Consider the following 69618-nt stretch of genomic DNA (forward strand, 5'->3'; position numbering starts at 1 on the left):
AGGTTTTGCAACAATACACAAAGATATCTAGCACTTATTTGAATATCAATTTGGTTACAACTTGTTTGCATACACTTAATGATGAATAAGCAAAAAAAATTCAATCAAAATTAATTTGGCTGTCTTTTGAAGCACTGGTAGAAAGTGGTTTATAATACTACATACATACTGATTACATGCTTACATATTCACAATGGCAAGTTGGCTTGAAAAATTCTCATTCTTTCTTTTCTTCTTCCTTATTTTCCTCTTCTTTTGCTTCTTCCTTCTTTTCTTCTTCCTTTGGTGGTTCTTCCTTAGCTTCTTCCTTTGCTTCTTCCTTTACTGCTTCCTTTTTTTCACTTGCATCACCTCCTCCCTCTTCTTTCTTCTCTTCTTTGGCTTCCTCTGTTTTCTTCTCGCCCTCTGCGGCATCGCCACCAGCAGTTGCAGCTGCGGCATCTTCTTCCTTAGCCTCCCCTTCAGGCTTGTTTTCCCCTGTGGGTTCTGGCTCAGGGAGTGTCAAGTCTGTGAGGAGTTCATCTGTGAGGTGCCCTTTTTCTTTCAGGAGATCGACACTGAACTTCCAGAGAGCTTCTTGGTGCTCTAATTTCCTGTAATAAACATAAGACAAGTAATTATGTAATTATATGGATGGCTTTGAGTGCGATCCAAGAATATGTGACCAGATCTAGTCCAATCAAGGGCGCGATCCAAGAATATATGACGCATCAATGTCAAGTTGAAATAGGATACACAATATACGATACACCATAAGTGTGGTGCACCTTACAAAACAGGAATCTCTAACAGGTATATACTACAGTCAAGTTTAGAATATTTTTTATTTTTTTGCATAGCCCTGTTTTTAAGTGCAGATTTCTTACCATCAATGACCCATCAGCCATGCAAAATGGTTCACAGGTGTCTGGCAAGGTCTTAGGTACCAAGGACAATTCGTGTGTGGAACAATCTCCCCGAATCAGCTGTGTGTGCGCCCTCCATCTGTGCTTTCAAGCCCATAGCACTGAGTTCAATCAGTGCTATGTTGCCACCGGCCAGCCTGAAGACACTTTAAACCAGCCAGCCCACTTTTTACTCGCACCTTCTGATGTACAGCACCAAATCTATGTTTTTAGCACCGCACCGACTGTGAGGTCCAAACAACCCACTTCCAGTTATAGGAAGCCACCCACTGAAGACTGAAGACCATTCCATATCACACAATACGTAATGTAGGACAATGGATTCTTATGCCTAACCAATGAACCATCGGGCATCCTTTCCGCAGTTATTTTAGCGATATGATTCATAAGGTTACATTGGCTTTTGCATTACCGTGTTAAGAAACCAGCTTTACTTTGTTGCATCTGTCTGTGAAAAATATTTGTGATCATGGGGTGCGAGTTGAGCGCATATTTATACGCCCGCGTCATTGACTTACGTAATCGCGGCTACAAACAGAAGGATATTGGTGCCATTTTAGGAATTACCTAAGGTGCAGTTTCTAAAATTTTAAAGAAACTGGAACTACTCCACCTAGACCAAGGTCAGGTCGGCCGTAATGTGATCTTCAGTGACGATGCCCGGTTCCTCCTCTACAGACAAGATGGCCGATTCAAGGTCTAAAGACAGGTTGGTCAAGCCCTGCTTGAGGATTGTATCCTGCCTAGACTCCATGGAAATGGTGGTGGAAGCACAGTATGGGGAGCACTTCACAGTAGGTCAAAATCACACCTCTACATGTAAAAGGGACACATGAACCAGGACCAATACCTGCATTTTCTTGATACAGTTATGCTTCCATTTGTAAGATGAGACTTCAGGAACAATTTTGTGATCTAAGATGACAACACCACGGCACACAGAGCCCTACGCGTGAGGGAATTCCTTGAAAATGAGAATGTAGAACACCTGGACTGGTCGGCTTTAAGCCTGGATATGAACCCTATAGAGAACTTATGGGCAGAAGTATCCCGCAGGTTAGGTAACATGGGCAACCAACCAACCACCCTGCAGGAACATAGACACACCCTCATTGCCTGCTGGCGAGATATTCCAAAAGGAACCTTGGTAACCCTGGTCGAGGGAATGTCACATCGCGAACATGACCTTGAGCTGGCAAGGGGTGGACTCAAGCAAGAGACTTCTCTGAACATGTCACAGTGTGAGTTTAAGTTTTTGTTTAAACAATAAAGTTTGCTAGTGTCTTTAATCTCATTTTGTGATACAAAGAGACCGCCAAAAATTGTTGCGATTGTGTAATAGTTCCATTGTAATGCACTTCCTCAGGTAATTCTTTGTTCATTTGACAAACTGTGAGATGTAAACATCAAAGGACATTTGTATCTTTCAATTAAATTCAACTGAGCACTACTCCAGAACAATAAACCTGTTCCTAACATGATTGCAAACTGCATTTGATACAAAAATAAAAAAATTACAAAAATTCCAAACTTTTGTCCATGACTGTAGTACCAATGGTGTCGTACATGAGGTAAAATTTGCGAAGGCAACGGCATTAACATGTCAGAAACTATGCATTATTATGACATATTATTGTTAAAGAATGAATGTTTTGAGCAAGTTTCATTTAAAATATTAAGGTCATCTTCAGATTTCATTACTTTCTGATGTTTAGCATTGAAGAATGGAAAATTGAATGTTGAAAATGACTTATTTGTACACATCTACCGCAATTGCAAAACGTTTACCGGATCATGCGTGTGTTTAATTAACGATACATGCATTTAACATTGACATTCCTAGTGGGCTGTAGATTGGATTAATGATATTGCTTCTGCCCTGACAGCCAATCGGCCAAGCGACCATTTCCTAACCCCACACACCACATTGTTACACAGGCCAAAAATCAAACAGGAGCAATAAATATACCTTGATAATGCTGACGCATTAGATGGTTTGCAGCTCTTAAAGTAGATGGCACTTTTTCCATCATGGGCTGTGTCAAGAGCCGCTACAAGCGTTGTCATAGCACCATCTTGGACGTTCCTCTTCATGCCTATTTATACAAATACCAACAAATACAATAGATTAGTATTAATATTAATAGTATACTAACTTTACATAAGATTTGAAATCATGGCATTATATTCGGAGCCAGTAACATAAAAAAAAAAAAAAAATATTAGTTCGCGTCTGACGATCAATTCCCTACAAGTACAACCTGTGATTGGTTCTAGGCTAAAAACAAGGCGGTTCTCGAACCACGAGTCTTGCCTGCTTTCGCGACCGCCTGCTTTCGCGATTACTTTTGGTATTAGTAAATGAACCTGCAACAACCCATGGTGACCCCGAAATGACCGTCCCAAAATTTGGCTCTAACTGTACCCACAAAGTTTCATGCCCATACCATAGTTTTTAGTAATTAGACCTCATCTGACCCCGAAATGACTTTCCAAACATTTAGCTCTAAATGTTAACTGTACCCCTGGGTGACCTTGGATGACCCTGAAATGATCTTCCAAAAATTTGGCTCTAAATGTTGACTGTAGCCACCAAGTTTCATGCCCAAACGACAGTTATTAGTAATTTGACCTCAGATGACCCCTGGGTGACCTTGGATGACCCCGAAATGACCTTCCAAAATTTGACTCTAACTGTTGACTGTACCCACTAAGTTTCATGCCCATACGACAGTTTTTAGTAATTTGACCTCAGATGACCCCTGGGTGACCTTGGATGACCCTGAAATGATCTTCCAAAAATTTGGCTCTAAATGTTGACTGTAGCCACCAAGTTTCATGCCCAAACGAGTTATTAGTAATTTGACCTCAGATGACCCCTGGGTGACCTTGGATGACCCTGAAATGACCTAAAAATTTGGCTCTAGTTGATGTACCCACCAAGTTTCATGCCCATATGTCAATTTTTAGTAATTTGACCTCAGATGAACCCTGGGTGACCCTGGATGACCCCAAAATGACCTGAAAATCTATTCAGGTCGAGAACCTTTGGTCGCCTTACTCCCCACCAAGTTACGTCACTGTACCCCATACGGATCTCCAGATATTTTTTTTCACAGGGTATTTTGCTTGTGATCTTCTGCCTTACCCCTTCCTCCCCCCTGAACTGCCCATCCTGCGTTGACATGGTGCCTTCAGGAAAGAAAGTTTCCTATTACTAAGACCCAACTTTCAATTATTTTGGGGCTCAAGCAAACTGACAATTGTGGCATATAAAAATTTTGAGAGAGAAAATATCAGGACTCGGCTGGGATTGAATCCCGGTCACTGGATTACCGGTTCAGAGTCCTAACCCCTGCACTACCTGATTTCACAGTTGGTACTCGGGCAATCTCAACTGAAGTCCCCATGATAACTCTCTCACTGTGTCTAAACGGCCAATTATGATACTAAATTCTTCATTATTTAATATTATAACACAATTTTCATAGTGCTCTCTCATTTATATGAGCTGATCTTTCATCTTTGTGTGAACATGGGGACCTAGCCTTGACTTTTGGGTGTTCAAATACAAAAGATGAACACCAAATTCAAAGTAATATCACAGCCAGAGTATGGAGAATAAAGATGTAGGCGCTGTTTACCGTGGATTTGACCATAATTGAAAGAAATGGATGTCAGCATCTGCACTATACTCTGCAGAATTCAGCAACTTGAATATGCAGCCATATTGAATTTGCTTTAATTTGGAAGTATAAAGTTCAGAATATAAATCAATCTATCAAAAAGAGCTTGCACCTTTCCACAAATTTTGTAAATTTTAATTCTTCAGCACTTGCTGACCTTTGTGTTAGGACCAAAGTTCTTTGTTTTACGTAAAACGGAAGAATTCACAGAATGACAACCATGTGGAGAGATGAATCCCATTTTTATCCAAAATGTTGGCCATTCCATACGTCATTTTCAATAAAAGGCTCATACAGTGCTATATATCTGTAACCTGAATTTTCTTAATAATCCCCTTGAAAATGTCAAATTACACAAACAAAGCATGAATATGTGAATGAATGAAAAAAAAATCCACTTACGTAATGTTCCAGCTAAGGAATCCATGAATGACATGAGTTTGTTGTCAGCAGTTCCCCTGTTGAATTCTGAGTCTACATACCCAGGATGCACAGAGAACACGCTGATTCCTGTGTCTTTAAGGCGTCGTTCAAATGCATACATGTTCATGATCTGAAGACAAGAGGATAATGAACGGAATGTACACAATGTAATGCATGGTGAAATGAAAGGGAATAAATGGAGTTGTTGAAATTTTTGACAACTTATGTCATGCACATGTACATGATGATTGGGGTGGTAATGGAATCATTTCCATGATGTCTTTGTTTGTGATACATTATGCCTTTGCAGGGCTGTCATCTCACACATTCAGCTTGAGACTCATGCATTCAGGTACTTTCTCACACTCCCATGCCAAGCTAGTAAAATCTCACGCGAAGATAGTAAACTCACGCCAAGGTAGTAAAATCTCACAAAATCTCACACATCGTCAAAAAAAAAATTGGCTATCCATGTTTTTTCCGTCCTTTATTTCCATATCTGTGACACAATCTGGTCCACGGGGGCCAAAGGCAGCAAATTTGAAATTGAGATAAAGGCAAAAATATGGTTGTAAAAAACAATAAAATACATAGAAAATAGACGTCACAACATTTAATAACTTCAGAATCAAGTATGATAGACCTTTGGAGTTTTCAGTATATGATAGCCTAATGTTTTTAGAAGGTAATGATTATAGTAACTAAATTTTCAAAAATGCCTCCTTTGGCCCCCATGGAGCAGATTGTGTCACATATGGCTTTTCACTGTACTTGCAATCAAGGCTTATATTAAGCAGGCACCCAGGCTTTTTTTACCCCATGGTTGCCCAGTTTTGGCTCCTGGTGTGTCTAATATTTTACACTACAACTATAGGACCAGGAGCCATCTTTGGGACCAGGAACTCATTTTAGCTCCTGGTCTAGGCATACTTTTATGTGACGTGTCTTGTCAAAATCAGACACTTTTGGGTAGGTTATAAATTTTGAGGTTTTTACATATCTTAAATATAGAGATATTTTACTCCATAACACCATTTTCCCCAATAAAATCGGACATTCCTAAGCGAAGATAATGAGTTTGTAAGTTATGGTAATATAAAATTGGAAATTGAGATATCGGCCTTTAAAAATATTATTGACAATGTTGAGAGTAGGAATTACCTTGAAAATGTCTCAAAAAATACAAGTTGCCAGTTATATTCCGGTCTGAAACTACCAGACAATATTTTTAACATTAATAACATCACAAATTCAAGAACAAACCCAAATTGTGAAAAAAATCACCCGGCAGATTTTTGGCTATTTCTCCATTTACGATCCTGCCCAAAAGTGTCTGCTTTTGACATGACACGTCACATATAAGGCCTGCTTGCAATGTAGTATTGGTTCACTCAACATTCGAAGGAACAGACAACCAAGCTCGTAATAGGCGAGAATCATTAGGTTTTTATTACAGCGCATGTCAACAAGCCCACTTTAAACATGCGAAACTCACAAAAGCACAGTACACAAAGCATAGTTTGTGCAAATAGCTTAAATCTCTAAAAAGTTGCAATACTAACTGAAAATCTTTGAGGAGTTCAGAATTATGATTACAATTTTGTTACTTTAATCTTTAACATGATTCACAAACTGACCTGATACATCTTGGAGTTGCCATAGAACTTGAGGCGATCATACGACTGCTCTCCGTTCACATTTTCCAAGTTGAAAACGCCATGTGTATGTACAGTTGATGAGACGTTGACAATACGGCTATTGGGGGCGCTTTGTCTCAACAAAGGCAGCAGGTGCAATGTCATAAGGAAATGCGACAAATAATTGACCTGGAAATGCATCTCATATCCATCGGCACTGGTCTCTGTTCAAATCAAAGATACAAAAAAATTGATAATCATAGCCCATCACCCATAGTTATAGACAGCAATAGAGTGCTAAATATTAGCATTTTAAGACAGGAAACACAACAAATAATTGACCTGGAAATGCATCTTATATCCATCGGCACTGGTCTCTGTTCAAATCAAAGATACAAAAAATTTATGATAGCCCATCATCCATAGTTATAGACAGCATTAAAGTGCTCAATATTAGCATTTTAAGACATGAAACAAGACAAATAATTGACCTGGAAATGCATCTCATATCCATCGGCACTGTTGTCTCTTCGGACAACCTAAAAAAACTGAAAGCAAGGTTACGAAACGTACTGGAATTGAGTTGTGTTACTTTGCTTACCTTTAGGTCCAGCTCCAAAGCCAGCATTGCATATGAGCACATGTAGAGGGTAACCCTTAGCTTTGTATGCCTCAATAAATTTCATCGTAGATTCAAACGACGCTAGATCAAGGATCATAAACTCTACGTTGAGAGGTGCAATTGGTTCCTCTGGTTCCTCAGGCTCTTCCTTCTTCTCTTCCTTCTTTTTCTTCCGTAGCCTCTCCTTCGCTGCCGCTGTGGCTCCTTCTGTTGCTTGGTTCTCCTCAGGTTTGTTAGCCTCCTCCTTCGGTGCATCTTCTTTTGGTGGCTCCTCTTTAGGCCCATCTTCTGTAGGCGGATCCTCTTTAGCAGCTTCTTCTTTAGGGGGATCTTCTTTAGCAGCAGCCTCCTCTTTCGGTGCATCCTCTTTCGGTGCATCTTCCTTTGGTGCATCCTCCTTTGGTGCATCCTCTTTAGGGGCATCTTCCTCTTTCTTTGCTTCATCACCTTCCTTTTTGGCATCCTCTTTCTTATCCTCTTCTTTTTTGGCCGCCGCAGCCTTTTCTGCCTCTTCTTTTTGGTCGCAGCTGCCTTTTCTGCCGCTTCTTTTTTGGCTGCAGCCGCCCTTTCTTTTTCCTTTTCTTTCTCAGCAGCAGCAGCTTTGGCAGCAGCTGCTTTCTCTGCTTTGGCCTTCTCTTTTGCGGCAGCGGCTTTCTCATCTGCCCGTTTTTTCTTCACCTCCTCTTGATGTTCTTTCTGCATCTTCTCAACTGCCTGTGTAAAAAAATTAATAAAGGAAAATGTAACTTGTTAATTTATGTCAAAAGTTGGAAATAGGCCTTTTTGGGGGGAAATTGAGCTGTACTTTAGGGTTGTCAACTCTCACTCATTTGGCATGAATCTCATACATTTGAACACTTTCTCACATGCTCATCTCAGCTTATTAATATTCTTAAATATGCAAAATAAACTGATCTTAGGCAATAGAAACAAATTACCGGTACTTTGATCTTTGGATCGATCATCGATGCTAATTGGTCAATAACATATGAATCTTTGCCTGTATTGATAATGACCAATATAAATTTAGCATTAAATCTGATTAATTAATTTTCAGCTCATTAATAACAAGCATCGAAGCAGCATCGATGGTCAATCCAAAGATCGAACAAATTTGTTTCTGATGCCCTAGTATATCATCCTACCATGTAAGAAGTAAATTGGGTTATTGAGTGTAGGCTGCAGCGATAAAAAAGAGTGACCTTGAAAGTGAAAAATCTGTGTCTGTCCCATTTGAAAGCATGGATTGCTTTACACATTATTTTCTTTACTAGAAATATGAGAGACTTTCACCTTGAATCAGGCTTGTAGCATCTTCCTGAAATATGACACTATTTCCTGATAGTGTAGTCAATAATTAACTTATTTTCACCATGATTGTGCAGTAATGTGCACTTCTGGCTAAAAGCAAGAAATTTTGCATCATCCTTCTTGTGGGTAAAAAAAAAATTCAAAAGGGGTGTCCAAAAATGTGAAGTCGTTATCAATAATGTCATAGGCCACACCCCCTCTTTTTAGGGGTCAGAAAATCAAATTGCTCTGATAAAGTTAATGTAACTCAATTAATTTTTTAATTAAGAAATTTTGCATCATCCTTCTTTTGGGTAAAAAAAAAATTCAAAAGGGGTGTCCAAAAATGTGAAGTCATTATCAATGACGTTATAGGCCATGCCCCCTCTTTTTAGGGGTCAGAAAATCAAATTACTCTGATAAAGTTAATGTAACTCAATTAATTTTGCATCATCCTTCTTTTGGGTAAAAAAAAAATTCAAAAGGGTGTCCAAAATGTAAAGTCATTATCAATGACGTTATAGGCCATACCCCTCTTTTTAGGGGTCAGAAAATCAAATTACTCTGATAAAGTTAATGTAACTCAATTAATTTTGCATCATCCTTCTTTTGGGTAAAAAAAAGGGGTGTCCAAAAATGTGAAGTCATTATCAATGCCCCTCTTTTTAGGGGTCAGAAAATCAAATTGCTCTGATAAAGTTAATGTAACTCAATTAATTTTTTAATTAAGAAATTTTGCATCATCCTTCATTTGGGTAAAAAAAATTCAAAAGGGGTGTCCAAAAATGTGGAGTCATTATCAATGACGTTATAGGCCATGTCCCCTCTTTTTAGGGGTCAGAAAATCAAATTACTCTGATAAAGTTAATGTAACTCAATTAATTTTGCATCATCCTTCTTTTGGGTAAAAAAAAGGGGTGTCCAAAAATGTGAAGTCATTATCAATGCCCCCTCTTTTTAGGGGTCAGAAATCAAATTGCTCTGATAAAGTTGTAATGTAACTCAAATTCTTCCTCTGGTCACAAATATTATATACATTGTACATGTAAATAAAATGTAATCATCACATGTTTCAATGGCTAACAAAGTTTTCTTCAGGGGTCATATTTTCAACATGCTCCAATTTCAACAAAAATTGGCTGCCCTAATACAAAATTAATAAAATGCCTTTCGGTCTTTAAGAGATGGTGCTATTACGTTCGCAGAGTATGATCCAGGTGATGAGCGGCATGATTTGATGTGGCATTGATCCAAAACAGATGCTTTGTCGGTCAAGGAGCCAGGAATTCCATTGATAAACATGGTTTCTTTTTTCTTCTTTTTTTTTTAAAGGATGGATGGTCTCTTATCCCTTTAAAAACCTAGTGCGGTAGTTGCAATTGACATTTGTTGTGTTATTTAAAACATTTACCTTTAAAAAAATCCCGTGCGTATAGGCTTGTCATCTTTGTTTGAAATACAAAATTATTGGGTTAATAAAAACACTCAATACGTTGTGACTTTTGTGTTCCGCTTAAACATGTTAAACAAGTTCAAATGCTCTTAAAACCTGATATCCACGGCGACTTTCCGTTTTATCAATAACCAGGTATGCATTATTGTCAGGTATTACAACCGACAGTTATCATATGTCCACTTGGAAAACAATCCTTAAGAATAAAATATGCAAACCTATATTCTAAATAAAATAATTCTGCTCCAACAACCCCCCACAACATGATTTCCTAACAATAGTAACCAAAATGGTAACCTGATCTTTATTCCTTTTTATTTGAAACCGCTTTCATCCCAATGCAGTATGATTTTACACCTCTCTCACTGCAATAAATATACTTTACATTTCTTAATCTTTCTTTGCTTGCTATGCTAATGTTACATTATTGTTTTATAGAAAAAAATTGTATCCAAACGGTTACATTTTAGCCCCGTGGTGGCACTTCAATATGAAATGGATATAGGTGTAGGCCCAAGGTGTAGGGCTGTGCAGTAAGGGGCATCCGGTGAGAGCAAGGGTCATTGCAAGGGTGAGAGCAAGATTTTTGGCATTCGGTGAGACCAAAATATACAAAATATGGGGTCATTGGGTGAGAGAGTAAATCCGTTTGGGTGAGAATATGACTTTTTTTAATGGGGTCTTTGTGTGAGAGCCTAAAGAAGCCTCGAAAATTGAATTTTTAGTTCTAAATGACTTTGTTATTTCAACAGAATTAATAAAATCAGTGATAGACAAGGCTCGTTGCTGTTCAGATGGAAATATATGGGTCTAGGTCTTTGGGTGATAGATCTAAATGAAAAATATGGTCTTTGGGTGACAGCGATGATGAAAAAGCGGGTCTTAACAGCCCTACATACGCATCACCTCCAAAGTGGGAGTACCCCCCCCCCCCCGGATTTCAGCGCATCACATCAAAGCTCCCATTGGACGCCCCATTCCTTTTTTTAAAGGAATTTTTATTTAAAATTACATTGCTATATGATCACTTGGTAAAAGATGGATTGTTCCATTCAACTCGCCGTTCCGGCTCATGGAATGGAACAATCCATCTTTCACCTTGTGACTATATTTCGACCATCACACTCATAGACAGCTAATATTTGTACAATCATACCTCTTTGGCCTTTTCTTCACTGCGACATGCTATTACGACTCGCCCTCCTAGCTTGGCTATGGACTTGGCAGTCTGGTACCCAATACCTGCAAGGACAAAACACAAGCACAATTCAATAACAGTCAGCGTTCAAATTAAGATTTTTTTCTGGTTGTCCTTCGTAAATTTTTTTGGTTGTCCGAAAATATTTTAGGTTGTCTTATAATTTCTTTTTAATTTTTCTTTTTCTTTCTTTTCTTTTCTTTTTTCTTTCTTTTCTCTTTTGTTTTTTTTTTTTTTTTTTTTTTTTTCTTTTTTTTTTTTTTTCTTTTCTTTCTTCTTTTTCTTCTTTTTATTTTTGAATAAATTCCCTGGTATTTACCGCTCGGCGCCCACCCCCGGCTAGCCAGCATTTAACCTAATTTTAACAATAAAGGGCAGTGTCATGTCAACAAACCCTGGCAAACATGGCGGCACAAAATTCTCGCCGGCGATTTTCGATGTTTGCTATTAAAATTAGAGCTCACAAATCAGAATTACTGTGCATTATATTAATTATTGAAGTAAATTAGGCCATAGTTCGGCATTTTAGGGATTCAGTTACTTTTGAGCCCAGTTTTATGAAAAGTTACACTGAAGACTTTTTCTAGGTTCTTAACTTTTACTTGTCCGATCATTATTTTGGTTGTCCCGGACAATCGGACAACCACTTAATTCGAACACTGATAACAGTTGATAAGCAAAGGCATAAAACGTACCATATTTTGGAATTTTATTTGCCTAAAAACATGTGTATTAATAGCACTCAATTGTTGTTAACTGCGTGTTCTACATACAGAAATCCGACAATAAATGGGCCTCTACATGGACAATACATTATATCGATTTTGACTCGCAGGACACATGCGCTCGTACATCGTATATACATGTGTGTCATCATTACATAATTTTCAATTCTAGACCTGGACAATACCAACAGCTATCATACTAATATACACATATATTTATCTTTTTAGCTATTTTTAACATAGATTTTCATTTCTTTATCAAATATTTCATCTTTTTCTGCCTTTTGTGGTAATTTTTTGTCTACATGTATAAATTTTACATTCATGTGCAAAGTCAGGGCCTAGATTTTGACGAGAATCACAGAATTGATTCTCGTAAGATTCGATTGTAAGTATCAACTTCTCTCATTGTATCATACAGTAAGTGCAGTGAAACCGATGGATTTTGATTCTCGCAATCCAAGGCGAAATCTAGGCTCTGAAAGTGAGGGCGCTTTTTACATATTTTAAGTGTAATTTAGCCCAATAATAAGAGTTATAATTATTTCTTTCACTTCATGATAAGGATTTGTCAGAAAATTTCTTTGTTATTCGTTACTCATTTTTCTCATGTTTTAATGTCATTATACTATATTTATACAAGTGTCTATCCCTTGTAATTAAAGATGCAAACTATATTTAAAGATAAAGAGCACTTCATCAGTGTTCAACTTTGTTTAAAAACTAATACAATTCTATACATCAAACAACCGTGTTGGCTCTGATATACACTGTCATGATTCCCAGTCATTGTGTAAACCGGAACTAAAAACTTGACAAACATACTCACCTGTATTGCCGCCAGTAATAAGGTACGTCCTGTCTTCAGAGACCTCTGTGTGCGGATATGACAGCTTTCCACCCATTTTGTCTGTCTAGCTATATTGTCTACAGTACAAAACCTGAGAAATCTGAAAAATAAAGACCAATACAATCATTACCATTATCATCATAGAACTATACACTTAATAGTTGCACCTAGTAATTTAATACATTTGGGATATTCCAGTTGAAAACTTTTTGGAAGGAAATATCAAAATTTGTCATAACTTAAAAATGAGCTCAAACAGTTTCAATTAGTGTTTTTGCAAGTTAGCCTTGCATTTATATATATAATTATGACCATACAAAAATAATGTTATACAACAGGATTATTAAAAAGAGTCATCTGACAATGATGTAAGTTTTAAGTTACATGCAGTTTACTAAGTTGGCACAGTTCCATCACAAAGTCTAGTCATATATGATGTGATCAAGCAAAATCAGTTGGAACTCAGAAATATTGACTTATAGCCAAACAAAGGAAATATTTCTTTTTGTTTATTTTGTTTTGGAAACTCTTTAATTGCTCATATCTTTGGAACTGGTTGTTCAATTTAAATAGGGTTTTGTGCAAGTACCCGCTTTGTAAATGGTTTTTACTATCCTATAAGGAACTGAAAATTTAATATTTTTGAGTTCCGACTGATTTTGCTTGATCACATCACATATACATTTAAAATGCTATGCTAAGATAGACACAAAACTCTGAGGTTTGAAACTTTTGAGTTTATAGTACTCTTCATTGTCTCCAGATTAAGTCCACACATTACTTTCAACAGTTGAAACACCAAGTCACGGACGGACAGGTATACAGCCTACACACTGACACACACAGATCAAGAGTGTAAAATGGGAATTGTAGGGCACCATTTAAGGAAAATGTGTTGGTAGCCAAGGTATAATGATAATATTAACTCAATGAATTCCTAACAAGTTGTATGCCCACACCAGTGCTGAACAAACCTGTGTACACATCACATCATAGAGAACTACTGAAGGCCTATACAATGTGTATAAACTCAGAATGACCAGACAAGTGAATGGTTCAACACAGTTCAAGGTTAATATTATTAGTCAATTTCACTAAATTCGAGGTCAATCCGGGGGTACTCAGTACAAATGACCATACGGGACGTGCCATAAACATGGGTATTTTCAGCCTTCTGGTATATCAGTGACCCCTTTTTCAAAGCCTATTTTGGTATATGAATGGGTCCTTTTTTCAAAATATTCTCAATTTTTTTCGGAAAACAGCCCAAATTTTCCATAATCTAGCCAAAATTTTCCCAAAATTTTGGGAAAATTTGTAAAAACTAAGACAATTTTGGTTAAATTTGGCTGAAAATTTTGACTTTTGGTATATAAATGGGTCCAAATTTTTTGAAAAATTGGTATATTTATGGGTCCACTTCCAAAATCTCAGTGGCACATCCCTACCAAAACCAAACTTGAGTACCCCCCCCCCCCGGGGGTCAATCAAACCTCTAATAATTGCACATGCTCATCTACAGGTTTGTTTGAAAACAGACGCTCTGTGCGGAAACACACTTGAATCCTGGTGGGTCCAGGCTCAAACGAAGTCAGGCTAAAAAGCCTACATAAAAGCATGCTGGCTAGAATTGGGCTATTCTAGTTAAAATCCATACGTCCCCTATAGTACATGTAGACATGACCTAAAAGCTCCCACGTAGGTGGTGTAGAAATGGAGTCACCCATTCAGGACAGTTTCAGGTAAGCCATTTGAAATTCACACTCCCTTTGTGGAAGATTAAGACCTGTCCTGTCTTCCATAGGGGGTATGGATTTCATCTGGAATAGTCCATTGGTGTATTTTTTTATAATTCCAATGCTCAGAATCCTAGGGGCGTGGCCTTCCATGAGGACACATAGCTATTGAATTACTATCTGAATTACATACATTCCACATGAATTATTTTTTTTATAAATGCGGAAGCTCAGAATCCTAGGGGTGTGTCCTGCTATGTGGACATGGCTATTGAATAACAAGGCCTAATTTATGGGAGTTTTGCCAAGATGGTTATGAAACTTGGGATTTGTAAATAAGTCTTACTAGTTCCTCTAGCACAACACAAATGCACAATCGGAACACAAACATTACATTTGTACTACGGTACCGGTACTATTTGTATGAGGAACAATAAATTTACCAACTTATAAAGTTTAGGGCGCGTTGAAGGGGAGCATGATCAAGCAGTGTTTTCATTCAAATACTGAGACAAATTTATAAAACTGACACACTAAAGGATAGACCTGTTATCGACACATGATTTCTAATTCAACACTGTGTCGGGGAAAAAAATACGACAATCGACATGTGTCGAAACTCGTAATGAGATAAAAAATGCTGAAAAAGTCGATAGATAAGCTTAAAATCACACCAATACGAATTACGATCACCGACTTCTGGTGTAAACACACTTCCTGGTTCGTTCTACTTCCGGGTTCAGGTCAAATTTGGAGGGTAATTTTAGTCTTTCCGATGAAAACATGATCAAACGGTAAGCTTATTTGGACAAAATAGTATGTAAATTTCATTTTTTGATGAGTGTCATAAAGTGTCGAAAAAGGACAAAATTTTCTTTGAAGTGTCGGATTTAGGGCCAAATCGACGATAATACGACACATACGACAATCGATAACAGGTCTACTAAAGGAATGGTAGGTTCTACAGGAGATCCCAAGGCTTAATATAAGGGCCTTAAGGGGCCATTACTACTGTATATGTATACGTACATACAGTACATGGGAGGGGTAAATGCCCAAAACCTTTGTTTGACATATTATTGGCTGGCCATATTGAAGGTGAATTGTCAGTGAAAAAAAACTTTAAAAATCTGGTTAAATTTCCCAATGGTGCTCCTGTAGAAAGACTAAAGTAGGGATTTACGACTACCTAATATGGCTGCGCCCACGGAATTGTGTGGAAAATGATATTTTTGTGGTATTACAGCAAAATTACACCGGTACATCATCAAGTGAAATTCTACCACAATTTAGGCTAGGCATGCTTAGAAAACGCGATTTTGGAGGCTAAAAAATGCACCCGATTTTCCAAAAACGCATAAAAATCTGTGATTTCCGCCAAAAACACAAAATCTTTAAAAAAATTTTGAGATTTGGAGAGTCCCTGGACCTAACATCAAGTGCTACCATCATTAAAAAAAAAATAAGAAAGAAATAAAAATTGCCTTTAAAAAATTTTTTTTTTGCAGATTTAGAGAGTCCCTTGACCTAGAGTGAAGTACTGCAATCATTTGTGGTTGATTAAAAAAATGTGGAAAAAGTTACCAAAAATTACAAGTTTGTATCCAAATGGGACCGATTTGTAACTTGTGTTCACTGCATAGTCTATTGAAGATATAAAAATGCATTGGTTTTGTACACAAGTCTATAAAAATAGATTTTGAAGTGAACGCAAGTTACAAATTGGTCCCATTTGAATACAAACTTGTAATTTTTTGGTAACAATGTTTTTTTTAATGATGGTAGCACTTGATGTTATGTCCAGGGACTCTCCAAATCCGCGAAAAAATTAAAAAATCGCAAAAAAAATGTTTGCCAAAAATGCAATTGGAGCCAAAATACGCAAATTGCGGCGCAAAAAACGCAATTGCGTATTCTTAGCAGCCCTAATTTAGGCAATGGAATGGATGCATGGAAGTTTGAGTCATACAAAAATCTTCAAAGGTAAATTTAGACATTGGCGAAGATGAATTTTTTTATTTGAAACATGAAATTTGATCTGAATTCCTGTAGATTCCTGTATGTACATTGTAGGTCTATGGCTTTCAATACCTGGTACCTAAATTGATTATGCTCTGCACCATGCACACCCTTGGTCAGGGGCACCCGATCTACTTTCGTCCCGGGCACCCTGACCCAGCCAAAGTTACGCTACAGCCACTGAATAACTCCAAATGGTCATTTTTAGCTGATAAGCACTGGATAAAAATGTGATTTTAGAAACATTTAATTAGGGCCAAATAAAAAAATAAACGTATATTTCATGTCCCCTCCTATTTTTTTAGGTCAACCATGAATGATCCTAGCATTTAGGTCTAGATCCTGGGACACCCCAAAGCCGAAAAATAAATAACTTAAAAAAAAAAAAAAATTAATTTCTGAAATTTTTCGAAAATTTGGGGGTGGGACTTTACTCGAAGGTGGGACTATACTCGCGTCAGTACGGTATTTATTTATGCTCCAAAATGTTCTGACTATCATATTTCTTGAACGAGTTACCCTACTGCTGTGAAAATTAGCATTTTCTTGATGGAAATTTGATGAGGAATTCAAATACCGTATGCCACTGGTTTTTGTGTAGGGCCTGGAGGGGAAAAGTTTTGATTGATAATGTTATAAAAATCATATAAATTATGTACAACTTTTGAACACCCTGTATCTAAGTAAGGCAACATAACTCATCATTACATGTTTGCTTTTTTTGAAAGCCTACAAGGTTATTAGCACATCTGAAAAGGTTTTAGCAGAAGTTTTTACGTTAGTAAGTACCGGTAAGAGAGGAACAAAATTTTATACTTTTTGAACCAAAATTTAACTTTTCCACCAGGGCTATACATGTATATGACATTTGCGGCACCCTGTATATTGACCAATTGTTTGTATACATGTATTCCTGGTACCGTACTCTAAGCTTGACAGTGATATAGTTTTATAGGGTTTTGATGAACAGTTTATGAATTAGATCAGTTTAAGTACAAACACATTGTTCAATTTTTTAGTACATTTGTAGGCCTATGTACCCAGGGGCGGATTTAGGGGGCACAGCCAGCGCTGCGCCTCTATTTTTTGACCAGCAAAGGGCGCGGTAACTTAAAAATACAAAAAGTGTAAGAAATTAAAAAAAAGGAACAAATTCGGCCATGAACAGCAAACAATGGGCCAAAACCGTTGAGTTTTCGAGGGGCAGCGTTCGAAATTTTGGTTGTCCGGTTGCCCGGGAGAACTAAAAAAGTCGCCAAACAAAAAAAAATACTGATTCGGTTGTCCGCCGGACAACCATAAATCTAGCCAAAAGTCACATTTGTAGGCCTATGGACAACCAAAAACTTAGACGGACAACCAGAAATTGTAATCTGGTTGTCCGTGGGACAACCATTTATTTTTCCTAAATTCGAACACTGTCGAGGGGTAACCCCCTTTAACACATTTTTTTCGTCGTCGACCAAAAGGCGCCCCCTTTATCAAAAATTCCTGGATCCGACCCTGGTTAGGCATGTTCACAAAATTTTCAAGTAGGATATGTCACATGGAAATTATTTTGTTTAAAAAGGTGATTATTTAACTTAAAAAATGAGGGGTCAACCATGTCTGTAGGTCAAAAACTAGCGAAGTTATGGGCAAATGTCTGTTTTAAAAAAAATGCACTTTTCTGCGACCATCATTGACAATGCCTAATTACAATGACTTACTGTACAAAAAAAGCTTGTAATGCATCATTTTTTACCACGATGATCCATTTTAAACAAAGGCGATTTTATTTTATGAAATCTAACTTTCACTGCATGCTGACTTCTGTATCAAGGATAAAGTACCAGCACTTTTTAGACTACGTCGTCAAGTTTCTGGTGTCGAAATTTCAAATTTTTGTATTTCCCTATGGGGATTACACAGTTAAGCCATTGACTGTGAGCTACTGTGGTCCAAACTTTTTGGATTGAATGTCGCCCCCTCTATAATAAGCAATGTGGACATGTCTACCGGTAACACATTTGGCCCCCAATTCATGGCGCACGACCATAAACTTTTCTATATTTTTTAAATTAAATTAAATTTAAAAAAAAAATCAAACAAACAAACCAGCACGTAGAATATTCTACTATATATGCGACCATCCACCACGAAGTGGTAGTAAAGCTAGATCATTTTCTGTTTATTGCAGATTTTGAAAGAATGCACTTTCAGCTTTAATAAAATGACACCTCAACCAGTTGGAGGGCAGTGTCCGATTTACAATTTTTTTCCTACCTGCACTGGTGCATGTAGCCCAAAATTTCTACATGCACAGCAAAAAGTGTGCATGCACCAAAATTAAAGCAAACATAAAATCACATTGAATCACGATCATTGTCAGTTAAGCTTGTAATAATATTTCCGGCTCCCCTGTCAGTGTCATTTTTATGCCGATCACTCGCCGATTTCTCAGCCAAAACACTGGATGCTGTGGCTTCATCTGTTCTAGAACTAGTCGCCGACGAGGTGCACGATTTCCAGAATGATGCAAGTGTTTTTTGAGCTATTTCCTTTTTTGCTGGACATTATTATGATTATTTTCCGTACGTAGACAAATATTTCCCACGGTTTAAATTCCGGTCCTTTTTTTTCAATGAAATGAAAATGACACTCTTCTACATGTGCGAGGGGATCGGGCATTGGTGGCATATGTCACATTACGCTAGCCCTCTAAGGGAAGTCATAGTCTTGGACCAGACTGTATGTGGCTATCGCGAATGTTCGTTAGGATGGACGAGTATCAGACCGATGCAAACTGGCTGTGTAGAAGACTAGGGAAGTCAATGAAAAAAGTGACAGTTCTCACGTGATAGGGGTATCGGGAATTGTCAATTGTGCGATTTGTGCCAGCCCTTCTAATGAAGTCAGAAGATGTTGCGCTAAAAATAGATTGGGTTTTTCCCAATCGGACTGACTGCTTGCTTACTTTTGTATATTGGCTTTGTCATATCGCTAGCGCTAAAATCGTACATGCACGTGTGCAGGCAGGTAGTGAAAAGCTGCATGCACAGAGGGAATGTTACATGCACTGGTGCAGGTATGCAGGTGGTAAATCGAACACTGTTGGAGGGCCATTCAACTTTGACGCGCTATTATTAAACTGTACGCTATGAATACGCACACAACGAAAATTTAAATTTGCTTGGTTTGGGTTGCAGTTTTAAAAGCTTCCAAAATTCTCTCTACAACTCCTAGTAGCTATATATTTTATATGCATGTACAAGAAAGGCTTTCAACATTCCATATATGTTCACAAAAAATACCGTAACTTTGCAAGGATATGATATGGACACATAAACACAAATTTTTGTCATGAATTGAGATAAAAGAGTAACAAAAACTACTTTATTTTAAAAATGGTGCGAGTTCATAAATCAGGAATTTGCATATGATTAGAAACATGACTTATTATCCTCATATTAAAAAATCAAGATGTTTGGTTGGTTAAGGGGGTACTACACCCCTGCCCAATTGTGTGCCTATTTTTGCATTTTTCTCACAAATTAAAGCGCATTGGGGACAAGTAAGATATGTATATTATAGGGGCAAGGACTACAACCACTGCACTGGAAATTTTATTTCAGCACAGACAACAGTTATGGAGTTACAGTGAAAAATGAGGGAAAACCAATATTTGATCAATAAATCAATAACTACTTGCTTTGAGTTGCTGAATGTTCAGTGCAGTAGTTGTAGTCCTTGCCCCTATAATATACATATCTTACTGGTCACCAATGTGCTATAATTTTTGAGAAAAATGCAAAAATAGGCACAAAATTGGCCAGGGGTGTAGTACCCCCTTAAGACAAAAACCTGCCGGGATGAAAATTGTATTTTACAAGACGGGAAAATACCAATATTCAGTAGGCCATGCGACAACAACATTGAGAAGGCTCATGCGAGCAGTGTTAAACTGCGCGTGCGTATTTCACTGAACGCAGGTGAATGGCGCGCTTGGGCGCAACAACGTCGCGCGCGTGTACTCGTTCATGGTGTCAAGTCACGCGGTATTGTTATGAAGTTGTTTACTTAATTTTCGTCGATGGGCCTAATCTGGGTAACCAATTTAAACCATTATAACAACTTAAAATTTTAAGTTCAAAATTTGGGACAAAGACTAATCGGTAGATAAAGATTGAAATTACTTGTCTGGCTAAAAATTAGAATGATTAAAGCGTTAAGACAGAAAATATCCGGGTTAGAAGTCCTTAGCAACGAAAACAATTTGAAGGTAAAGCAAACGCATAAAAATCACTTAATTCTAACGACAAAAGTAGACAAAATGGAAATCAAGTAGAGAATTGTGAAGATATTTTCAATACAAGTTATTTGTAAATTGCCCAAGATGATTGGCTACACATAATACGATACATTTCAAATCGAAATTTTCCAGGGAAAGGTAAAATGCATACCCAAGAGTGCGACGGTCATTTTTGCAAAGGTCGCAGTATGTTAATAATTTGACCTTTAACTAAAACGCGCATGATGGCCTCCGACTGCAACCAGCTTCATGAAGTTATATTATGGTACATCAAAGGTCAACTTATTATATTTTACATAGAAATCCATATACTATTTTTGATTGTATCTCAAAATGGAAAATGCCGACTAATAATGACCAGTTCGTGGTGGATGGGATCTCTTCCCTGGCAGGGTGACTCGCCTTCAATTCCAGGCTGAAGGGGTGAAGTACAGCTAGCTCACGATAAATTGCATTTTTAATTCAGATCATCCATGACCGAGTAAAACATGGAAATCAAAGGCCTACACTCATTTGGAATATTCCACCCAATCAATGTTCATGCATTAAAAAAAAAAAAAAAAAGAAAGGATGATTCAGTTTTTGTCATTATACAGTCATGCATGCATTGTGGGGTGGGTACATGCATGATGGAGTATCAGTACGTGAAACTGAAAGCTTATACAAAATTATTAATCCATATGTTTACCTGTTTCAGTGTTCAAACTATTGGTATCTTTTGTCCCTGTACAGATGATACGCTCCCTTATATTTTGCGGGAAACACCCATAGACAAAACATGTACAAATTAACAGGATGTTATATTTCAACACAGCCAAACAGAAACGGGCGAGCTCGGATTTCAGGTCAATTAAGGTCACGATAAAAAGTTTGTTGACCTTTTAAGCCAGTGTCTCTAAAATTGAATTTAGGGTAGAAATTTGTGCTCAATTTAAGAATTTTATCAGAAGAGAACAAATTTACTTGAATTTGAATGATTATATATCTTTAATTACATGCTATTAAGTGTTCGAAGTTGTAAAATTATTACATAATTAAAATAGTAAAGTTGATCCAATATCACAGTCTAGAAACACGGTAATTATATTAAAAAGGTCAAAGGTAAGTGGTTGTTGAATTCGGCAGTTTTGCACCGCTATACTTCGCTATTGGGTCACTACACTACATTGCATGTAGTGTACTCTGCAATCACTACAATGCGATAATAGTACTCAACATAATACATTGAAGAAAACGAGTAAGTTCATGTTATGATGTATGCACAATTATTAATGTATTGATTGATTCCCTCTTGTCTTGATCGGTCGATCCGATTAAGCAGATTAAATCATTAACAATTCCCCGGGCCCGGCCTTCCTAGGCTTCGCTAGCCTATATTAGGAATCCCTAGACTCGCTGAGTCTCATGGACGCCGTTCCTATGTCCATCAGACTCGTATTTCCCATTTTGGATGTCAATGGGAAATACACACTTAACGATTTGCGCCGGTTAGAAACTTGAAAAAAAATCTTTAAAATTTTATCAATGTATATAAAAGTGGTACCAACCTTATACCGGGGGCTTATTGTGCTTGCTAATTTAAGACTCGGTTGAAACAAAATTAAGGATCGAAAGCATTTTAGTGTCCAAAAAGGCAAAATTATCGTCAAAGTTCTGTCGAAATCGGCACCTGTGAGAAGGGTTCAGAATTTGAATCGGGAACGAAAATATCCGATCTTTGCGATCAAAAACACAAAATTACAACTTTAAACATACTATTGGCAAAAGACATTATTACCAAACAATACAGAATAGAAAATTTGACATCACTTTCTCAAAATATTGAAAAAATTTGCTCATTAGACATCGAAAAAGTACGCAATCCAATTCCCGTTCAAACGCGTGGGAAACTGAAAGTGCGATAATCGTGACTAGGAATCCCAGGCAAACCTTAGTCAGGGCTGTCAACTTTTTGGAATTGCTTGGCGTGAGACAGAGGTGTACCGGGATTTGCCGACTCCAATGTTCATTTTGTACCATGATTATTTGAGCCACGGCGCTCGAGACAGTGAAAAGCGGGGGGGGTAGGAGTAACAAATTATTCATGACGATGCGTGAGATTTTACTCATTTTGCGTGAGATTTACTACCTAGGCGTGAGATTATACTACCTTGGCGTGAGACCGTGAGAAAGTGCCCCAATGCGTGAGACTCACGGCCAATGCGTGAGAGTTGACAGCCCTGCCTTAGACTTAGTTAACACATTTGCTAGTCAGTCAAATTCGCCGACAATGTCAATGCATATTTACATAGAAGTTTAAAACAACTGGCCGAAGAAAGAAACCTACATAAATATGCTTTCTATACTTCACTTGACCCAAATATATGATTTTTTATGGTGATAAGACATGGAATTTTTGAGGGATTTTGATAGCAGTTCCATTAAAAAAAGCTGCTATCATAATGAGACTAAGATCTAGAAACACCCCTGAAATGGCGTTTTGGGGAATTTTGCTAGCTGAATCTTTTTGATGAAAGTCAATCTTTGACAAGATGTAACTTTGCTATGGAAAGTGCTAAAAAAAAAAAAAAAGGTTTTCAGTTTTGGCTTTGTTTACTCAAGAGCTTTAATTTGATATATAAAATGATGCAGTTTGATGGCAAATTTGAATTCACCTAGCATACCTAGTATACGTCGAACAACTGAATACAAGCACAAGGTATGGACCAATATATTTTTGTAAACATTTTAGGCCTATAACAAAATGTATTTCATACAAATTGTACAACTACTATAGATTCTACCCTATGACCTATAAAAGTTTACCTGTAGTCCTGTTATTATTAAAGTGTCCGCAAAAAACTGGTCATCGCAAGTATCTTTGATGCTGGAAACTAAGGATATTCACGCAGGGACAGGCCAAAAACCATACCTCGATCGTAAAATCCAACCGATGCATGTCATAAATAATTCATTATTCCATTGTGTAAATGTCACTGATTGTGTCCATGTACTTATTGCACCTGCGATCTCGCCATGAGAGAAGTTGTCAACCTGAATTTATACTCGATCGCTGGATCACCACGTGAATTCGCCTCTCGAAAATCTCTACGAGGTTGCATCGAGCACGCTGACTGGCTTAGCAATTATCAAAGTAGTTTTGTAAACCAATCAGGTTAGACATACTTTACTGGCGAGTCACATTAATTAATACCGTAAAAGGCCGTCGCGTTCATTGATTGGCTTACGATTTCAAAGAATGGCTTTTGCAACCAATCACAATACGGGTTATATGACGCCCGTCAGAAATTTTGCATACGTCCACGATGACATCACGCCCTAGTGCCACGAGGCTGGCTTTTCTTACTGCGAGCGAGTGGTATAAAGTCAGTTTCACACCTGTGATTGAATGGAGCACATCCACAGCACAGCGCATTTGACAGATAAAAATGAAATTGGCAATTCTGAGCTACGGGATTCCATGAAATGGACGATTATGTAAGTTATTCTACAGGATTGGTAATAATTAACAGCTGGTCTGCTGTAGGCCCTATTTGAAGTGCATATTGAAGTTTGTAAGTTTGTGATTTCATATGTTATACTGTGCAATTGATATTATAGGAAGCTTAAATTGGCAGGCTCTCATGCAATGTATCCGTCTCTTCCGAACATATATATGGACGTTCAGGGCAAGTCATACTGAAGTATGACTTGCCCACACAGGGTATATTCCTTCGCTTCGCCTTCGGGTTTCGCTTTAGACTGCGGAACTCAGTCCTCAATGATAGTCAGTCACTTATCTTTTGGTCGTTATATGACTATCATAAGGACTGAGTTCTTACTATACATCTTCCGAGGTGCAGTTTCAGACAATAGCTTTGGATTATTGGGCATGTGGGGCAGAGGTTATCTTCTGAATTCTTTCATGACCACTGAAGCATACATGTAGTCAAGCCTGTCAAGGTGACAAGGATTGAATTGAATTGAATTGAAAGACCAGGGGCTATTTTAACGTGCCTCACTGTCACGTTCGCGCAATGAGATAAAAGTGTTGATGAAGTAGAGTGCGTTTCAAAAATAAAAAATTGACATTTTTACCTGAATATGACCGTAAGAAAGGCTCTACCATTGTCTACTATTAAAGCATATCTACACGGATTGTTAATTGTCACTGTATGAATATTTTATCTCGACACGTACGTGACAGTGAGGCACGTTAAAATAGCCCCTGTGAAAGACCATGTCACTCGCCACAAAAGAATGCCAAAGGTCACCCGACACCAATTTGGTTTACTTCCGCACCTCGGAAAATGATGTTTAAGGTTTAGGACTACTTTTGCTTGTGGTTTTGTGCCTTGAGTCTTGCTCGTAGCCTAGTTGACGCGCATGATCACATTTTTAACATGTGAGGGTGGGCTTCATAATTAAGCTTACTTGTGATCCAAGGTCCTGTCTTAACTGTGTAATCCAATAGGAAAGTGAAGAAAATTTGGATTTTGACCCTCAATTCAAACTCTTGTAATATCATGTAATGCATGTTATTTTATAGTATTCTCTCGGTCCGGGCCACGGCCAGACTCCAGCATGTCCATAGCCCGAAACATCATGGCCCCTGTTCCTTCCTCACTAGGGCCATGAATGCCCTACGGCTACATACGTAAAAACGGGGCACCGTGAACTCACGTCGCGGTGATGACGTCACACTGACGGCATCTATTTAATAGGAAGAATTCAAAACACAGCGACGATAACAGTCACAAGTCTGGTCTTTTACATCCTCAAATGTGCTCAAAATTGACGAACATGCCCCAAATATGTTTTGTTTAAGTCTCATCTTCATGTGAGGAATGGTAGGAAGTAATTTATGAGAAAAAGTGGTATTTTATGTGTACCCTGGACCAGATATGCTCAGGAGTCTCAGACCTTCGTACGCACACTGCCTTACTAGCCTGTATCACGTTTCAGCGCATTAACGTCTGTAGTACATACCTGTTTTTAATGACGTTGAGAATATATTTTCTGCCGAAGGAGGGCGCTGTCGGCGCTGTGCATGCTCATACTGTCAGTTATCGGTTAATAGCTATGTATCATATGTAATTTTCATAGAATATTATTTACAAAGACTAGCTCTTATTATGGTATATAGTAACCACAAACTTCTTACATTTTTTTTTCTCTCAGGATTTTAAAAACAAAATGTGAAACTAGTTATTCAAGCAATGATGAAGGGTCAGGAGGAGCCAGCAGACACCAAGAACCACTTCCACACTGTTGCTATACTCGCCGTTGTCGCTTTGTGCTATGCAAATGCCCTCTACTGTGGCTTCGTCTTTGATGACTCATCAGCAATTGTTAACAATAAAGATTTACTACCAAGTACACCAATTTGGAACATCTTTAAGAATGACTTTTGGGGTACTCCAATGCACAAGGTATTCATAGTTCATTGTATATACTTTACTTTGAAAGAATATGTTTATTATTGTAAAGCCTAGAAAAGTTTATAATTAATAGAACTGTAATTTGTTCCATTAAAGGGGTACTACACCCATTGCATTTTTTTTGCATTTTTTTTGCATTTTGTGAAGAAATGAGAAAAAGAAATTGGACAAAGTGGTATGCAAAATGAAGGGGCAAATCTTCTCGTTCAATTGGTGGCATCAGTATCAATGACGCCTACATGCTTCTAATGGTATAAGCCAAAAAGTGGTACATCACTGATGTTTTAAATTCACTTCATTTTGGAAAGCTTACTATCAACGGATTTCGTTAAAATTTTGGATATGTGTTGCTTACACATTAAGGAAATAATGTTGATATGTAAAATGGGAATAAGTGGTCCCTGATTTCTTTTATGCCTTCATGAACTTGGTGCTCCACAACTATCAAAAAACGAACCGGTTAAAATGCTTCTATTTTCAATATCGAGCTATATTTTGTATTTTGAACTTGCGACACTATGTCACTGAAACTTAATTAAGCCATAGGTAACAGGTTACCACAACCACACTACAGCAATGTTGAAAAAGATTGTATTTTTTGTCACCTATACCACCATATTAGGTAGTTTTCCGTAAGCTTCATTGTTGTGATTTTGGTAACTATTTTATATTTATTTGCCCAATCCATCTCAACTAGGCAATCTAAATTGTACTCACCATTTACATCCCAAGGCATTTTAGTATATCCACCTCACACATTTCCATTATATATCCAGTAACAGACAAAATATCAAAATTGATGCCTCATTATGACATGTATATTATGACATGATATCACAGACTATCACATGTATTCAAAATTGATGCCTGAATTTGACCTGAACCAATTGTCCTATAACCTGACCTTTGATGACCTTATAGCCTTTTTTAATCTCTTTTCCTAACAACACATTATAGAAGATACATACATGGTGTAGTATTAAATTGTCTATGTGGAAGAGATTAGGCCTATTTAATTTATTCAGTGTTATAATCAGTGAGTACATTTCTATAGATAGTATAACAAAGGATTTAATGTATTCTATTCATGTATTCTACTTGGACATGTTCAATAGAATAAATTATGGTTTGTTATGAAACACACATCTCAGTTACCAGGATACAGTAAACAAAAAAATATATAGGGCTAAAATGATTTTCTAAAATGGTTTAAAAGCACTTTGTATGTAGAGATATTTTATAAGTTCAGGACATGAGATGATGAACATATTTATATACTTCATAAATTTGCAACAAAAAAAAGAAGATGGGTACTGATGAAAATCAGGGTATTATATCGCCTTAAACCACTCAGGGCGCTTAAAGAATGATTCCGGAAATCACAACATTATGCCTTGTATGTTAGAAAAACAATTATTAAGCACGATGCTGTTACCTGTTGAAGGAGACTCTACCGACGTGACTTGAACTTGAATATTGGGGGAATGAACTTGAAAAAACTCACATTTTATCAGCTAAAACGGAGCCATTTGACCGCCAGGTTTTTGTGAAATCAGTGCCTCCATGGTGCTTCCATAGGATGCCTAGTTAAAAAATTGTGTGACTACGCAACACGATGCGTTGTTGTACCCGTGTATCCCACTGGTACAACAAAGATTTTCTTCCCTTTTGAATTGTAAACACAAGTGAAATTGTGAAATAAAATCCATAAAATATTGCAGTTGGAATTAACAAATCTGAATTTTTTTCCTTGTACATAAAAAAAAAAAATAACAAAGAACATACATATCAAAAAAGCTCAATTTCGCAAAAGAAAAACATCTAGAGTACACAGCCATGTTAAATCTTTTCTGTAAAACATTGTGTGTATGCTGGGTAATGTCTTGATATTATCCCTAGAAGCACGTAAACTGCATAATATTTGCAATTGAAATCCAATTTTCATCACAAAATTTGTTGCAGACATACAATACACATGGGATAATTCACACAATTTTTGATTCCCAATATTATACTAATCTACAAATTTGTTCAATATTTTCACACAGGAAGAGAGTCACAAATCCTACCGGCCATTATGTGTCTTGACATTCCGTCTCAACTATGTCTTGCATGAGTTAGACCCAGTGGGATACCATCTAGTGAATGTCATCCTACATGGCATTGTGTGTGTCTTGGTGATGAGGGTGTGCAGACATTTCTTCGATGACCGTCCAAGTTTCATGGCTGCTGTGCTGTTTGCTGTACATCCAATCCATACTGAAGCAGTAAGTTAGTTGAGGCGACAAGCGGCATAATAAACAAAGATGGCACATATTTTGTGCAATAAAAGAGAAGACTGGTTTGCTCGATGAAGAGCCTGGTGTCTTGATTAAAAAACCTGAACTCAGAAATATTGATTTTGAGATATAGCCAAATGAAGGAATTATTTCCTTTTGTTTCCTGTTTGTTTTGCAAACTCTTTAATTACTCATATCTTTGGAACTGGTTGTTCAATTTAAATAGGGTTTTCTGCAAAATGCAGCTTTGTAAATGTTTTTTACTCTTTATAAGGAAATTTATTATTTCTGAGTTCTGACTGATCTTGCTTTATCGCATCACATATAGTGTATGGTAATTATTTGAAAACCGAACAATACAAGGTAATAAAATGTTGTTATTCATATCTTTAGGAATGATATTGCTCATTTCAGGTCACTGGTGTAGTCGGCAGAGCAGAGTTATTATCATGTCTATTCAGTCTAATTGCTTTCCTTAGCTATGCAAAGTCTACAAGACATCACAGACAAACAGGTATGTAATTTAAGACTTTGTAGAATATGTGACAGTGGTTGTAAACCATGTGTAGGATTTTTTTCAGCGCCAGCGGTATAATATTCGACAGAGCCTAGCCTAGTTGGTAACCTCACTACACATTTCAATAGGTGCAGCTCCAAATTGTGAGGGTTGTGAGCCGGGGTTGTGAGGGTATGCATGCACATCAATGGGCACATGATGCACCTGCCTCAGTTAGCGTGCATCATATGCCCCTCATGTCACAGAATTTGTTGTCCCTAGTCTTAAAATGTGCCAATGATCATAAAAGTAAGCTGTGAAAAATTTGAGGTGAATCTGAAATTGTCTAGTGGGGCCTCCGAGAGCCTAAAGTTATTGCATTGGGTCTATGTATTAGAGTTCGTTGACCCCTGTATAATTTCAATTACAAGCCACTGCGAGATTTTAAAATATCCGCTACATGCAAACAGTTTGGTCTCACAAGCTGAAATTACACAAGCTGATAGTCCGGGGAAGGGGGCACTCACATAAATGGTCTGTACGCATGCGTGACCAACAAAACAATTAAAAAGGGGAGTTTTTTAGGCAAGGGGCAAGTTAACGCGTGTGACACATTTAGGGTCTAAAAACACTGATTCAAGAATAAGGGTAGTTTTCTGAAACTCAACTTGTTTAGGGTACCTTTTCACATTTTTGGTAAATCATGAGGTCAAAAAGGGTACATTTGTTGCATTTTTACTAGCCAAAAACTCATTGGGGGTAAACTCTATAATAAATTACCTTATTAAGGGGCTAAATTTGCTGATACTGGTAGGGTAAAACTCGTTTAGGGGTGTTAAAAAAAATATGGTCACACATGAGTACACTATCATATTTGAGTGGCCCCTGGGCTGCTAGTATGAATGATCCTATTTGAGACAATATTGAAATTTTAACTAAAAGTATGAGGACATGCATTTTCAGGACGCACAGGAAATGCTTGTTTTCATCTAAAATGCGGCAAAAGAGGTTGTGTGACACTGTCCTGAATGCACTATTATTTATAATTACTGGCCTATTTCAATATTATCTCGAAGAGGATCATTCATACTATCAGCTCATGTAATTACAGCTGCTGAGATCAAACGGTTTGGATTTAGCGGGTATTTAAAAACACCGCTAGCTTCTAATTGAAATTGTACAGGGGTCAACGAACTTTTATACATAGACCCAATGCAATAACTTTAGGCTCTCGGAGGCCCCACTAGACAACTTCTGATTCACTTCAAATTTTGCACAGCTTATTTTTATGATCATTGGCACATTTTAAGACTAGGGACAGAATGATCTATTGAAATTAACCAAATTGAGGGGCGTTTGATTCGATGCACCCTAGCCTCAGTACATTGACATCAATGACTGCATTTAGTTAGATGCGCTATAATTGATTTCCTTTAATTAGCATCCTGGTCAGTTTTGTATCAAATGTTGCATTTGGAAGAACCAGTCTTTTTCACAGTATCTTTGAAACATTGATGGGTACCAATCATTTTTATACAGTTGTAAATAAAGGTATACACACAAAGATGTACCATTATACCATAAGTAGGTTCCAAGTAGAGTTTCTTCCACTGATTCGGAGACATGCCGCAAAATAAGGCCATAGGCCTAAATATAATGCTGTGTCGGACATAATCCTTGAACACGGCAAAAGTTCCAACTCAACAAAAACATCTGCATCCAGCGATGCTGAGGTCTTCATCAGTGCTCGGGCCCCAGTTCTATAAAGTAGAAATACTCGGAGACTCGTTTCTGACTAAAAAACATTTGCACAAACATGTTTTCTAACCCGAGCAGACGAGTCACTTCTGTGTTGTGATGTTTACTGCAGAGCTGCCAGATGAAAGAGGCATTCCAAGTATCAGCGTGTAGGCGCTCAAACTGTGCGATGACTAACGCACAGCCAGTGCGGATGTTAGACGCAACTGGTGACGCGAAAACGACGCACGGTCCTGCATGATGATGAACATGCGAGGTGTGGTGGATGAACACCTCTACTTTATTTTAACTTTGATACCATTATACCATACTATATGTATTACTTTTTTTGAATACAGATTCCTACACATAGGACTATGTTTGAAAAAAATTGAGCAAGTTTAATTGTCACCTCCCCCAACCATAATCCTATTCCTAACCATAATATCTGTTGAATCCTATAGCCCAAATCCTAATCTTTTTGGGGAAGGGACTATTATATTCAGAAGTTTTGTTTACAGTTTGCGTAAAAAAGGGTCAGAATGCTTGAAATTAAAATGCTAACATTTTCACAACATGCACAAGCCTTGGAAGTAGTAAAAATGTTAATGTACGTAGGAATTTGGAGGCTAGGATCTCATATAACACACATCATACTATACAAGTTTGAATTTCTAAGTATAGATATGTTTTTGCTAATGAAATCTGTATTATTTTCAGATTGGGGCTCCTTATTTATGACCATACTTCTTGTAACCATAGCAACCTTATGCAAGGAACAAGGCATCACTATGGTTGGGATATGCTGCTGCTATGAGATACTTGTTGTACAGAAGGTGAGGAATAGAAACAGCATTTTAGCATTCTTTAATTTGGACTGATTTAATAGCAAATTCAGGGTGTTTGAAGAAGTCTTGTTCCATGTTTGATTTCTTTAGTACCTCTTATAGTTCATTGATTTGTCTGTGTGAAAACACGCAGACGCACCGGACGCGAGTTGTTAATCGGTGATGAACAACTGTGAAACATGATTGAACCCCTTTCAACAACAAAAACAAGCTAAAGATAGTCTAATTCACATGATTCTTTTATTCGGAATGTCCGTTTGTCATGCCACTCAACCTTACAAGAAGATTTTTCAGTTGATATCAGCAATTAAAGTAAAGAATAAAGCTTTAATGTTGAGCTGCTACCTCCAACATAAGAGAGTGTTTATGCAAAAGTTCCAGGCATGACAAATTTTATGCGAGCACAAGTAACACGTACGCGTAACCTTGCGTTCACCGTATACCCTACTGGACTGTGGATTCATCAGCAACAATGCTTGCCTCCTGTACAAAGGTAGAGGAAGAGTTGTTGAATATTCAGATTGAAAATATCCACAAATGACAAGTACCTTTGCAAATCCACAAAAACACTCAATTTTCTATTATATTCTGAAATATTTCCACAAATAGGGAGGGGCATTATGCAGGCATGGGAGTGAATGGACTATAGGTGGATCAGGACGATACTTTTTTCCATCACAACTATGAGCTGTGTGGGGCTTATGTTTTACTGTGGATAGAAGGTTGGTTGTCTGATGGACTAATCTGTGTAATTGACCAACCACACATTGCAATGTTTAGAGCTTCCACAAAATATGCACACAAACTAACTTTACACAAATAGCCCCACAACTGTGCCAGAGATTTAAATATGTAAACAGTAAATGCAAGATTTTCCATTAGGGAGCTCGAGGGTTATAATTGAAGACCAAATTAAAAAGACTAGTTTGCGTATGACGTCCTGTCAACCATACCAAAAATGCTGTACTGCACAGGTCCGCCTTTGCCCTGACGTCAGACGCAAACTAGTCTTTCGATTTCAATTATATCAATACACAATTACACACCATGTAATTCTTGTTTTATTGCTTGTGGTAATAATTCCATATCCCGTATCATTTCATCCACAGCTTACAGTACCCAAACTCATTAATATCATGACGTCGCACAAATCCAGGCCTAATAACAATAATTCAAGTGCTACACCAACCAAGACTCAGAGGAAAAAGCAATCCAGGTTCCCACCGTGGCTCAGGGCTTCCATAATCAGGATATCTGTTCTATTCATAGCTACCATGTTTCTTTTGTTTGCTCGTATGAGAATTATGGGGACACAACTTCCAGTTTTTACAAGGTAAGCGTTGATATAGCGTCAATACTTTGCAATCTTTACCTACAATTCTATGCATGAATGTTGAGATGCTTATGCATTATTTCACAAATTCCTGCTCCCCTTAATCAAGGTTAAGGGCTAGTGGAGATGAAGGCAGGTAATGTTTATTTCATATGTTCCCCCATGGTAGCACCAGGAATTTTAATTGAGGGGTGGGCATGGGGAAAAAATTAATTTTGATAGGGGGGGCAAAATCAACAAATTTTGCACAAAATTGCATCAAAAAGTAAAAATTTTGGTTTAATATGGGGGAAGGGCAAGAGTTCTGAGTGGGAGAATTTTCCCCTTCTGGCTCTGCCACTGTGTTCCCCCAGGATTGCGTAGGGAGGGGAGAAACAGACAGGTAGAAACGCATCAATTGTATATGTGGAAATATATATGTTTTTTGTTAATCTTTCTCTACCCCTTCTTTCTCTCTCCCACTCTTTCTCTCTCCTTCCCACTCCCTCCAGTTTTCCCTTGCTCTGTCCCTCTTTTTTTCTCTCTCTGCTTCTCTCTCACTTTCTGTCTAATTAATAGAGCAATTAATTTTGATCTCAACATCCAGCTTTCTCACCATTCTCATTTATCATCTCTCAACCTTAATCCCAGCAATTGAAATTGATTAAATAAAAGAGATCAAATCCGCTCTCCCAGTGGCTTATCTGGAAAAGGTGGAGCAGATGAACCATGATAAAAGACCTTGTTACAGTCTGTTCCAGTTAGGGTAATACACCAGATTGTTGGCTAAACTTGTTTAATAATTTACTTGCCTGTCATGTATAAATGCACTGACCAGCAGGTCACTTGTGCGTGGTCAAAGCGTTATCTGCCAGATTTTAGCTGTTTATGCCTATATATGCAGGCCTTTGATGTTCTTTTTTAACCTTTCCTGTATAGGTTTGATAACCCTGCATCAGTCGCATCATTTCCAACTCGTCACTTGACATACTGGTACCTTCTTCCAGTCAATGCATGGCTTTTGCTGTGCCCATCCCAACTATGCTGTGATTGGACGATGGGTACCATCCCATTGGTGACGTCGGCCATTGACCCACGTAACCTAGCAACAGCTGCATTTGTGATGATTATAATATGGTTGGGTTGCTATGCTGTTTTTGTAGAGGGAAAGAGGTCAAGACAAGTCGCCATGGTAAGTATTTAAGCGACATGAGCGTTATTCTGTCCCCACATTCCCCGCTCCGGCCGATAGATTTCCCCCTGCCCCTTCGATTCCTAAATAGTCTATATATACGTCATTGCTAGACAGCATCTACAAGTGAATAAACATTTGGATCAAGGAAGGCAGATGCAATGTGATGTGAGCTGTGAAAACCCTTCACATGGTGAAATTTTTAATTTTTGAGGTTTGTAGACAAAAAACATGGAAGCTCTTTTTAGCACTTTTTTCATTATTTTGTACCTGTAACTTCAATATCAAAAGTTATGAACAAAGGAGGAATGAAAATACTTAAGAAATAATTTTAGCCTTTATTATATTTTGGTCTATTTCCAATTTTAAGCATCATTTTGTGCAAATAGGCATTTGTGAATTTTAAAAAGTTCATTTTGATGCCTTATATGGTCAATATCTCAAAAAATAAGACCAATATCAAAAAACTAAAAAAATTGTTTTTGGAATGGTGCCTCAAGATTAAGAAAAAATTTTTTGGAAAGAGTGTTTTTTTGTTATGATGTACCGAACAAAAATTGCCAAAAATTCACTTTTTTGTGATTCTCTTCATAATTGTTGTTTTTACACCAAATCTGTTTTTATATTGAGATTCATTGATGTCTTGCCTTTATATAAAAATGTATACTTTTATATGTCTTGTGTGAATAATTACAAAGTTATGGCACTTTTACTACATGCATGTCTGAGAGTACACAGCCACCTTAAGTCAGTTGATGAATAAAACAGATGCAGCACTTTAACTTGGCATTCAGGGTAAATACATACATGTAACCTCTCCACCATACAAACTGATTGTATTACTGATTCTTTACTCTTTTTGTTTCCTTTGTTGACAGAGTTTATGTTTCTTGGTGCTACCCTTTATCCCAGCCAGTAACCTGTTCTTCCCAGTAGGTTTTGTTGTAGCTGAGAGAGTTCTCTATGTCCCTAGTATTGGCTACTCTATGTTATTTGCTGTGGTATATACTATCTTGCAACAAAGGTGAGTATAATAGTATAATGTTTACTCTTCATGAAGGAAATATGAACATTATATCCTTCATTAATATGTGACCATCCACCACAAAGTGGTAGTAAAGTCGGCTCTAGGTCATTTTCTGTTTATTGCAGATCTTGAAAGAATTCACTTTTAGCTTTAAAATGACACCTCAACCAGCTTCATCTGACATCTGGAAGTGAAGTTATGGTTCATCAAAGGTCAAATTCCTAATAAATTTTACATAGAAATCCACATACTGTTTTTGATTTATCTCAAAATGGAAAATGCAGACTTTACGACCAGTTTGTGGTGGATGGGCACATATATTCTCATTCAGTAATTATGTGACCAAAAAGGTTTGAACTATTTTAGTCACTCAGCTATGTGTGTGCTTCGTGCATGTGCATTCAATCAAAATGAAGCAAGGCCAGCCTAGCCCTGACTAGGCCTAGCCTATATGTATGCCTAGGCCTATGTCTATGATAAAGGCCTTGTGTTTCTAATATTTTAACCAATCAATGAACAAAGAATGTATTAATGAAGGATATAAAACAAATATTTACTGCTCTAAATTCAGGATCTGGTGGAATATAGATTCCACCTCAGGGAACAATAGATTCCACCTCAGGGAACAATAGATTCCACCTCAGGGAACAATAGATTCCACCTCAGGGAACAATAGATTCCACCTCAGGGAACAATAGATTCCACCTCAGGGAACAATAGATTCCACCTCAGGGAACAATAGATTCCACCTCAGGGAACAATAGATTCCACCTCAGGGAACAATAGATTCCACCTCAGGGAACAATAGATTCCACCTCAGGGAACAATAGATTCCACCTCAGGGAACAATAGATTCCACCTCAGGGAACAATAGATTCCACCTCAGGGAACAATAGATTCCACCAGATCCCTCATGAGCAGTAAATATTTGTATACTAGTATTCTGACATGTAGAATTGGTCCATGGGCTGTTTGTTATGCACATCTGCCTTATACATATTATGCTTATTTTTATTTTTCTGCAGAAATGTATCCAAATTTGTTCTTCACTTCCTGGTTTCTACTTTGTTGATCGTGTATGCAACAAAGACAGTCACAAGAAATTTGGACTGGTAAGTATATAGTGAGAATATTCAAATGAATGACTACAGTGCACCAATTAAGCCAGGGCAATTTAGATTACCTGCGTCTGCACAAGCAAACTTCTGTACAAATTCAACTTATGCAAATGAATCAACCACAGCTCATTATATTAAAGCCAATGACATCACCAGCTCAAATTACATCCCATTGAAATACATGTAACTGATGTAAGTGGCACCAACATTACCCAATTTTCAAGGGCTTTTTATAAAAAATTACAAGTTTTTTCTGGGGTTTTCAAAGTTTTTCTACAGAAGTTTTAAGGTTTATTGAAGCTACATTTGTAGGAATACAAGTGGAGGCAGTCAAATGTTGATGGACAAAAGTAATATGCATGAGCATTTTTCATAGTCCAGAACAAAATTTCTTGAAAATCTATGCACCTGATTGGTCAGTTCAGTGCACTGGGTTGTAATGTGAGCAGCTCTGTGTGCACTGTTGGTTGGTGGTTTCCCAACTGTGCAATTATTGATCATCATGGTGGTGGTACCTGGTGTGTTCTCTCAATAATTTGTACAGTGCCAATGGTGGAAGTTTGGTTGTGGTCTGCATGTAATTACATGCATCCTATAACTTCCCTCTGGGGTATTTGAAATTCTCACTTTAGTATAGCACCTGATAAACTTCAAGTCATGCAAAATTAGACTGTCAGGTATATTTTGGGATTGGGGCCCCATTCCCACATTGGTCAAAACAGGTTGAATAAGGTTGGGATGCTTTCAGTCAATGATAGGGTTATTCAGCTTAAACTAAATCATGCTTTTAAGATTTTTCATAATCTTGCCCCTGAATATTAAAATTGTATTTTACTCATATATCTGCAGTTCACAGGCACAGTACCAGGGGTAGCCCATATAACTTTGTTGTTCCTCTTTGTAGTCACACATTCCACAACACCACTATTCATCATTGGAATGCTTTGCCAAAGGGAACCAAGCAAGTTAATAAAATCAATACTTTCAAAATATTAGTCAAAAAACACCTTGCTGGACAAGCTAATTAATTTGAGCTGGTCTCACTTCATGTGCAATATTTTGTGTTGGTGTTTCATATTTTTTGTCTTCATTGTTCTTTGCATTCCTCCTCCACACACCAATGGAAATAAGCTTTTCTTTTGAAAAGCTTTTTGGGCTATCCTTGGTGCTCTGCTGTTTTATAATGTTTTATCACCTTAATGTGTTGTTTTTAAAATGTGTACATCTTTTATTGTTGTTATTCTCTATTTACGGTATATGTAAACATTGTAATTTCTGAGTACCGAGTAAAATAAAATCAATCAAATTGATATAATTTCATAAAACATGGGTGGCCCAAAAGTCGCCATCTTGATATTTTTCCATTTTGCCAATCCAGCTTTCTTTTCTCTGCCTATCTGTCATGTCTAAATTATATGAAAAATCAGCAAATTTTGATAAAAGCTTCAGGATTAGTACCCTGTTATACAGGGCCGACCAACCCAATTATTAAAAATTTATCAAAAACATTTCCTATAGTTGAGTTGACCTCTGTGTTTTTCAACAAAGGCAAGGGCTGGTATATCGATATGCTTGAGTGAACTGCATACAACCACTACAATGTACACTCTTCAATAACCTTATTGTGATGTGGCGGGAGTTTTAAGATCACACATACTGCCAGGCAGTGACGTCACAAGTCAACTCATCTATACAAATGATTGCAAATCAGAAAACATTAATTTTTTTCAAATATTTGATTATTTGGCTCTGTAGTTTATACTAATACCACCATAGTGATGACAATGGTTATATTGATAATTCTTGACCAATCTAAAACACAGATTAAAGTGTGACACTAACAGAATCATGTATAATAAGGCTGACAGGGTAAATAATGAATCATAATCCCCTTCCCCCCAGCCCAACCATCCAACCCGACTTCCAAGAGGTCCTCTGCCTGTAGAACAGGGTTTTCTTTTTTCATTGCCCTACAAAGAAAATATCAAGTAACATATTATTGCACCTGATTTTTCTTCGGCATTTTTTTTCTCAGGGAATCAGAATACACTTTATTCCAAGCTGGTTTGAAAGTTACTACCAATAATGCCAAGTTATGGAATAATGTAGGCCATGCATTGGAACAAGAAGAGAAATGGCAAGATGCATTGCGGTACTTCCAACAGGCTACAAAGTGAGTATTTAGAAGATGGTTAAACCAAAGCAGTTGGAAATATTTTTCAAATTTGCATGTGTCCAAGATCTGTAGTTCAGATCTGCAATCACTATAAGCCAGTGTTAAACTGTGGAGGTAGACACATGATGATCTGTATATTTTATTTAGATTTCACAAGTATCTTGTGCACTAAAATGTTCAAGTAAACCACCAAATAACCAGGTATTCATGGGACCATCCTTTGTCCTCATTATAGCAAAAAAAAGAGAGATATTTTGACACACCACCTGACATGGTGTAAAATGGACCATCAAGATTGAGGGTCGAGAGTTGACACAGGGAGGGTAGTCAGTACAAATGATCATACAGGGTCAAATTTTATGAAAACATACTCCAATATCACTGAATTGGCGCCCAAATAAAAATATTGAAAGTTTGTAAAAAATTTGCAAAGTTTTGTTCAATTTTGTCAAAAATCTAGACCTCAGGTATAAAGAAATGGGTCAAATTTCCTTGGAAAATGTATTAATTTCAGGTTCTCAGAGGCAAATCCAAACTGGAGTACTTGTGCAGCCTAAGAATATTTTTTACTCTTACAAAATATTGTGATTCTGTATCTTTACAGTGTACAAACTGATGATGCCGGTGCATGGATCAATGTCGGCCGTGCTTTCAAGCACATTGGGAATTTCACGGAAGCAGAGAAAGCCTACGAGGTGGCTAAAAACCTGCTACCTCCTGTTATCCCTGGTCAGAAGTATGTGGCTAGAGTTGCACCTACACATCTCAGTGCTTATGTCAATCTGGCTAATATTATTAAGATGAACACCTCAAGATTACAAGAGGCTGATAAGGTTAGTGATATATTTGGCCCAAAGTGAGTAAATGAGGCTGAATGAGGGAAAGGCAAAAACGTGAGATATCTACATGTATATCACAGTGTTTTATAATGAAACAATGAACATTTTCATACCAAAATCAGTGTCAATCATACAGCATTCCTTTCAAAATATATGAATAATTGAAAATAATGTAGGAGGGCAGCTGTCTGGGTATGAATTTTGCTGCCTTCCGAAGTCAAAGTTCATCAAGGGGTTCAATTTGAATACTTGTCTGATTGGGCTTAAACTTGGTGCAATAATGTTTGATATGAGGGGAACATAAAAAAGTCATAGGTCATCCAAGGTCAAAGGGACAAATGTTGAATTGTGCCCAAAAATGAGCTTGTAATTTGGTGAAAAGAATTTTCAATATGAGAGGAACATGTAAAAAATTCAGAGAGGTTATCCAAGGTCAAAGGTTATCAAGGGATCAAATCTTAAAAATGACTAACTGGGTTATAACTTTGTGACAAAGTACTGCAATATTTTGCTGTAAGCATAATGTACAGTATTGCTATCATGCTACTTGTGCTCTCACAGCTACAGGAGCCTTGATAGAAATACAGTACTTAATAAGTTTTGTCTCTCTGTCTTGTCAGCTGGCTATGCATTTTGCCATGATTTCACATATATGTGACCAGCTCCAACAAAACCCGGAACAAGTCGCCAGGCATATTTTTGAGTTATAGGCCTTTAAAGATGACATTCCCATAAAATTATCAAATTCTGGAATTCTTAATTTCATGGTATTTGACCTTGGGACTGAGTGGACTTTCAAATCATTGAAAGTATTTATTAAAAAGAGGTTTATTTAATCAATATTTGACAGTTGAACTATGATAATCCCCATTATCCTGTGTAAAACAGGAAACTAATTAGCCAGTATAGCTATTCTCAGTATAGCAGCTTGGCAAAAATATCAAGGATTCATTTACAAAATTATCCATATCTTGAAAAGTATTGATGCTATGTATATAATTTTGGTATCATTTTAAAGCTTATTGTCCCGTGCTTACATTTGTATTCAAATCATGAAATGTCAAAAATGTGACTTGTTCTTGGTTTTGTCAGAACGGGTCACATATTTGGGACAGTGATTGGTACCATGTATGCAATGTTTAAGGGATGATCTTAAAGGTCATCCAAGGTCAAAGGTTACAGAGCGGTAAAATTTAAAACTTTGTACAATTGAGCTTGAACTTGGTGGAAAATATACTCGATATGAGGGGAACATGTAAGCAAGCTTGATAGAATCTCGGAAGCAACATGCTGAGCGCTTGTCTTTTAATAAACAGAGGTAGTATTCAGTATTTTTATGTCAAATTGTCATCAAACATGTATTGTCATCTTCTTACCCACGGAATAATACATAAACTTGCACCACGGAACTATATACAAGCTAGCTTCAATTGGCATGACGTCATTAATTTGCCCGATAATGATTGTCACTCTCATTCATCAATGGACGTATTATGCTTATAAATCTCAACACGTCAGTATCAGAAAATGCGCTCAGTGCATGTCAAAATTATGCACAAAACGTCTCTACTTCAGCTTTCTTCAGCCATGTGACCTTTTTGAATTTGAGTGAAATAATGATTTTATTAAATCAAGAAAAAATGGGAGAAAATATAAAGAAGATGTATTTTGTCAGTTTCAAGTGAACGAATTCACCTTAGTGTCCATAAGTATCAAGCTATCTCAAATTCAGTCGTGGACGAATGTGTCTCCCCTTATTCTGCCCTTAAGGTGGTACTACACCCCTTGAAAAATTTGTGACTATTTTTGCATTTTTCTCAAAAACTAATAAAACACTGGTAACAAAAGTTATGTATATTATAGGGGCAAGGAATCCAGTTACTACACTGGAATTTCAGTGACTCAAGACAAGTAGTTATTGATTTATAGATCAAATATTGCTTTTCCCTCATTTTTGACTGTATTAAACTCCACAACTGTTGTCTGTGCTGAAATAAAAATTTTCAGTGCAGTAGTTGTAGTCCTTGCCCCTATAACATACATATCTTATTTGTCACCAATGCGCTATAATTTTTGAGAAAAATGCAAAAATAGGCACAAAATGCCCAGGGGTGTAGTATACCTATAAAGGAAAAATGACATTTTGATAGGCCTGAACCTCTTGTGCTGGCGCTTCCTCTGCATCCATTTGGATACGTCTCATGTACATGTATTAACTGAGCTATTTGAGCATCCATTTGGTATCTTCTGTTTCTTTCGGAGATGCTGATTTTCTGATTTGAATCAGAAAATCAGCATCTCTGATTTTAAAATCTTCTGCAGTTGTCATGTATCAGTAATACACATATATTGGAATGCTGGTTAGCATCTTAATCGAGTGTGAACAAGTTTAAGCATGTTTACTTTTCGGATCATTTTTCCGGATCATTCTTGTAGCATGCCAGATTTACATCATCGTATCTGAAAATTGCCAAAACCCGTCCCACCTGTGACCTGAGAGCAACTTGTCCACCTGCTATTACTTTGATTTTTATGTAACGGGGCTTGGGCGCTGTTGCAGTATCCAATTATCAGTGACGTACTGGAAGCAATTTCCAGAGGGCAAATCACCCATTACCGAAATGACTTTGCAGTGTATATGCACATGTAAAGCCTGCAAACATTTCCAATTTTACTGTTGATATGGGCCAAAATAATGGGCCTAAAACAGGCCAAAGGAAAAAGAGCATTACAACTTTGGTATAAAGTTAGATTGATTGAGCCCATATTTATTGGTGGAGATATGAGTTTTAAAAATATTGTAATATGTAAAAACTCATAGCGAGACCAATAAATATGGGACGTTTTCATTATTATGTTTCGGATCCAATATTTTCACTTACTTGGATTCATCAAAACATAAATAATGATCAATTGTCCTGATATTGCCTCACCCCAGGTCTGTATGTCATGCTAGCTAGTTATTTCAGGTCATCCATTGGGTGAGCTGGTTTGGAAAGTAGCATGTCAGATGACAAAGTAGCCCATCTGGGATGGACAGACGGGCTCTATCTTACACACTGAGTCAAGGAAAAATGAAGAGTTCATGCAGATGCAAAAGTAATTTACCACCTTATTTCGAGTTTATAGGCCATGCAAGTTTTAAATTGACACCATACTGGAAAAATTCTCAAGTAAATCTCTGAAATTATGACCAAAAGTAGCACATATTTTCTTATTATTTCTTTGTATATAGTTCTATATAACTCCATCAGTACTATGTCCAGATGGTACATCAGAATGTCCAGATGGAACCACATACTGTAAGCTCACCAGTGGGCAGTGGGGCTATTGTCCAATACAAAATGCAGTATGCTGTTCAGATGGTGAACATTGCTGTCCAGCGGGTTATACATGCAATGTAACAGCTGGTATGTGTAGCAAGACTAGTAGTCACCAGATATATTATCAAGAATTATTAGCTTATTCTGGTAACACTTGCTGTAAGTACAGCAGTAGTCAATGGTATTGTTGTCCGTTACCAGGAGGTGTATGCTGTTCAGATCGTCAACATTGCTGTCCAGCGGGTTACGTATGTGATGTATCAACCGAGACGTGCAGCTGGTCTAGCAGTCACCATATATCTTATCTTGCAATAGAAGAGATAACCTCAAATGTTGTATGTCCAGGTGGTTTGACATCATGTCAAGGTGGTACCACATGCTGTGAGCTAACCAGTGGAGGGCATGGTTGTTGTCCATTTCCAAAAGCAGCATGCTGTTCAGATGGTGAACATTGCTGCCCTGATGGTTATGCATGTGATCTGTCAACCAGTACCTGCACCAAGTCGGATGAACAGGTGTTCCTTGCAGCTGTTGAAGAATTGAAAGCAGCTGTGGAATGTCCAGATGGTATATCATCATGTCCTGGTGGGAAAACCTGCTGTGTACTGGCTACTGGTCAATATGGATGCTGCCCATAACCAAATGTAAGTAGAATATAGCAGGTTTGGCACAATTTAACTCAATTGATTACAATAACAATTTGAATCACAATTTAAATCAAATGATTTTTTTAAAATAACTGCAATGATTTAAATCACAGACATCAGTGCGAATTTCATTGGGCGCAGTTTTAAATCGCTAGCATTCGCTTAAAGCACTGGCGTACACCTGCACAAAGACACCTTAGACACATAGATGCTTACGTGAAACAGCTGTCTCAATGTGTTGAAATCACTGCCACATCAGCATGAAAAATGGAATAGATGCAATAGGGCTGTTCCATTTGAAAACCATACCCCTTTTTGGAATCCAACCACATTTGTAAAGTAAGTCTCCAACAATCACAACATTATGCCTTATATGTAAGATAAATAATTATCAAGCACGAATCACATGGTTTTATTTAAAACAAACTCATAGTGACCATAAAAACGAATGAAAACATCCATCTCTCAACACGAGATATTCAAAATTCCTGGGCGCCGAATTGTCGAGTGCAATGACGTCCCAGTAATACAATGACGGCTGACAACAATTGAACACAAATAACCATTACATCATTGCACTTAGACAATTTCGGCACGGGAAATTTGAATATCGCGTGTTGAAAGCCTACTGTTTTTATTTGTTTTTATGATCAATATGAGTATCTTTTAAATAAAACCATGTGATTTGTGCTTGATAATTATTTTTCTACCATATAAGGCATAATGTTATGATTGCCGGAGACTCCCATTAACAATTTACATCAATCCAGATCCAACCATCAGCCACAAATGGCAAAAGGTGGAAAAACATGTCTTATTTTAGGCCAAATTGGGCAAAATTCAACCAGATCATGTATATTTCAACAGTGTTAATTGGCTGCTGTATTAGTGTGTATAAACTATTCTTTTTCCTTCATTTTTTATTCTAGGCTGTATGCTGTAGTGCTGTAGTCTACACTGCATGTTGTCCAGTGGCCACAAGTGTGATGTCAATTAGCAAAATATTTGAGCGGACTCAACACCATACAAGTCCCGGCCAAGCAAATTCATCCGAACTAGATTTTATACAAATTGTGTTACCAGATCTGATCCAATCAGGCTAATGTCAGCAATAATGAAACTGAGATATAGGCAAAAAGTGAGGAGAAAAAACAATAAAAACATACGAAAATGGACACATAAAAAAGGTTCATAACTTTGCAACCAAGTATTCAAGAGACTGGGGATTCAACATCAGTAAGTGTATGTACTGAGCAAATTAGTAATGGTAGCAACTTAATTTTCAATATTTCTGACTTGGGGCCTGAGTGGATCAATTTGGGGCACATATTTTGAGATATTTTTTTATATTTATTTATTTATATTTATAAGTGGTGTATTTTATAATCAATAGCAGTGGTAAAAGCTGGTGAATGTATGATATTTTGTAATTTTTATTTGGAGTAACAGCATAAATTTCTTGTGTATTTAATAAGAATTAGGATGGGAAAAATATAGCCACAATTAATTTGACAACTTTAATTTGACAACTGCAATTGAGTAGAAAATTCCATATGAAAAGTACAGATGCAATAGACTGATTCTATTTTGAAAAAAAAACACATTCAAATCGGCATAAAAGCTTGCAACTTGCTTAATTTTGTTAAATGGGGGTATGCTGAACTTGAATCCATTGACTGTCAAGAAGTATTTTGAGACTGTGACCCTCAAAAGACCCCAAAAATGGCCCCACAGGATCTTTTGGGGGGGAAAATGTACTTTATTCCTATAACACTTTCAAACATACAGATTCCAGAAATGTAAAGTTTGTGGGCATATGACATATACAGCCTGTCTACTCTGAAGTACAAAGTACAGATGCAGACGCACACTTTGTGCCGACTTTGAGGCACGCATACCTGCAGCAGAGACGCAGCACTATGCACTGTTAATATACGCGCGCGTTGTCACTTTGTACTTCAGAGTGGACAAACTGTAGTCGAGAAGTTATGGGGCACAAAATGTTAAATATCGCTCTGCTTGTTGTGCATGGGTCAATAGTCAAAGTTGGTCCCATTTTCGAATGTACATCTAGCTTTGATTTCAGAAAAAGAATAGTTTGCACTATCTGTGATGTCTGGTTAATATGTTACACGTTACACAGCAAAAAAATTTAAGGTTGTGTAGGGTTCAATAGGATTCAATGACCTTTTCATATATTTATCATTGTATATTCTGGATTTCACATCGTAGATAATGAAAACTATAATACCTTTCATGAATCCTGTGAACTTGAGGAACAATTTTTTATGAATATTGGTGTAACTTTAATTTTTCACCCCCATATAACATGCAAATTGACCTTGTACCTGTTGTGAGCTTCATAACTTTGCAACTATATGACCTACGCACACATATCAGGTTACGTCTATCAAACATTTTTTTTAGGCCTTATAATGTTTGGTCAAATAATTATTGTTTTGTCTTGCTTGTTTGTTTTAGTTTTCATGCCACTAGTCAGCATTTTGCATCTTTCTTTCATATTTTCCTTTAGTTTTTAAGGAGGCCATTCAATACTTACTTAATTGTATATAAAATAATAATCCAAGAAAGGTTGAAACCATGGACATATATTTTATTTGTTCCTGAATAAAATTTGTATGAGTCCTATCATATATTATGCAAGTAATTAAAACCTACATGTACCACAAAAAACAGTTTGTTTTATTGAATTTGAATATATTTGAAATCTTGTATTTGTATAATGATGAATAAATGTTTTGTAATCAGTGTCGTGTTATCAGTGGCGTGTCATTAGACTCCTTGTAACTAGAATAGGGCCATCAGGGAGAGCAGTACTAAGTACTGATGAGGCTACCCTGTATAAACAAAATGTAAATAAGTAAATAAGGCAATATATTACTTTCTGTCAATGTCAATATAGCAAGATTTCAACAACTCTTCCTATAACTTTGTTTAGGAGCCACCTGTTCTTAACCCTAATGCCCAAGTTGCTTTTTGGCGAGGGGAAAGGAAAGAAGGAAGGAAGAGAGAAAGAAGAAGAGGAGAAAACTTTTTTTCTCGGGTGCAATTTTGACACCCAGACCCCTCGGGTGCCAGACACATGCACGGGCCTACCTACCATGGGGGTGTTTTTGCTGGCCAAGCTTTCCGTGGCCATATGACTGTTCGCATGATGACGCAACAGCATCACGTGGGATACCTACCCATGCATATTATGCTTTGTGAATTGAGGTTTTTTGATGTTTGGTATGGTTAGGGTTAAACGGTGATGAATCCACACTTTGACAGTAGCGTATACATGAATGCAAGTTAACAGCACTACTTACGCACGAGTGCATAAAATTTGTTATACCTACATGTAGAACTTATGTGTGAATACAATGTATTACACTGCATGCTTATATGTTGAATTCATTATATTGTAGGAAGCAGCTAAATATTATTCTGTAGTTTTATTACTGATATCAACAGAGGAATCAACTTAACCTTATTGATGTAATGTTGAGAGGCAATGATAACTAACATTCCTCATGCAATAATTATGTGAATTACACAATCTTAATTAGCTTGTTTTCGTTGTTGAAAGGGATTTGAATTTCAGCTGGAATAGCTCAATGTGAAGCTTGCTTACCAGGGGATGGGTGGTTATGTATGGGGTACAGTCTGTGATACAGTGATGTAATTTGTTAGGGGATAGCAGGCCCAGAAGGTTCTCAACTGGATTAGATTTTCAGCACAAAATAGGCTAATTAATTAGTAGCTGATTTGCATATTTTATGCATTTGGTTAGGTTTTTCTTTTTGTGCAATAAACATGGAGATTGGTATGGTTACAGCATGGAAGAAAGAGATGAGAAGGAACCACAACGACTTCGATCGGCCAAGTTGTAATCCGCTTTTCTATTGACGCATGAAAAGAAAAGCTATCAATGGTACTTACTTTCATGTATAATCCATTTACCGCGATCGATGCTTGGCAAAATCATTACTGGAAAAAATGTATAACAAACCCATCCACGAACAAACAAACGCTACCCAGAAGTAAGATTATGGAATTTCACTGATGCTCTGAACATGTATAGTAGCTTTGTTTTGGGATCTACAGTCAAACTGTTTTCTTGATCGTGTTGTGTAGAAAATGTCCTATAAAACATCGAAAAGGTAATCAAAATTGGTCGTTTTTTTGCTGAGTTTCATCTTTAGCAAATAAGGTAAGATTTTGGTGACTTTTTCGATGAAAAATAGATGTAAAATGTTCTTAAATAATGCACAATGTTCGGTTGAGTCCGGTACATAAAACCTGTTTAATTTAATAGTTTATATGTGTATAATCGTAACTAGCTAACTTCGTTTCAGTGCCAAAGACTGCCAACTCTGAGAAAAAAAGTCATCAAAGTTCGGAAAAATTGGGCAAAATGGAAGAAAAAAGATGTAGGCCATCAATGACCGATGATCACGTCACCAGAGAAAATCCTATAGGGTGCTTGAACGGAAGGTCATTAGTTCAAATCATCCTTCACACACGCTCCAGAAGACATGCAAATACATGGAATACAATACCAATCACCTATTTAACGGGGTATTGATCAAAGTAAATCCTCATGAATAACAATGTCAACTAAATGTCGGTAAAGGGAGTGGACAAAGTGAATGCGTTCGTTGTGGTTCCTTCTTATCTCTTTCTTCCATGGTTACAGTAACAAAACTTGGTATATATAAATGGGTAGCATAAATGCTAATTAAATGGCTGATTTTCATAATTTATGTGTATCAAGCAATGTAATTTTTCCCAATTTTTTGTGCTCTTTTTGCAAACCGCATAAGCCTCTTAAAGGGATGTTAGGGGTTGTTTGTTTTTTCCTTTTTTTTACAAACATCAAAAGCCGGTTCAAGCCCAGGAGCGTTTAATTGAAGGAGCGGCTATTGGAGGATATGCGGTATAATTAAAGACAGAGATAAAAACATCAGACGCGATAAAATCTTTTTATCTCTGTCTTTAATTATATAGTAAAAACATTCCCATCTTTTATTCTCTAATTGAAACATCAGTTACACTCTGTTATCTCTAATTTATCGCATTTGTTTTTTCTCTCCTCAGTTATATAGGCAGGTGTTGAGTCTACGTCCAGATTTTGTAGATGCTTACATCAACAGAGCAGAAGTGTTATTGGAGATGAACCGCACTAAAGAAGCATTTGCTTTGTATACAGAGGCTCTGAGCCAAGATGACGAGAATGCTGATGTACATTATAATGTAAGTACTTCAAGGGATAGTATAACCAGAAGGCCCTATCTGAAAAAGCTGCCCTATGTATATTTTGATAATTTCTACTATATTGCACACATCTAAAAATATGACACCTAGCAGCTATTGTAGATCAACACTGCATCATCTTCATTTTGGCCATTTGTGATATGATCAGGTCTATCAAGGCCAAAGGAAGCATTTTTGAAACTTGAATTACTATATTATTACCATATACAAACATTAGGCTATCATAATACTGAAAACACCAAAGGTCTAGTATACTTGGTTCTAAAGTTATGAAGTTTTGTGATGTCTTTTTCTTATGTTTTTTTATTATTTTTTACTCCATATTTTTTCCTTTATCTCAATTTCAAATTTGCTGCCTCCATGGACCAGATCGTGTCACATTTATTCTTTCTTAGCTTGGTGTGGTCAACCCTAGACAAGTCAAGAACGAAGTGTTTTCACAATCCTCTTTCACAAGTCTTATTCAACTATGGCATTACATGTGCTATTTATTCTTTCATAGCTTGGTGTGGTTAGACTACTCCGTAGTCCACTTGCCCATTGTCATGAATGTGCATACTTTGGATATTGCATTTAAGCTTAAAACTCCGATTTAAATAATTTGTGCACAATTGATAGATTTTCACAACTGATCATCTTTTCAGTCACCGTACTCCTCTGTATGTTAGCTTCCCAAGTGGACTACTGACTTTGCCTTGAGAGTTAGGCCAATTTCTGGCCTAACTAAAATTGGTGATGATGTAATGCATCTTTAAAAATGAATCTGGCTTGTGATTGGTCGCCCAGATCTCGTTATTGTTTAAATCCTCCCGACGCGTACTGGTAGCCTTATAACTATACATGGTACACAACTATCTAGGGAATGCGGCGCTTTTGTGCTGGTGGATGAGCGTATGCATCTAGCGCGTGTATTGTACCACCATGCTTAGTCTTGTGGTTAGATTTTATTGATAAACAAGTATGATTGACAGTGTGTGAGTCCCGGGGTAAAGTTCTGCTTAAAAGTGAAAGTCCATAGTCGATTTTAAATCGTAATAAACTGGCAGATTCTAAAATTAGAATTGTTCAGTATTGGAGTGCCATTACAGTTATGCCATTATGATATGTTGCATTCAATAATATAAGCTTACGTATACTTTACTTTTACTGTCACAAATATGATTATATAAACTTTCTCAGAACGATTTTAGACTAGTATTTTGATGTAATAAATATCAGTATAAATTCGAGTTCAACTGAATGCGTTCATCATGATTAATAACATATTTTTATTTATCAAAAATCGACTATGGCATAGTCTATGGTGTGGTATACTTGAACTGAATAAGAATGAAAATAAAAGATAGGATTTTGTTTTTTGTGTATCCAATATTGTGTCATAATGGATGAGCAGGCAAATATTTTTATCTTAGTGGCTTCGCCGGCATCCACCACTCAAAATATTGGCCAGCCCATCCATTATATATGACACAATATTGGATACGCAAAAGACAAAATCCTATCTTTTATTCTCTAAATAGAGCTTGTCCCACATCATACCCAAGTCTTATATTCAACTATGGTGTTCACATGTGTTATTTTATGTTCTATTTATTCTTTCATAGCTAGGTGTTGTCTACCTTAGACAAGGCAAGAAACATGAAGCGTTTCCACACTTAGATCGTGCAATAGATCTGAACCCACGTCACACACAAGCCTTATTCAATTATGGTGCTTATGTACAAGAAATGCAGAATGAAGAACTGAGACCTCTAGCTATCACAAGGTAGTCTACCTGCAGATTTAAAAGTTTCAACACCATGAAAAGGACATTATTAACCCAAAAAGATGTCTTAAAGATTTTGGAATCGGAATAGTCCATTGCGTAACGTTATGTGATAAAGCTGCCATATTAGATTGTCACACATGGAACTTAAATAGTATACCTGCAGTATATTGACCAAAGTTAGTACCTGTAGGCCTTTGTGTGCATTAATGACCCCCCCCAAAAAAAAAACCCAATACATTTTTTGCATACATGTATTGTAAACTGTGTGTATATTGCTGGCTGTGTAGAGTTGCTTGTCATTTGTGATCTATGATTTTTGCATGGAAATGCCCCAGTTGATGGGAACAACCCACGACACTTTCTTTTACAAAATATTGGATAGAGTGCATGCATTCTAAATGCCCTTTTTATGAAAGCACATTTGTAAATATAATGTTTTATGCTATTTTTAAGTAAATTTTGAAACAACATTTGTGAATGATTAAAGAGTTTAACTTCAACACTACACTATTTTTCGCTCACCTGGAACATTTTCACTAGTTCGACTAGGGTCTTCAGCAGATGGTGATGCTGTGATGGTATCTTGTCTACGATCGGGATAACCTTCACTGATGACGTCATATGATTGACAATTTGGGACAACCTACTGATGCCCAGGGGGGGGGGGGCGCCGCTACATCGTAACATCCTATGAAGTCATTCTGTCAATCATATGACGTCATCAGTGAAGGTTATCCCGATCGTAGACAAGATACCATCACAGCATCACCATCTGCTGAAGACGCTAGTGGAACTAGTGAAAACGTTCCAGGTGAGCGAAAAATAGTGTAGTGTTGAAGTTAAACTCTTTAATCATTTTATCTACCACTACGTATGAATATCCACTCGTATAACATTTGTGAAGAATAATTTTGTTAACAAAATTACTGAATTATGTGAAACATTGTTTTTTTCTGTTTCTCAGGTTGAAAAAAGTGGTAGAAGCTGAACCTGATCATGAGTTGGCCTATTATAACCTTGGTATGATGGCTATGGATGATCACAATATGAAAGATGCTGAAATATGGCTCAAGAAATCTATTGAGGTAAGCTTAAATGTGTGTGAAATCATGATTGAATTTCAGTCAGAGTTCACTGCTAATAGTAGGGATGCCCACTGTCAATACAGTTTCCACTAGTACGATTTTTCATATACTGTGTGCGTATTGTCTATGGAGAAACTGATCGATACAAGAAATCCCAGGCCTGTTAAATGGCATACATACTTGTTTTGATCCAAATGTAGGCCTATATCAGGGTGTTTCAAGAAATTCCTGATTCCACCAGAAAACATTAACCAAACTTTTTCCTGATTGGTCAGTAAATAGAGAGGACCTTCCTTCATGAAGAGATCAACTTTTTTTAATGAAAAATTTAATGAGATGAGAACTACAACAGGTTGAAGTGACACCATTCCGTGCATCAGGTGTTCAAACGCAGTTATCTCCGAATTTGGAGTGAATCAGACAAGCAAACTTACATAGTCATAAAATGTAACTATTTTTGAAGACAAAATGTACAGGATGTTAAGAAATTAAAGAATGTTTAAGCCTACCGCGGCCCATCTCAAATCATGCACTTCTCACCACCATGTCCATTTCATATGCTATCCATCATGGCTTCCATGCACACACAGTGTATTGCTCAATGTAGTAAAGATAACCGTTGAGTTGGAGCAAATTTCTCAAAATTGGTAGTGATTAATGTTACCAAACTTATATCATGATGAAATATAATCATTTTTGAAGATAAATATGCTGACATTAAAAGATTGAACAATGTTTAAGACTGCCGCTATTCATTTGAAAAAAGGCACTTATTGTTCAGCTCCTCTATGGAGATATTTTCCATGGCAGCCATCTATGATCATACTTGAGGTTCCACCAAACAAACCATGGGTTTTGAGGTCTTATATTTTTTGTTGTATGTACACAAAATCGTTTAAATTTTCAGGATGATCTTATTTCACGTGGTTATAAGCAAATATAATGTTCCAGATAACGCTAGTTAATAAATACATTAAGAAAAAGCACCTTAAAATTGGACTTTCTGTTAGTATTCCATTTTGGACTTAAACTTTTTAACATGTTCTAGCAGCCCCATATAAAAGCGTGACACTCGAAAGGCCATATCTCTGGAATGAAACGTCCGATTAAAATTATTTAAACGCCAAAATGTTTCTTTCATCAATTCCCAGCCATAAGTAAAGTCTGAATCAATTTAAAAGTACTTCAATTTTTAGTGGACATGCCGACTAATAGATGATCATGATGATTATACAATGTATATCTTGTATCACCTCATTTGGTAGTGATGCAGATACAGTATCAAATGGCATACGCATGCAAACTGCATAGCAAATCCACACATATGTATACTCTGGTTACTCTATCTAAACAGCAATAAAAATGTTGCCTTATTATGGAGGTGAGAATACTACTGTGATATGGCTTACCACAAATCCCCCTCATAAGACACCTCACCAGTTAACAGCCTTTGGCATACAAAGCCAGTGACCAGTCATGTTGTATACACATAATATAACATGGAAAGAGGATAAGTTGACATTTGATTTACACAGGCATGTGCCAGGGATTATATCCAGCTGTGAATCTGGCCAGGAGGGGCTATTATCAATTAGTGAGCAATTTGTGGTTTAGGCCCATTTCTGTTTGATAGAATGACCAGAGTATACAAGCGCTGTTTGTTGACACAGTTGCGGCATAAAAGCACTGATACTGGTATCAAACTAAAGGTGAGATGAAATACATGATATTCTAGCCCAAGTCATCTATTGTGGTAAACTTATATTTGGTGGAAAGCAAAATGTTATGTATATGTACGACCATTTATGAAAGATTCATTACGTTCATGCAACATTTTATCACATAATTATAGTTCTTACTTGTTTAATGACGACATATAAACAGTCAAGATTTCTTATCTCAAGTACTGTTATGTTCTATTGTATTTGACTTAATAACCAACATGCTTGCTGCAATTATGTTAAGATTGTTGCATTTGTTTGTATTTGTCTTTGCAGATCAACCCTAAATCCAAACAGTCTTTATTCAACCTTGCCCTTGTTTACCATGAAGACAAGAGGATTATTGAAGCCAAGCCATATCTAGAACAACTACTCAAGGTATTATAAGCATCTCCGTTTTGTGTTATGTGTTGTTGGGTAATTCCAACGACAATTTGAAGCTTAGTTGATATTTGGGACCATACATACACACATAAAAAGCAGGCTTCGTTTATGGCTGATGAGAGTCTAATGAATTGTGAGGAGTAGAGTCTTTGAATAAGAGATAGTTTATGATTAACATTATCTGTGGGTAATAACAGTTGAATGAACATAGCGTTACGAACGAACTTGTACACGTATGCGATCACAGAAGTGTATCCAACTCCCTCTGATTATTTTTATCTTTTGATCAGTATTTTCACCAGCCCACATTTTGTCATTAAATTTGAAATTTGATCATGAACTGCTGTGTATGTTGAAATGAAATGATTACTGTAATATTGCAGAGATAGATTTAGAGCAGTAATCGTAATGAGTATTATAATGAGCATTTTGAAAGGATTTTATTTTTTATTTTTTATTATGGGGGTATGACATATTTTATAATTGATGTTTTCATTCATACAGTATCACCCAACTCATAATAAGAGCCTTTTACTCCTGGGTGACATCCATCTGAATGTATTAAAAGACAAGCAGAGGGCTAAGGAGGTAAGAATTTTATGTGTGTTTTTTAATTAAAAATTACAAGGGCTATTTTGAACATAATCTATGAAAAGTATAGCCATTTGTGAACCTTTTACCATTGACAAAACAGGTTTTATGTTTTTATAAAGGCTATTTTATTTTTAAAAAAATGGTTAGATCACCCTCAGCTCTCATATATTTTAAGCCCTGTTGTGAGTAGTGTTAACATGTTATGATACTTGATAAGTCTCCAGAATGTGAGAACAAGTAATGTTAATAATCAAGAATCTTGAAGGGTCCGTCCGCCCGTAGAACAGGGGTTTATTTTGTTGCCTAATGTGTGTCGATTGAGACAAATATGAGAACATCCCATGGACAAGAAAGTCAATACAATTTGGTAACCATGCTCAACATACGTACACTAGCAGGCAACGCTATGATAGGCCAGTGAACTTTTCCAGAACGAATTGACCTGTTTGGTAAATCCCATAATTTATGCGGTTAGACTCCAGATGTCGTAATTTGATGTAACGCTGACTTCCAATGCGCAGTAACGATGTTCACTAAACGATGTGTGCATCGGCATGATGTCAAATGACGACATCTTGTGTCTAACCGCTAGGAATTATGGGATTTACCAAAAAGGTCAATTTAGACTCGTAGTCTGTCTCGTCTTAAGTTGAGAGTATCGCCATGTTGAATTTCGCAGTACCAGAGATTGATCCATGCATGCTAATCTAATCCTGCAGGGCGTATACACAAACCTAGAAGGGTGATTTGTCCTTACGCTGGCTACGGCAAATGTGTAAACACCGATTTGAATCTGCCACTGCAAAATCCGACATGGCGTTACTCTCGACTTGAGACTATTTCATGAAAAGGTGTTCAGTTATTATCATCTATTGTAATTGAACTATTTGTGTTTATTGATCAATGTGTGGAGCAGTTATTTAGGCAAACAAATATTGCTTTAAGTTAACTCTTAGGTCATGTTTTCATATCCATTATTTGTGTTTATTTATTCTGCTTAATCATCCAGTACTTTGCAAAGATTCTTGAGACTGACCCCAACCACATCCAAGCCAGACACAATCTCTGTGTGGTCCTAGTTGAAGACAACCAATGGCAGGAAGCAGAGAAATGTCTATACGATGTCTTCCTGCTGGCACCTCAAGAAGACTACATCAAGAAGCATCTACAGATAGTGAGGAGACAGTTGGAGAAAATAGAACAACAAATGGAGAAGTCTAAATCAGATGGAAATAGTAAGAGGTGACAGAGTTGTGATTTTTGATGTGCAATTTCATGGTAGTTGCAAGTTCAACAGTTTGTAACTGTATACCTTCCCACCTGTTCGTATTGTACTTGGGGTAGAGTTAGCGTATACATGTTAAGATCAAACTGTAAGGGGTCAATGGTTACAGGAAATCCAAACATTGTGGGCTAGTAACAACATGTTTGGGCTCCAATATATTTGCAACATATTGGAAGCAAAACATTCACATTGATATTGGCATTGTTGGTTCCAAATCCGGCATGTTGACATCGTTGTAAAATTCAACCTCCAAACCACTTCCTTCATGGGAAGAACTGGCATTTCCTGGATTCACAATATCATCATCAGCAAATCCATCAAATAGTGATTAACTTCCGTCCCTGTTAACTTGCAAGGCCCCCGACATCTTGACAAACATTTGCAATTTCAGGTTGATCGTACAAAGATGCTGCCAAAACCTGTTTTCATTCATAAATACAGGGAATTAATTCCCTTGTTTATTTTTATACATATATGCACCTTTGACAGCAATCATAGACAATCATGACAAGCCAATCATAGGAAAGAAAGCTATCTAATGAATTTTATGATTGGTGTACAACAGCATTGCCATTCAGAACAACTAGCCAATCATAGGAAAGAGAGCTATCTAACAAATTTTGTGATTCGTGTACAGCAACATTGCCATTCATTAGGGCTTCCGTGACTGGTTAAAAGTTTGTCACGTCAACTTAGATGCAATAACTTGTCACTTGTCCAAAGATTAATGTGTTCAAAGGATGCAAAAACGCTTAGCTTGAACCCTGATGTGGGGTAGCAATTTAGGTAGATCAGTTTGATTGATCTAAATGTCGGGCCAGTAACTTATGGGATTACTGCCTGAACTGTCTAGTGTTAGAAGAGTTACGGTACAGCCAAAAAGACTAGATCCATCCACAGAGTACCAACTACACCATGTTAACCTGTTGCTCAGATTTGTTTGCCATGCTTCAATTTAAAGTGTATGCTTCTTTGTGTTGTGTCGTTAAGTGCACAACGTGTGCAAACCTTTCCAACCCTCAAGATTGAAAATGCAACATATCCTATGAATTGGTTTGTGCCAACAATACTTCTTTGGGTCTCTTTTTGCATGCTAATCTCTCTGTACATGTGTACATGCAGGCGTAACTCGCAAATGACTTTTGTACAAGCGCTAAACTTTATGTGTGTTTTTTAAGCAGTGTGTGAAACAGAAAGCTTGCCAACATATGTGTGTTATTGTGATATAAAAATCAGTTCTCATTTGAAAATGAAGTAATATTAGTATATTGATATGAACAAGCAATGGGCTAATCCAGTTGAAATCCATACACCTCCTATGGAAGACATGACCTTAATCTTCCACACAGGGAGTGTGACTTTTAAATGCTGTTACCTGAATGAGCAACCCCATTTGAAACTACACCCCCTGTGTGGGGGATTAAGGTGGGGGTGTATGGATTTCAACTGATTTCCACCAAATCATTCATCAAACTGTTAAGATGCAGTTTTGTTCACTAAGGCAACAAAAAAACTATGGGAAAATGTTTTTCCCAATTTCTGAAAATCTGGGTCGGTCGGGCCTGTGGTTTTTTTTTTGCTTAATGGTTTATTTATTTTCAATACTTATATTTATAGGTGATGAGTAAACCATAGAATATCAATCTTATAAGGTTTATTTTCCTAAAAGAATCTTCCATATTGTTTAAACCATAGGCATTTCAGATTAAAAACATACTACTGTAAATCACCATAAAACTGAACTGATGTCTCGATCTGTACAGATATAATTTTGAGACTGAAAATCACCCTGAAACTCATTTTCAGCATTACTTACGCCATTTTTAGCATTACTCTGGGTATTTTTCATTGTATTTTCAGTGTGGCTATTAACAGCTCGTAATGAGCAATGGTCCAGGGGATTTATTTCCATAACAATAGCATGGTCCAATACATTTCAGTGTGATTAGCACCATTTCAGTGGGATTAATGGATGACCACTCTTTTTAATGTTTCAGTCCATTTTCAGTGTAATTGGACATTGCTATTTTCAGTTGTATTATCCATTGTATGATTTTTCAGTGTTACTCCGCCGTTTCAGTGAAGGTGGTTTTCAGTCTCAATATCTCATTGAGCGTGTTTATAGTGAGCCAGTTTATCCGTTATTTAGCATATAAGTACTGCAAAATCAATGGATATTGCAGTATAATACAGACACTATAATCAGGCTCATGGTGTCTTTATCCTTATAACAGTTACAACTGATATTACAAAATCACTTGCAATAATTTAAAATTTATTTTCTTTTCTTTTTGATGAAGCATTAAATTTTGTGTAGCAATGTTAAATGTACATAAAAAATTACATTATGCAGCTAAATCTTTAAAACTCATTGTTGCTATTGGTTTTGTATTTATGTGTTAATATCTATTATTATTCATTATATATTTTTGTAGATATTCAGGTGGCAGTTAAATGTAATTGAACTTATTCTGATACATAATGTATATTTTTTGTCTCCAAGCTTTCATGTGTATTTTGCTCTTCTAAACTCAACCCAGAAAGTATCGAAACGATTATAGATGGTCAGATATATCGGCAACTGAAATATATAGCAAAAACTTGTTTAATGTATATAAAGCGCAGCTTTCTCCTGCGCATTTTGATACCTCTTTTGTTGCTCAGCGATATCATTTGGTCGAGTTATGGGCGCTTGAGTGGCTTCAAGTCGGATTTTGAAAGTTGCACTTAGCTCCTATTCAAGCCAAAGAAAAGACATCTTGTTCAGAGCATGCGACGACGAATCCAGGCAGTGAAAGACAGTGATGGTGGGCACACCAAGTATTGAATTGTCAGCAGAAAGAGTTCATGAGATAAGTCAGAGATAAGTAAAGGGTAGCAAGTATTGAAGTTGGAAGTCGAAGAAGTAAAATAAAGTAAAGTGCATGGTTAAGTAAACAGAGCACATCAGTGTCATTTGTCTTGATTTTGGGGGTGGGTGGGGGTGTGTGTATACACGACAAACGCATATTTGGCTTGAATAGGAGCAAAGTGCAACTTTCAAAATCCGACTTGAAGCCACTCAAGCGCTCATAACTCGACTAAATGATATCGTAGAGCAACAAAAGAGGTATAAAAATGCGCAGGAGAAAACTGCGCTTTTTATACATTAAATAAGTTTTTGCTATATATTTCAGTTTCCGATATATCTGACCATCTATAATCGTTTCGATACTTTCTGGGTTGAGTTTATTTGAAATCCATACACCCTATGGAAGACACAAATCTCAGGGAGTGTGAATTTCAAGTGGGGTTACCTGAATAGGTGACTCCATTTGAAATCTACACCCCTATGTGTGGCAGATTAAGGTCATGTCTTTCATAGGGGGTGGTGGATTTTAAATAGAATATTTCATTTCTTATCTTGGTGTTTTACCAAGCTTTGTAGATGTGTATGTGTGATGATGTAGTAGTTTAAGACAATCTTTCAAAACAATGTTAAAGCTAAGGCTAAAACAATCTATGTCTCAAAAACCCACGCTAGTTCGTTTTTCTTAGGGCATCTATTTGGGCTGAAATGGCAAATTCATTTTTATAGTTTTTTGCCGTAAAATCATGAAATTCTGAGAAATATTTTGAAGAAAATTTACTTGATTTGATACTTGTATTGTTTTTAATTTAAACAATTGATATTTGTACTTCAATTGTGTAAATGAACCAAAAATGTTATGCTTTGTACTTTCGAACACTCGCAAATTACATCTTAATTCAAAATTACATGGATTGCTCTACGAAAAAGGTATAAAAATCAAAACCACTAATCTCTCCAATTATCCCCTGCTGATATCCTATTATAGAGCTATCAACATGGTGTGTAAAGTGTGCCAACAGATTTCATAATAACATTATTATACATAGCAATTTTCTATCTTTTGGATTGTCTACTGTGGTTTATCATTGGGTGGGCTTGCCAGCTTCGAGTGAAATTGGCCAAGGGGGTAATTACCAGTTATTGGGTGTGGATATATATCCTTTTTTATAGAACAATGCAACTATAAGTTTTCAAAAATGTAAAAAACAACACCTAAATTCCGCATTTGTTTTTAAAACTGCCAAGGGCTTTGAGACATAACATTTTTTTAGTCGTAAAATTCCGTTCCTACTCAATAAGTAGATTAAAACCTTGTCAGCATGTCTTGTATTCAATCACCAATCCCACCTTGGCATTTTTCCAAACTCTGTAGTTGTGTAATCCTTCCAAAAAATTTTGGCTCATTGTATATATGTTACTTGTGTATGCAACTGAAAATCATGACAATGCAAATCAGTACTCTGTGTATTCTCATAAACTATTCAAAACATATGTGATGTGATCAAGCAAAATCAGTCGGAATTCTGCTATATTGATTTTCAGATATAGCCAAACAATTCAAAGACAATCATTTCTTTTGTTGCATATTGTTTTGGAACTGTTCATATCTTTGGTGTTTTCTGCAAAATTTATCTTAGCAAATGCTTTATATAATCATGTAAAATACTGAAAATTGAATATGCCCGATTTTGCTTGATCACATCACATATCACCATGTGAGTTCAAGAAAGTCATTACGTGCAATGGCTGCCTCCTGCTAGATTTTGATGTTGCATGTGTAGAGGAGGAATCCAAAAACTTGAAAAATGTTTATCTCATCAGGGCATTGGGTTTTGAGATTTTTCATCAGGTGATTAAAGTTGCTACCCTCAAAAAGGTATGCAAGCCCAGACAAACAAGTCCCTAGACATGATTGGTTCACCTCAAGATTGGTAGTGACGTAAGTGCATATTTCGCAGGTTGCAGTATCGAAAAGTGCATTTTAAGTTAATCGTGCAGAGCATACATGCATGTGTACAAGGGTGGTTTGTCTGCACGCTTGCAGCGCAACCGAGAAAAAGCATTGATCTCACTAACAAACTTGGGGTCAACCAAAGAATAGACCTCACACATTGATGTGCATATATAGTGAAGTCGACACGGCAGAGTAACAATTTTCATGAAGATGCAAAGTCGAGTCCTCCTTTTCAGAAATATTTGAGCCTACCCACACTTCTATTTCTCCGTTCATAATAATACCCTATCAGCCTGTCAAATTCACCATATGTGGCTTCACCTATAACGCTATCATCAGGGATGGGTGGTCAGAGGTCTAGGAACTTGTGGTATGGGGTATCAACATTGTTATCAACTTAAAAGATGTTGTGACGACTTCACAAAGTCATATGACATTGCGGACGTGTTACTCCCGAGACACCTTGACAGTGTTACAAATTTTATTAACAAAAGGTAGTTATTGCACAATGCACGTATTATGTGACATGATCAAGGGGAATGAGTCGCATGTCAACCCTGGTCGAAAATGAGTTTAACATATATTTCTAAAGAGGACATTCAGAGCTTTCAAAAACTGAAAACCCTATGTTGATACAACATTCCTTTGCGAAGTTACGTCTATTTATCAATCGCTGAAAACAATATAGAACAAAAGAATTTTGACACTTTCTTTTCCAATATCTCAAAATCAATATTAGCAACATCCGACTCATTTCCCTTGATCATGTCACAAATGACTTTTTGATATTTGTATCTTATAAAATATAAAATATTTTTAGCAAATTGCACAGAAAAAATGAACAATTTTAACTTCAATAAATCATCGCAGATCAAGATAAATATGACGTGCCATGTCAAAAGGAGACACTTTTGGGCAGGATCGTAAATGGAGGTATAGCCAAAAATCTGCCGGGGGTGACTTTTTTCACAATTTGGATTTGTTGCGAATTTGTGATGTTATTAATGTTTAAAATATTGTCTGATAGTTTCAGACCGGAATATAACTGGCATCTTGTATTTTTTGAGACATTTTTCAAGGTAATTCCTACTCTTAATGTTGTCAATAATATTTTTAAAGGCTGATATCTCAATTTCTAATTTTATAATACTCAATATCTTCGCTTAGGAATGTCCGATTTCATTGGGGAAAATGGCGTTGTGGGGCAAAATATCTCTATATTTAAGATATGTAAAAACCTCAATAACCTGCCCAAAAGTGTCTCCTTTTGACATGCCACGTAACAAATGTGATACAAAATTGGCTTCCATGATAACCTCTGGGTTCCAAATCTACCTACCGATTTATAGTCTAAGAATAAGATGTTATTTCCTTATATAGCTATCCAATTTATACCAATATGTACATTTATGAAAAATATTACATCATGTATAAACTTGTGAAAATAATTGTGTCATAGGTGTTTTTAATAATCTCTTTCTCTTCCAAATAATTTATTTAATAAAGCAATAGTCATCAGCATTTCAATTTTGTGTATTGTAAACAGACGTAAAGTTTGGTTGGGTTATTATAATTGGTGAAAAAACCATTGTGTATTGATATAGAATTGTGTGCATACAGTTGGGCGCATTCATGCTATTTTGTTACACCAATTTGCACTCAGGTTTTAGTATCTGGAATAGTATTTTTAGTTTCTAGTGAGGCTTCAAATGTTTTCATATCCTTTGTATTAATTGTTTATTTCTAATTCAATAACTATATATGGCCAGTCTAGCAATGCGCTTTCAACAAATAATATACAGAAACCAAAATAAGACTTCTACGCTACTCAAATTTAGTACACTCACCGGAGCACTTTCACCGGCTGAACCAGCGGCAGTGGATATTATATTGCTCTTAAGATTTGTTGAAAGTGCTCCGGTGAGTACTAAATTTGAGTAGTGTAGAAGTCTATGTATTAAAGCTGCTGCACGTTCATTTTGGGGTGCACATCGTCGTTGGGCAGGAAAAACTGCTTTTGTGTCATTGGCCCCTGAACATGTTTAAAGCAAAACCCCTTATGTAACTGGTTGGCAGTTTTGTTTTAAACATGTTCAGGGGCCACAAACACATATCTTTTTCCTGCTCAAAAGACAACATGTCTCAGAGTAAGTGTCAAGCATCTCAAACTTATTTTGACTGAGTTAGACTCGGGGGTGGGGGGGGCCGCACATTCTGCATTTTAAAATCTGTGCAACCTATTTTTTGTTTGGCCTAATAAAAAAGGCAAAAACACAATGTAAATATAAGAGCTTTGATGCAAGTACTACTTGTAGTTGTAAGACAACCCACATAAAACATGTGGTTTCATTGACATTATAGGGCATACTGTAGAGCAGCTTTCAAATAAATATTTTGTTACTTTTATAGAAAATTATTAGTCTTCCATTGCTAACAATACAATATATAACCGCCCTTATACCCGTGCGCTGTACACTCAGTGCTACTAACTTAACACGCACGATTTGATATTGCAACCATCAAGATATGCACCTACATCAATACTGAGATTTATGCAAACCAATGTATAGATGAACAATTTTCTGACACAGAACATTTTTCTGACACAGTACAGCAATTTATTATCTCAATCTTTGTGTTTTTGTTGTATTCTAGAATCATTACAGTATGTAAAATAAAGTACCCACCGTAGGTCACATTTTCTTTGAAATTAAATCAAATTTCAGCTGATTTTAAATTTCAGCTGATTTAGTTTTCTTTGTTATTCCATAACTTTGTCCTTATGTTGCTTGATCAGCGACAACTCTCTAGTCCGGTTTGCTAGTCCGAATATCGGGTTCTCTAGTCCAAGGGTTCGCTAGTCGGAATAATAAATGAGGTTCTCTAGTCCGAATATAGAATTAGGCTCGCTAACACTAACCCTAAACTTAACACTAGCCCTTATTCTATACTCGGGACTAGAGAACCTTTGGATTAGCGAACTTAATTTGGTTTTCGGAAAAGCGACCCTTCAGACTAGAGAGAAGTCACGGCTTGATCAAGGATATAACAAGAAAGTTTATTTCTGTACCATGCTTATCATGCATGCTTTTAATTTATATTTATTATAAAGAGCTTTACTCAGTTTACTGCTTTAAGTACTAGATACATGTATAAGAAAAATGTGTGCATTGTTTACAAAATTTTGGAAACTTTTTTTGTCTTTCTTGGCTGAAGTGTTAGTATGACTATATGCAAACTCAAAAGTTGTGTGTGTGTCTGCTTCTTATAATGCTGGGGTATTGTTAATGTGTTAAGCTGCCATAAAATGAAGCACTAACTGTAACCTTAATCATAATTGTTAGAGTTGGCACCATAAAGGTCCGTTCATACTATGCCGCATTTGTTTTGCGATGCAATGTGTTGCCGATATATCAATTTATGTCGCAATTCAACGCAACTCGTCGCATTTCCAAGTTAAAATGTATTTAACTTTATTGCGATATCGCAATGCAGTATTTTGCAGTACGATGCAGTGTGGCAACGCACCGCATCGCAAAGCACTTGCGGCGTAGTATGAACAGACAGATGAAGGCGATAAATAACTTAACATCTGTTCTATGGGCAAGCAGACTTGCCTCTGCTTGCCAAGTCAGGATTTTTTTCCTGGAAGCGACTAAATTACCTTAAAAATCACTGAAAGCTTGAAAAATCTGAAAATATTTTGCGACTTATATTAATAAATAAAATGGCTGTTTTTTTATTTTATCCAGCTAACAGTCATCAAAATCCCCCAAACACAAAATGTGGGACGTTGGGCCCATAGAACAAGGGTTTTTTTAGTCACCCCAGCCCTAACCGTGATTGTACAACGATATGTATACAGGGTTAGAATTGAAGCAAGATTCTGTGATTCAAACTTAATTCTTGTAAATATTTTATGTTTGCTCAGCAACAATTAAATTGAAAGAATCAAGTTTGATTCTTGTACTGTGCTGCAAAATTCTAGCCCTGGGTTTAGGGTTTCAGTTAAGTGCAAAGGTGTATGGTATAAATAATATGATGGCATTATCTCAGATTTGCTTGTAATGTTTAAAATTTTTGGGCATTTTGTTCTCTTGGTGCAAAACCAATTAATGGTTGAAAAAAATATTTATACTCTTCTCTTCCTTGTTGATATATATCGCAATAAATTGTGCTTATTATTTAAAGTGAAATTGTTTCTTTGTGCTTATAATATTCTTAACTTTGTCAGCAATCTGGATCCTATATAGGGTAGGGGGAATTTGTATTCATTCTCCTCTTTGGTTAATTCAACTTCCATCATCCTTATCAGAAACCACACAAAGGGGAACAACATACATAGTTAAACATACCTAACTCTACAAATCTGACTTGGAAAAAGACAGTGCATTTTCATTGAAGTGCAGTGTCTGATCATTTTGGTAGGAAAATAGATTTGGACAATAATCAGTAACAAGTTTAACTTCTTTCAGTTAGACTAAAAAAGCATTTTGCAACAATAATCTTATTCCAGAATAATACTTGAGTGCCCAGTTCTTTGACTATTATCCTTTGTTCTCCTGTGCAATATATATTATAGCAATAGCAAATGTATTTAGGTCTTGTGCCCAGCCGGCTCATAACCCACTGCAATACCTCCATCAGTCCATGGCCAATGCAATTTTCTTGACTACTGCATTGCACTCTGTTAATTATCATTATTTCCCAAAGATATGGAAGAATAAACTCTTTTAGTACATTGTGATTAAATCGGTCCAATATATTCGCAAAGACAACAATTTCCAAATGGGAAAGTTCAAATCGTATCGCCAATGGTGAACAAAAATTACATCTTGCACTCCCCAGTTTTGTTCACTTTTTCCCCATAGATATAGTCACAGCTTGCAATCTGTAAATAAGATACCCATTTCTATATCGTATAAATAGCAAAATATTTGGGTATTATAGTATTCAGCAAGGGCCTTCAGCGGTGTCTGACTGCTCTTCCTGATTATTGCATAAAAAGAACTAGGCCACAGCTTGCTATGCAGCTTGATCGACAAATAACAGCACCAAATCTCAGACCACTGTAGAACCTAGCTGAAAACTATAAAGTGTTCAACAACATTAACAAATGGAGCAGAATACAAGTTTTTTAAGTGCATTATATTTCTGGTTTATTTGATAAACTTCAGCATTAGGTAACACACTAAATACAGTGGAACCTTGTTTAAACAAACTTGTCAGAGCCATATATTGTAATTTGTTTTGACAGGAATTTGTGTTACCAGAACAATGGGCTATTCCAGTTGAAATCCACACTCCCCCTGTGGAAGATTTTGGAAATATATTCCACAGGGGAGTATAAATTTCGAAGGTAATGAGCACATAAGCAGCTCCATTTGAAACCCACCCTCCCTCAATTTAAGATTCAGGTTGAATCTTTCTCATAGGGTGTATGAAATTCATGTGAAGCTGAAATGTGTTCTTTCTGTTTGAAATTCATACTCCACTTGTGGAAAGTATTTCCAAAATCTTCCACAGGTGGAGTGTGGATTTTAGATGGAATAGCCCAATATATGTACAACAAAATCTCATCCCCATTAGCTCCCTTGGGTAATGTTATTCATAAGCAGGGTTATATTTATACACAATATTACCCACAGGAGCTATTGGAGATGAGAGAGTTTTGCCATGAGCCCTCGGTGTATAAATGTATGCTTGGGATCTTAAAACATTTTGTGTTATCTTGTTTTTGTGTTAACCAATTTGCATTAACGAGGTTCCACTGAACATAAAATGCTTTTAAAGCATTGAGTTTTTTAAAGTCAAAAGTCAATTCTAATAATAATACTGATACTATAATATTCAATGCAATATATTAGTAATTATATAATTATATAGGCATATAATATAATTGAATATAAATGTGCATAATATAGAAATACTTTGGAATGTTGCATAGTTTGAAAGTTTATTTACATAGTTGGACCAACTTTGACTCTGGATGTCAGTCCAGTCATATCACTTGGATTACAGAACTCAGTTCACTCATTGTATGGTTCTGCCATGTGCGATGAGAGCCTTGATCTAGCAGCATGCATAAATGGGAATTAACTTTACGCAATGTTAGTTCATGTAATTCTTCCTTTCGTGTCATGCCAGTTCGAGGCTCTCCTTGCATCATGACGGAACCGTGCACTAGGCGAATAACAGGTTTTGCCCAATATACTTTTATCTCACTAATGAAGCAGCATCCATAATTGCTCGGACTTTTCATTCTTATACACAAAATTAAATATTTTCACTTATTTAAAGTGTCACCACACAATTCTACAAACAAATGCTTTTAAAACACAGTTCGCACCACAGAATAGATATGTGCTGCAGGTTTGAAACACTTCTTTTTTTGCCTTATATAGTAACAAACAGTCCCAATCTGACCAATGTATTTGAATGTATTGGAAAGTAAATTGGTCATAATCTAACGCCTAGTTGCTATTGCTTACAGTATACATTGGGCTTCAATTATTGTTTTACAGTATGTAACATCTATTGGGCATCTCTATCAAGACTAGTAAAAAGTACATGCGGCAAGTTTGTCAAAGACCATGTTCACATTTACATGTAGGAAACACCTTCGTTCTTTAATAAAGCATGCGCTTATACTGTCTCAAGGGCTCGGATAGCAACGCTTGCAGTATCACATCAGACACACATATTGCATTCTGAATACAAGGAATGAATGTTCCTTGATTAATTTTTGAAATTTGTGATATAATACAAATTGTATGGCAAATTATTAAAAATTGAAATTTTTAACATTTAACAGTACTCAAAAATAAACTTTATCAATCTAATTATATGTACTAAAAGTGTATGTAGCTGGTAGCTGGGAGGAAAAGCTGTCCATCATTTCTGACTTTTCGTATTGAAGATATACATGAATAAAAGCCCTAAATTTTTTTAGGTCTTTTGGGGGAATTTTATGTATATCTTCATTACAATTAATAAAAGTAACTTTTAAGTTTGTTGAATAACATGATTTTCATCAAACAGAGAGACCTCTGTTCACATTAGGAAAATCTAATTTTTAATCTTTGTTGAATGAAGCAATTTCCTTACAGTGTGAAACTGGTTAAAGACATCTTGGCATTACTACAATGTCGGGTGCAGGTTGCAGAAAATATACTGGTTATCTTGATGATCAAGTAAAAAAAACCCATGGAAACCACTGCATCAATTGGTACTAAATAGTGTGGAACACCCTGTACTACAAACAGAGTCATTGCATATAGCATAAATGCCGTGCTATGGCATGGGTCCATTATACAGGTTTCAATTTGGCAAATTGTAAAATAGCTATTCACCAACTCACAATAAAAGCTATTGTCTTTTGATATCAAACATGGTATTTTCCTATAAAAAACATCTACCTGATAATCAGCCTGAAGAAATAGATTTGAAAATGTGAGTTAACAGCAGCAGGTTTTGCAGCCTAAAAATCACTTTTGAAATCAGATAAAAAAATATAAAAGCTACATATATATTATATGACACCTTCTTAGACTGTTCTGTTTACAGATCAGGAGATAAAGATTTTATTAAATAAAATGCAAAACAACAACAAACACACAAACAAAAAAATGAAGAAAAGTTGCCTGATCCATGATAAGCCTTCAACAACAGTATTGTCATGCTTAATCCATGGTATCAAATGTCAGGGTTAGAAGTTTACTCTATTTCATTTGTACAGTATATAACCATCCCACAGAAGATCATTTATCCTATACTCTACAGGCATTTGGAATGCCCTACTATAGCACATGTAGCTTCAAATCAGGATTGGCAGAACTTCAAACAGTATGTTAATAGCAATATTATATGCCAACCCAGCAGTGTTACCTGAATAGATTTCTGTTGTTAATTATGCATAGATTAGCTTTGACACACAAAAACACAAAATTACAGAAAAGCATAATTGTACACATTTTCAAGTCATTAGTCATAAGCAAAACCACACATGAAAGAAAGTTGGCAAGAGTATTCCGACAAACCATATATAAAACAAATGCAAGAAAACAATTACACATCACACTTTAATAGTTAGTATACAAATATTGACTGCTATGAGGGGCACAGTTAAAATTATAGGCCCGAGGTGATGTCAAAACCATGACTATGCCCAAGCGAAGCTGAGGCATAGTCATGGTTTTGACATCACCTTGGGCCTATAATTTTAAACTGTGCCCCTAATATTAAGCAGTCAATATTTGTTTTTACTACTCGAATAATATAGATTCTTCTCATTTGATTGGTTAAAAGATTTCCTGAGCTGACAAGGCCTACAAGCTTTTAACTGCATAGGCCTTAGTGCATGCAAGAGCAAGGGTGCAGAATTTGGACCGATATCTACCGATAACATATCTAAAACCCTACCGTTTCTGTGCTAACGTCACACAATGCCAAGTCTTCAGGTCGTAGTAATTTGTCTAAAAATCCTTGACATGTAACAGATTGTAAACAAATCACTGCATACACTCACTACGACAGTGAAAGGTCGTCGTCTGCAAGGAGAGGTCAAATTCATCGCGAACTGTGAACACTGTAATCAACGCTGGCCGTATAGTGGGTGCGTAATGTATACGAGCGATCTGTGTATTCGGGGTTGCGAATATCCAATTATTTAGCAGGCACAGTTGAATCTATGCCCGGGGCACAGTTGTTGCTTATGACGTCATCTTGATAGAAAAAGGGGGCACAGCTATTTTAATGACTCCACTTTTAACCAATCAGATGAGAGGAATCTATATATGAGGTATATAATAATATATACTATCCTTTCTTACTTAATATAGAAGACATCCTTCTTACATTAATTTTGCCATCACAAGTCATATGTTCAATAACAGCCATGTTGAATAACAGCCAAGGTACATTACAAGATTCCAATTGCGGCTGTACAAGATCCACCAAAAGTGGTACTGCACTGGTACTACCCTGGTACTGCACAGTACCAGCCAAGTCCCTTGGCAACAGTGTACCTGTGCAGGTGGCCCCAATAGGAATCTGGTTGTGTAACCAGTAGTAGAGTTCAATTTCAACTAATATAGACTTTTATCATTGTTCTGAGTTTATGATTGTGCCGTAATTATGATTCCTCTCTCAAGCATGGTGTACAAGAACAATTCAGCCATGAAACATGCAGCTGAGCTGAGGTTGGAAAACTTTAATATAATGGATGCGATATAGGCAACCACATTTTATTGGTTTCTGGATATTAAGGATACATACACGTCCTTAAAAGCATTATTTTCTTACTATTCTATTATCTCATTAATAGTTGGATATTATATATATGAAATTCAATCATTTGCAAGGAAGCTGTAAAGTTGACTGTGTTAATTATTGTAGTCTTGGACAAAGCTTTTTTTCTATTTGTTTTAAATTTGCTCAGTTGCCAGCAAT

The 69618-nt window shown here is 36.6% G+C and overlaps 2 protein-coding genes across 2 annotated transcripts in view; one reads left to right on the forward strand and one right to left on the reverse strand.

Annotated features, from left to right (window-relative positions):
* The window catches only part of LOC140166213 (retinol dehydrogenase 11-like), a 25963-nt gene extending 4289 nt beyond the window's left edge, over positions 1–21674 (reverse strand). Inside the window, exons 1-9 of the mRNA XM_072189614.1 lie at positions 21524–21674; positions 12769–12889; positions 11173–11258; positions 7952–7987; positions 7253–7442; positions 6652–6875; positions 4994–5144; positions 2875–3001; positions 1–593 (exon numbers count right to left, since the gene is read on the reverse strand). The exon at positions 1–593 is cut by the window's left edge and continues 4289 nt beyond it. Coding sequence (XP_072045715.1) covers positions 218–593; positions 2875–3001; positions 4994–5144; positions 6652–6875; positions 7253–7442; positions 7952–7987; positions 11173–11258; positions 12769–12844 — 1266 coding nt within the window. The 5' untranslated portion in view covers positions 12845–12889; positions 21524–21674 and the 3' untranslated portion in view covers positions 1–217. The remainder of the gene's footprint in view (positions 594–2874; positions 3002–4993; positions 5145–6651; positions 6876–7252; positions 7443–7951; positions 7988–11172; positions 11259–12768; positions 12890–21523) is intronic.
* A 4326-nt stretch (positions 21675–26000) lies between these two features.
* On the forward strand, positions 26001–57820 carry LOC140166214 (protein O-mannosyl-transferase TMTC3-like). The gene is made up of 16 exons (XM_072189615.1): positions 26001–26246; positions 28304–28522; positions 28949–29048; positions 31488–31603; positions 32725–32948; positions 33867–34119; positions 34998–35143; positions 36172–36258; positions 38300–38437; positions 39045–39273; positions 48350–48505; positions 50131–50291; positions 51259–51379; positions 53377–53478; positions 53989–54072; positions 55088–57820. The coding sequence occupies exons 1-16, from the start codon at positions 26034–26036 to the stop codon at positions 55322–55324; spliced, it is 2586 nt and encodes an 861-aa protein (XP_072045716.1). The 5' UTR covers positions 26001–26033; the 3' UTR covers positions 55325–57820.
* Positions 57821–69618: the final 11798 nt, after the last annotated feature.

The sequence above is a fragment of the Amphiura filiformis genome, chromosome 12, assembly GCF_039555335.1.
Source record: "Amphiura filiformis chromosome 12, Afil_fr2py, whole genome shotgun sequence".
In the NCBI taxonomy this organism is placed as follows: Eukaryota; Metazoa; Echinodermata; class Ophiuroidea; order Amphilepidida; family Amphiuridae; genus Amphiura; species Amphiura filiformis.

Bases quoted from the DNA above. Each gene is read 5' to 3' on its own strand.
- LOC140166214 (XM_072189615.1), top strand. From the start codon at position 26,034: ATGATGAAGGGTCAGGAGGAGCCAGCAGACACCAAGAACCACTTCCAC. The intron at 39,274-48,349 runs GTTAGTGATATA...TTCTCTCCTCAG, and splicing joins GATTACAAGAGGCTGATAAG to TTATATAGGCAGGTGTTGAG. The intron at 54,073-55,087 runs GTAAGAATTTTA...TTAATCATCCAG, and splicing joins ACAAGCAGAGGGCTAAGGAG to TACTTTGCAAAGATTCTTGA.